This window comes from Sorex fumeus, unplaced genomic scaffold (assembly GCF_029834395.1).
Source record: "Sorex fumeus unplaced genomic scaffold, SorFum_2.1 ptg000041l, whole genome shotgun sequence".
NCBI classification, from domain to species: domain Eukaryota; kingdom Metazoa; phylum Chordata; class Mammalia; order Eulipotyphla; family Soricidae; genus Sorex; species Sorex fumeus.
In genome coordinates this window covers 10954661-11022263 of record NW_026606098.1, presented here as the reverse complement: position 1 = coordinate 11022263, position 67603 = coordinate 10954661, and the positions used below count along the sequence as shown (strand labels likewise).

The 67603-nt window shown below is 63.1% G+C and overlaps 3 protein-coding genes across 4 annotated transcripts; 2 read left to right on the top strand and 1 right to left on the bottom strand.

The window, feature by feature from the left end:
- Nucleotides 1-2572: 2572 nt before the first annotated feature.
- MAP2K2 (mitogen-activated protein kinase kinase 2) lies at nt 2573-13783 on the top strand. The gene is made up of 11 exons (XM_056119750.1): nt 2573-2854; nt 5147-5357; nt 7231-7377; nt 9595-9672; nt 9984-10035; nt 10127-10251; nt 10362-10575; nt 12016-12080; nt 12227-12288; nt 13107-13152; nt 13588-13783. Exons 1-11 carry the CDS (start codon nt 2763-2765, stop codon nt 13696-13698), a joined length of 1203 nt encoding a protein of 400 aa, XP_055975725.1. The 5' UTR covers nt 2573-2762; the 3' UTR covers nt 13699-13783.
- Nucleotides 13784-28772: 14989 nt separating this feature from the next.
- On the top strand, nt 28773-41497 carry ZBTB7A (zinc finger and BTB domain containing 7A). Of its 2 annotated transcripts, none has more exons than XM_056119740.1 (3): nt 28773-29060; nt 36292-37583; nt 40918-41497. In XM_056119740.1, the coding sequence occupies exons 2-3, from the start codon at nt 36307-36309 to the stop codon at nt 41477-41479; spliced, it is 1839 nt and encodes a 612-aa protein (XP_055975715.1). In that variant the 5' UTR covers nt 28773-29060; nt 36292-36306; the 3' UTR covers nt 41480-41497. The 2 variants fall into 2 exon arrangements, with proteins under 2 accessions (XP_055975715.1, XP_055975716.1); XM_056119741.1 differs by lacking the exon at nt 28773-29060 and adding an exon at nt 29874-30359.
- Nucleotides 41498-48266: 6769 nt separating this feature from the next.
- On the bottom strand, nt 48267-60200 carry PIAS4 (protein inhibitor of activated STAT 4). The gene is made up of 11 exons (XM_056119742.1): nt 60115-60200; nt 55753-56182; nt 51320-51404; nt 51196-51237; nt 51005-51095; nt 50788-50916; nt 50564-50669; nt 50009-50082; nt 49735-49895; nt 48740-48870; nt 48267-48659 (listed from the first exon to the last, which is right to left on the bottom strand). Exons 1-11 carry the CDS (start codon nt 60139-60141, stop codon nt 48376-48378), a joined length of 1560 nt encoding a protein of 519 aa, XP_055975717.1. The 5' UTR covers nt 60142-60200; the 3' UTR covers nt 48267-48375.
- Nucleotides 60201-67603: the final 7403 nt, after the last annotated feature.

Here is a 67603-nt window from a genome sequence, read left to right as displayed (position 1 = left end):
AACCCCTGCTGGTTGGAGCCGGGGATTAAACGACAAAGGACATGCAGACCGAAGACCACACGCCAGAGCTGCCTTTCGCCACTGCTCCCGTGGACAAGCTCAAGTTGCTGCACATTCCAGAACCCTGTTTAGCTGAGGTCCGTTACAAGTCAACATCGCAGTTTTATTACTGCCGCTGGGGACCATACCTGGAAGAGTCCAGGTGGGGGCGCCATTGAGTCCACTCCCAGCGGCGGTGCTGGAGCAGGGGCGGGGCATGCGGTATCAAGGATCTAATTCAGGGTCTTGCACCTGCCACTCCAGGGCCATACCCCTTGACACACCTGCTGGCCAGGAAGAGGTGTTTCCATCTTCCTGGCCAGAGTTGGTGGTTACAAGTTTGCAGTTTTGCACCTTATCTTTATGCAATTATATGTATATATGCTATATAACATTATTTTTGCAACATTATGTCCCCACGTGCAACAAGGTATCTAGCACCTTGCAAATTGTTACAAGAACGTGTGAGGGACCTCAGGACAGGAAGTGGGTTAGGACTGAACCCGGGAGGTCAGGGAGAAGCAGGAAGAGGGATTTGGACCCAAGTGCTAGTAAGTTTCTTTCTCTCTGCTAGTAAGTTTCTCTCTCTCCACTTTCTCTCTCCTTTCTCTCTATCTCTCTTCCCCCTCCTCTCTCCCCCCCCCTCTCGTTTTGGGACCACACCCAGAGTTGCTCAAAGATTGTTCCTTGCTCCGTGCCCAGAAATCACTACTGGCAGTGCTCAGGGGGCCATATGAGGTGCTCCCTACCCACTGTACTATCTCTCCGCCCCCCTAGCAAGTCTTATTTCTTCCCACATGGTTCCCGGAGGTGCAGCCCTGGGCCATGAATGTCTGACCCACCAACAGGAAAATGTCCAGTTTTTCAGGAAGTTGATTTTTCTCCCATGACAATACTTTGCCTTGGCTGGGGAGACAGTGCAAGAAGCTGTCACCCAACATAGCAGAGCCTCAGATTTTCCAGACACCCAGCACAGCATACAGGCCCCCACAACGGTGCCAGGTATGCCCCACCCACAATAAACAAATAATAAGGAAGGAAACGGGGCTGGGGAGGGTTCAAATGGGTGGAGAGCGTATCTTCGTGCTTGAGTCCTTTGGCTCAATCCCAGGCACCTTATGGTTTAAAGAAGAGCTTTTTTTTTTTTTTTTTTTGCTTTTTTGGGTCACACCCAGCGATGCACAGGGCCTTCTCCTGGCTCTGCACTCAGGAATTACTCCTGGCGGTGCTCAGGGACCATATGGGATGCTGGGAATCGAACCCAGGTTGGCCGTGTGCAAGGCAAAACGCCCTACCAGTTGTGCTATCTGAAGAGTTTTGGAGGCCCCAGAAGCTGGAAATCACAAGCAACCACGGTGACAAACATCAGGCGTGACAACCCTACACCCGCATCCCTTGGAAAACCCCTATTTAAAAGTGGGGTATTTTTGACGAGGGGTGGGCGACACCCGGCGGTGCTCAGGAGTTACTCTTGGCTCTGCACTCAGGAATTACTCGTGGTGCGCTCAGAGGATCCTATGCGATGCTGGGGATTGAACCCGGGTCAACTGCGTGCAAGGCAAGCACCCTCCCGGCTCGCTGGGTCCTTAAACGTTTTTCATTTTTTATTTAGTTTTTTCTTGAACGTCTTTTCAAGGAAGGAAACAATGACATTTACTAAAGGTGAATGCGTGAGGTCATGAGGTCTGATGCAGGAGCCTAATCCAGCGGGAGACATCCTGGGTGACGCTCCCCCCTCCTCCCCGCTGCTCCCCCCTCCTCCCCGCTCCAGTCCCCGCCGTAGAAATAGGAAGTAGTTGGGGCGGTGGGGGGGTGGGGGTTTGCGGGGGAGAGGAAAGGTTGTTTCTTGGGGTCGGTTCCTGTACCGGGAAGAGGAGAATGATGATGGGGAGGGTCGCAGGACCCTGTGAATGGGCTTCGTGGGGCTGATCATGCGTTTGCTGGGCTACACTTAAGGAGGATGTTAAGTGATCTAGGTTGTCTGCAGTGGGGAAGTCTTCGAAGGCCCCTTTCCGAAAGCGGGGGATCATTCTTAGAAAAGAGGAAAACCGCGGCGGCTCTGCGCCTGTAGCTAGAAGAAATAGCCGGCTCTGCGCGACCCCCTCCCCTCAACTTTAGGGGATTCTTTTTCCCCCTTGCCAGCTGGTCACGTCCGCGCGTGGCACTCACAGGGCTCTGTGGGCTCCGGCCACTTCGCTGCCCCAAGCGCACGCTCACCACCCCACCGAGCTTAGCGGGCGCCCCCAGCGCCCAGTGCACACGCGCCGGAGAGCGAGCCCGCGCGCACGCGCCCCGCCGCCGACCCCGCCCCTTTTTCCCAGCCCCGGGGGGGGGGGGGGGGGGGAGCGGCGTGGGGCTCTTCCGCAGGCGCCGCGGCCGGCGGGCGGGGCGGGCGCGGGTTCTCGCGAGAGCGGCGCGCGCGATCTCGCCGCTGCCCTCCCCTCCCCGCCCGGCCTCCCGGGCGCCCCGCTGCAGCGTCAGCCTCGCTCGGGCCTCGGCGGCGGCGGCGGCGGCGGCAGCAGCAGCAGCAGCAGCTCCCGAGCGCCCGAGCCCCGCGGCGCCCCTCGGCCCCCGCGTGCGGCGCCGCCCGCCCCCGCCCCGCCGGCGCCCGCCTAGGCCGCGGCTGCAGCCCCGGGCTCGCATCGGCGCCGCCCGCTCCCCGGCCCGCCCCCTATGGGCCCCGGCTAGAGGCGCCGCCGCCGCCGCAGGCCCGCGGAGCCTCGATGCTGGCCCGGAGGAAGCCGGTGCTGCCGGCGCTCACCATCAACACCGCCATCGCCGAGGGCCCGTCCCCCACCAGCGAGGGCGCCTCCGAGTGAGTGGGGTGGGCTGGGGCACGTCCCGGGGGCGAAGGACGGGCTGGGCGGGGGTCGCCCCGGACGGCGAGGGGAGGCGCGGAGGGTCCCAGCTGGCGAGGAGGAAGAGGGCAGAGAGGCTTCGGGGCAGAGATCGGTGCCGGGAGGGCCCTGGAGGAAGGAGGTGGGGCGTGGCCCCGCTCGGTGGGCACCAGGGATGGGTCGGGGGCGGCCGGGGGGGGGTGGTTGCGCCGGAGCAAGAACGGGGTTTCTTGCAGAGACGGGAGCGAGGGCCCCAGGAAGGGGTCGCGGGAGGAGCGGGGCGGGACACACTAGTTGCAGGGTCTGCGAGGAGGGGCTCTAGGAAGTGAGATGGACCTGGGGGGTCTCTGGAGCAAGGCTGGGGATCCGTGAGGTATGGGGGGTCCTCAGGACTTGAGAAGATGGCTTGGGGGCGGCCCAGCCGAGGAGAAGAGGCAGGGTGCCGGGCGGGACTGCAGATGACGGACCCCCGCCCGCAGCCCCGGAGAGCGGGTGAGGATCCGGGTGGGGACAGCGCAGCGCCGGTGTTCGTTGTGGCAGAACCGCACCCGGGAGCTCCCGCCGGGGTGAGCCCTGCGCCCCAGAATGGTTCCCCATGGCTTCCTGCTCCGGCTGCCCCAGCGGCCCGGGACGGAGCTCCATGTGTGTCCCCCCTCACCCCCGGATTTGGGAGCTGGCAGCTTGGGAAGTGGGGTTTTTCTCAGAACCCCTTCCCCACTTTTCGAGGGCACCCTGATTCTCTCTTTGTGCTTGGAGACGCCCATTCCTTGGGGAGCTGATTCCTCCTCCAGGAGGAAACCCCCGTCTCCGGGAGGGTGTGGGCATAGGGGCCCCACCTTCCAAGAGACTGCACCCCCTCCACTTATGCACGGTGGATTCCCTCCCTTTCTCCCACCTGTGCCCCCCTCCGTGCCCCCCCCTCCAACCCCAGCTTAGGGCACCTCTGAAATCAAGGGTGACAGCTCAGGCTTTGCCCCATGGGGGATCTCCCTCTGGCCTGGCATCCCTTTACACTCTCTTGTAGGGAATAGGGGTCGGGCAGGAGATAGGGCAGGTGGTGGGGATCCCCTCCCTCCCCTCTCTTCACCCCCTGCTTGCATGCAATCTGCGAGGTGCCCCGCAGCTGCCAGCCCAGCTTAGCCGCCTGGGAGCCAGTGGGGTGGGGGGCCTGTTCTCAGATTTTGCTCAGAGCCACACCCCCTCCCACTTCCCCTCTCTGCCCTCAGCCGGCCAAATTCAGGGCTACACCCCCTCTTTCACACCGGCCACAAGTCAGGGCCACAAGTCAGAGCCGGGGTGGGGGCAAGCCCGTGTTGGCTGGCTCGTTTATGCTGATGTGTTTGTGAGTTCCCCGGGCTTTGGCTCTGCTTGTCAGAACCCCTGGACCTCTGGGCATGGGCGGGGGGGGGGGGGGGGGGGGGGGGTGCTCTGTAGGCAGTCGAAAGCTGGCCTGGAGCTTAAGTTTGTAGGTGGGACTCTAAGTGCCAGGGTCTCTCTCAGGTGGCCCGCCCTGTTCCTGTGTTTGATTCCCTGAGCGGGCAGGGGTGGGTAAAAAATAGCCCCTCGAATCGCCCCCTTTCCGCCCCCTTATCAAAATGCAGTGCACCTGTCCGGGGCTTTACTGACGGTGGCAGATGCGGGTCACCTACTGTATTTACGGTAAAGCCCGAATTGCCTGGAGCTTAGGTAGGGCCCCGCCCTCGGGCCGGGCCTCTGCGGAACTTCCTGGCTGGCCACGGCTGGGGCTCCTGGGCTCCTACCACCCGGCCAGCCAGCCCCACCACTGCTCAGCAACGTGGGCCTGTGCCGCGGCCTGCACTGGAGAGAGGTGGCCTGGGCCTTGTCTGCCCGCACCGCAGTCTGACCCCCCCCACCTGGCACCCCTGTCTGACGTCTGCCCATACCCCTGCCTGAGCCTCCTCCCTGCACCTGTTTGGCCTCCCTCTGACACCCCCTCTGGCCTCGCCCCTGCACCCCCTACATCCCTCTCTAACCTCCCCTCTACATCCCTGTCTTCCTTCTTCCAGGCACCCTGTCTGATCTCCTCCCTGCACCCCCTCTGACCTCCTCCCTGTGCCCCTGACTTGCCTCTTCCTACGCATTCTAGGGTCCTGACAACAGGAAAGGGCGGGGGGGGGGGGGGGGGGGGAAGGAGGCTGTGGGCCCCAGCCCTGGTCCTGCCTGGCCCCTCTGCCAGGCGGCCGCCTCCGGAACCCTGACTGGGCAGCCCTTGCCTGCCTTCCCCCATCCTCGCCCTCGGCTTCCCGCAGAGCGAACCTGGTGGACCTGCAGAAGAAGCTCGAGGAGCTCGAACTCGATGAGCAGCAGAAGAAGCGCCTGGAAGCCTTCCTCACCCAGAAGGCCAAGGTCGGGGAGCTCAAAGATGACGACTTCGAGAAGATCTCTGAGCTCGGGGCCGGCAATGGCGGCGTGGTCACCAAGGTCCAGCACAGACCCTCGGGGCTCATCATGGCCCGAAAGGTGAGGGCCAGCGCGCTGGGTTTGCCCGGCCGGCCTCTGCACGCTTGATTGGCTGCTGGGGCTCAGCCCCGCCCCCTCGCCCCGCGAGACTTCCGCTGATTGGGCGAGGCGCATCTCAGGGAGGCTTCTGCGGACAGATTCTCATTGTTTTGGGGCTTGGGGACCACACCCGGCAAGTGCTCAGGGCTGACTCCCGGCTCTGCGCCCAGGGATCGCTCCTGCCGGGGCTCAGGGGACCCTACGGGGTGTCAGGGATTGAACCTCAGTCGGCGCGTGCAAGGCAGGTGCCCTCTCCGCTGTCCTATCGCTCAGCCCCCAAGAAAAACAGCTTCGTGGGGCACTTTACCTTGGTCTGTCCACTTGGAACCCCGGAGCAGTCGCCCGCCCCTCCCGCGTGCACGCTCTGACACCAGGCAGCCTTTCCCCTAATGCGGGGGCAGCGCATGCAAGGCTGCTGAGAAGCAGTGGGGGCGGGGTGAGCGCTTGGTGGTGTTGGGGAGGAAGGGGGGCGGCCAGGTGAAAGCGATGGAGCCTCTCTGGGCGTGCAGCTCCTCAGGTTCCTGAATGGGAAAACCGGGGCCCCTTCCCCCAGTCTCTGGATGGGCGGGACCACGCTCAGCTCCCCAGGGTAGGGCCTGACTCTGCAGTGCTCCCTCCTGCTCGCTTGGCCCCGCCCGCCTCCCCCCTGCCACCCAGCACCAGCTTTCTATTTCTGTCCCCGCGACGGCGACGCCGCTGCCCTGCAAACCTCCCTGGCTGCCTTGCCCTGAGCAGTGGGGGTGCAGAAAGAGGAGACCTGAGAGCTGGTGGGAGGGGAGCAGAAACGGCAGGGGCCCTAGCGGGTGGGGGCTGGGGAGGGGGCTTTCCAGCAGTCCTGGCTCCGGTTCCCCAAGTCCTGGGTCCCAACTACTGGGGGCTGAGGAGGGTACAGGGAGGGGCTGTAGCTGGGCCACTCTCCCTGGTCTGCTGTGGCTCACAGCCTCTGCCTGGGTCCAGTCGGGAGGGACTGACCACTAGGTCCTGCCCCTCCCTCTGGGCGTCCATTTCCCAAGAGTCCCACGGGGAGGCCACTTGCTTACACACAGCTGACCCGGGTTAGATCCCGGCACCCTGTAGGGTCCCCCCAAGCACCACCAGGAGCGATCCCTGAGCACAGCTGGTGCGGCTGGAAAAGACAAAAGCATATATATATAATAAAAAAGTGGGAGCAGAGATGGAGGAGAGGTCTCCAGCCTGGACCGCCCCACTGGGCCGGCCCTGGTTCTGGATTCCCCGGGCACCAGGTAGGAATTCCTGACGTGCTGCACGGACGAGGTCACCGGCCTTGGCAGGGTGGGGCCCTTGAGGCCCCGCCCGCCCCTGGGCTGACAGCCCCGGTGCTCTCTTGGGGCGGCTGACTGGAGACCTGCAGGACGTGCCAGGAACCAGTAGGACATGCCGGGGAAGCCACAGGACCAGTTCCAGGATGCCCGGGCAGCCGGGCCCCGGGCGTGTCCGTCTGTCTGTCCATCTGTCCATAGCACTGCAGGCCAGCACCTCCCGCTCCCTTCCCCAACCAGGACTCTGGGGAGAGGCCCGCGAGCAGGGGCCAGGGCTGGGGGGAGGGGGACATGAGTCTCGCATGGCAGGAGCCCAGGGGTGGGGTCCAGGGGGGCTTCTAGAATGGAAAGAGGGTGGCCGGCCCCCGCTGCCCTTCTTCCCCTGTCGGGTGGCTGCAGGTAGATGCGGGGTGGGGTTCTGGGTGGGCGCCGTGCCAGATGGGCATGGTAGGTGGGCGCGAGTCTCGGTGGACACGGGCTCTTGCTTCCCGGGGCTGGGGAGGCCCTCGCCACCGCCCTGACTCACCCCGACCACCCCCCCCCCCCCCGACCAGCTGATCCACCTGGAGATCAAGCCTGCCGTCCGGAACCAGATCATCCGGGAGCTGCAGGTGCTGCACGAGTGCAACTCGCCGTACATCGTGGGCTTCTACGGCGCCTTCTACAGCGATGGCGAGATCAGCATCTGCATGGAGCACATGGTGGGTGCGGGGCGGGCAGAGGGTGGGAGTGCAGTCCCCCCCCCCCACATACACACCCCGCTCAAAGGCTCTTCCGAAACCAGGCAGCAGGGGCTGGAGTGATAGTACAGCGGGTAGGGCATTTTCCTTGCACGCGGCCAACCCGGGTTCAATGGGGTCCCCTGAGCACCGCCAGGGGTAATTCCTGAGTGCAGAGCCAGGAGAAACCCCTGAGCATCGCCGGGTGTGACCCAAAAAGAAAGAAAAGAACAAGCCAGGTAGCAGGAAGACCATGCCTTGGGGTCTACTGGTGGCTGCCTTTAGTCTCCCCCAAGCCCCTCCCCCCACCCCCATGGTGTGGAAATAGGCAGGAAGGAGATTGGAGAGAGAGGACCCCAGGGTGCCCGGGCCTTAGGGCAGTGACTCTCTGGAGCTCCTTTTCTTGTGGGGAGCTGTCAGGGACCCTCTGGTCTGAGGGGGCCCCTCCCATGTGCCCCCCCACCGTGCACTCTGCCCCCACCTCTCCCTCCCGGGCACCCTGGGCGCAGGGAGGTGTCTTTCCTGCAGATGTAGGGGGCAAGCTCCCCCCAGCCCCCCCAGGGCCAGGCCTTCCCTATGCAGAACTGAACCTCCTGGTCTGCAGGGATCCAGGGGAGGTGGAGTCACCTTGTGGCCACACCAGTCAGGTGCAGTTGCTCCCACTGGGAAGGCAGAAGGCTTGGGGGACATCAAGTGAGGGGGGAGCTGTCAAAGGCATTCACTGTGTCACCATGAGGCAGTGGGGGGGGGGGGGGCTCTGCGCACCACAGTGTTGTATAAGCCCGGAGTAAGCCCTGAGCACAGTTCCCGGATGGGGCTGTGTGCTTGGGGGCAGGGTTTTGACATTTGGGTGGGGCCTTTGCTGTGGTGGGCAGGCGGGACTGGTTCAAGGACTGGCCACTGCTGGTGGGTGTCGGGATGCAGACTGGGGGGATTTGGGGGATTTGGCGCTACTCGTGGGTACCCCAGCGTGGACCCCTCAGGTTCTTGGGCCCTAACAGGAAGAACCATGTGCTCCCACCCAGAACAGCGGAGATGAGCCCATGAGCACAAAGGGGGCAGGACAGGGTCCCTGGGTACCTCTGTCACCCCAGAAGGGATCTGGGATAAGGTCGCTGCAGAGGGGAGAGGAGGGAGGGGGACAGCCTGTGGCTGCTTCAGGCAAAGTGAAAATCTCAGGTGGGGGGAAGGGGCGGGATCCACTGACACCCCCACCCCCACATCCTGGCTACAGCACCCCACTGAACTTCCCCTGGCCTCTCAGCCCCTGGGCCGCAGATCTCTGTGTCACCCCTGTGCCCCCCACGGGAACCCCAGCACAGCCAGGGGCCATCTGCAGTTTTCACAGCCCCCTGTGCTGACGGGCACCCAGGTCCCCACACAGCCCCCTGCAGTGACCCTTCAGTGTGGGGTACTGGGGCCCTCCGTGCTACTCCCGGAAGGCAGGGAGGGGGCAGGTCAGGGCGTCCTTGTTTCAGGGGGCCTGTGACAGCACTGGCCAGACCCCAACCTTCAGCACTGCAGGGAGGCCCCTACACCGTGTGGCCAGAGTGAAGTGGAAGAGTGAACCCCGGGCCTAAACAGTGCCCGGCTAGCTTGCGTGTCCACACAGCGGGAGCGGGGGACCCAGGGAGAGAGAGTGGGGGCCCCGGCACTGCTGGGTGTGATCCCCAAACGAGAGAACATCCATGTAAAACTCGGCATGGGTGCGGGAATCGGGTGGGCGGGTGGGTGCAGGGCCGGGGGCTCTCACCTCCTCTGTGCGCCCCACCTCACCCCACCTCCCTCTCGAGTCTGGAGACCGCCCCCTTGTGCCCAGAGCTTCTCTGAACCCCCTTAAAAGCCGAGCTGCAGCCGGACACCCGGGCTAGAGGGGCCTCAGGTGCCCCCGCTACTGGGCAGTCCAGGGCCACGGCGCCGTCTCCCTCCCTGCGGCCATGAGACACACTCGCCTCTTGTCCTTGGCTCGCGCGGGTGGGACAGGAGTGGGGGCCATGGAGCCTCCTGCACCCCTGCAGCTGCAGGGCGGGCCTGGCTGGTGCGGCTGCCATGGCAACCTGGGAAGGTGGGTCACCTGGGCTCCCTGTGCCCAGGGCTCCCTTGGCCGCTGTCCTTGAGCTTTCTCTGCCCATGGGATGGCTGATGGGGTGCGGGGAGCTCTGCTCCAGCCCCAGCTCAGCCTGTCCTGCTCCTTCCTAGGACGGGGGCTCCCTGGACCAGGTGCTGAAGGAGGCCAAGCGCATCCCCGAGGAGATCTTGGGGAAGGTCAGCATAGCGGTGAGTGGGGGCGCGGACATGGGGAGCTCCATAGAGGGCCTTGAGGGGGTGTGGGCTGCCCATTGGACCACCCCACCACGCTGCTGCAGCTCGGGCCGCCCGCGGATGGGGCGTCAGGCTTGGGGGTGCCCCAAGGCCTCTGAGGGGATGAGTCCCCCCCAACCTGTTCCTGGGGGCAGGCTTGCCCCTGGGTGGGGTGGGGTGCCCTGTGGAGACACCAGTGACAGCCTGTGACACCCAGGGGCCCTGCCCTGGGAGAGGCAGGCTCCTGCCCACACCCTGCTCATCCTGCCCCTTCCCTGCCCCCTCAGGTCCTTCGGGGCTTGGCCTACCTCCGGGAGAAGCACCAGATCATGCACCGAGGTGAGGGGCGGGAGCGCCCCGGGGGCGGGGAGAGGGTGGGGGTCCCCATCGAGGCAGCCTCTCACCCCGGGATCGTCATCCGCGCCCCCAGATGTGAAGCCGTCCAACATCCTGGTCAACTCCAGGGGGGAGATCAAGCTGTGCGACTTTGGGGTGAGCGGGCAGCTCATTGACTCCATGGCCAACTCGTTCGTGGGGACGCGGTCCTACATGTCGGTGAGTTCCCCCCACCCCCCAACCCCCCCATCCCCCGGGCCGGGACGCGGGGGTGGGGGGCAGGGTGCTCCCGCCAGCTGCGCCTCCACCCGCCCTGTCTCTTTCTGCAGCCCGAGCGTCTGCAGGGCACCCACTATTCAGTCCAGTCGGACATCTGGAGCATGGGCCTGTCCCTCGTGGAGCTGTCCATCGGCCGCTACCCCATCCCCCCGCCCGACGCCAAGGAGCTGGAGGCCATCTTCGGCCGGCCCGTGGGGGACGGCGCCGAGGGCGAGCCCCACAGCGTGTCGCCCCGGCCGCGGCCCCCCGGGCGCCCCATCAGCGGTACGGCCCCTGGGGGCGGCCACGCGTGTCTTCCCATCCCCCGAAAGCCCCGCCTGGGAATGCAGCTGCCGCCCCGCGTCCGGCTCCCCTCGGCCCACCTGTTTCTCCCAGCCCCCCCCCCCACCCACCGGCTGGGCTGAGCTGGCCGGGGTCGGCTGAGCTCAGACGGTCCCCAGGCTGCTGGGGGGACGGACCACCTGTTGCTGCCAGCTGGAGGGTTGTGAACACTCCCCCCTGCGCCCTGCTGCAGGCAGCCCGTGCCCCCTGCCCACTCCCCCGTGCCCGCCGTGCTGTCTGGGCCTTGGCATCCTGCAGGGGGCTGGGGGGCGGTGCAGCGCTGTGGCAAATGTGACTCAGAATGTCCTCATGTGGCTTCTTGGCTTCACACCCCTGCCACCCCCGCCCCTTCAGACAGTCCTGTCCCGGAGCGACTCTGGCTGACACTCGACCCCTTTGGGGGTCGCGAGCAGGTCAGTGGGGCCGGTGACGTGGCAGCCCCACGCAGGCACCAGGCAGCTCAGGTGGATTGGCAGGAAGAGGGTTACGTGAGATGGAAGCCCGGCGGCCGGGATGTGAGCGGCAGACCGTCTCCTTCCAGAACATTCTGTCACCCCAGAAAGCCCAGCCCCTTCAGCAGTGCCCACAAACCATCTTCCTGTCTGCAGACAGGTCCCGTTTGGATGTTCCGGCCCTGGGGGGCCCCCCTGGGGTCTGGTCTGTTCAGGGACGGGCGCCCAAGGGGTTTCAGAGCAGCCCAGCCCTTCCGGCTAAGGGCACGCTGGGTCCCTGTGCGTGTGGTTGTGTGTTTGTGCAGGGTATATATAGTTGAGTGCATATTTGTCTGTAGTTATGTGTGTCGTATCTGTGTGTTTGTGTGTTTATAGTTTCTGCTTGTGTAGTTATGTTTATGTCTGTGCCTGTGTGTGTATTTGTGTGTATAGTGTGTGTCTGTGTTTGTGTGTATAGCATGTGCCTGTGTGTGTGTGTCTTTGTGTTCCTATTTGTATAGTGTGCCTGTGTAGTTCTGTGTGTGTGTGTGTGTGTGTGTGTGTGTGTCCCTTTACGCCTGCTCTCTGACACTGCTTTGCCGTTCCCTCATGCCCAGACCCGTGTGTTCCCAGGGGCGCAGCCCGTCTGCTGGGTGCCTCCATTTGCCACCCTGGCCCCTCCCATTCCCCCGCTGTGCCCATGTCAGGCGGGGGGACAGGAGGCGAAAGTCCAGCTGCCAACCGGGGCCTGGCCAGCGGGTGTAGGGCAGGGGTCAGTGGCTCGCCCCGCTGGCCGCCCCACCAAGGTCACGGGCTGCCCTTGTCTGGGTTCCCCCCACCCCCAAGGAGGGGAGGGCCCTCTCGCGGCTTCTCTGCCAGGCGCTACCCGCTTGGAGCACCATGCTGGGAAGTGGGGGGGCGGACACACGCCTCTCACCCGCGTCTCCCGCAGGGCACGGCATGGACAGCCGGCCGGCCATGGCCATCTTCGAGCTGCTGGACTATATTGTGAATGAGGTGGGTCGGGAAACCCCGGCCCTGCCCCCCACTCTTCACACCTGCCTGTGGGGTGGGCGTCCCCAGGAACCCGGCCTCCGCCTGACCTCCCGCACCTGGGCTCCAGACCCTCCTCAGCCCTGACCACTTGCCCTCCCTCCCCACAGCCACCACCCAAGCTGCCCACTGGTGTTTTCACACAGGATTTCCAGGAGTTTGTAAATAAATGGTAAGAGGTGCAGGGGAGCCGCGTGGGGCACCCTCGGCTTGGCGGGTTGCTCCACCCCCACCCCGCGCTGGCCCATGTGCTGCTGTGTCCAGGACCTGTCCCGAGCCCGCGCTAGCCCTGTGACCCCCACAGCTTCCTGGGAATGCAGCCGTGCTCCGTGAGGGGTGCAGTGGGGTTGGGGGGGATGTGACCACAAGACCGTGCAGGACAGGACCCTGCTCAGAGGGCCCATTAGCACGCCCTGGCTTGTACGAGAAACCCGGGTGCTGGCCTTGCACGAGCTGGCCCGGTTCGACCCCCGGCACTGCCCGGAGTGGCCCAATTCCCCCTGGCAGTTCCTGGCACGTCCAGGCATGCTCTGATCATTTCTTGAGTTTTGCTGCTTTTGTTTGGGTTTCGGGGCCATACCCGACTGCTCGGGAATCACTCCGGGAGGGGCTCGGAGACCCCATGTGGTCCTGGGGATGGAGCCCCACCCTCTCCGCAGGTCCACATCCTTGGGGCTAAGACATGCTAAAGGCGCTGGGCCGCTGGCCCGGTGTGCACGAGACCCCGAGTCTGATTCCCAGAACCTTTGCCTTCCCTGCCATTCCAGCCGGTCCCCAGGTCCCAGCCAGCTGCTATTGGAGATTCCCCCCTGGGCCCTCCAAAACAGTTAATTTCCCAATATCAGCCTCATAGATTTCCAAAGGTCAGGAATGGGCTGGGCTCTGGACTCAGGACCCCATTGTGCCCACCCCACTGCTCACAGCCTGTCTTGTCTCCCCCCCCCCTCCCCGCGGTCCCTCCACATCCCTCCCCACCTGAACCCCCCACAGTCTAATCAAGAACCCAGCGGAACGAGCAGACCTGAAGATGCTCATGGTGAGTGAGCAAGGGGTGCTGGGCTGGAAGATATGGGTGCCCCAGCCCCCTTGCACCCACCCCCCCCACACAGACCCCCCAAGATGTCTGGGCATCAACCTGCAGGTTGCTGGGACCCCCACACGCGGAAAGCTACCCAGGCCCACTCACCCCGCCCCAGTGCCCAGACAGCAAGTGACCCCTCACCATCATTGGGGTCTTGCCGACTCGGTTCTCCCTGGACATGTCTGCACCCCTCTGTCAGCGGGGCCCCATGTCCACACACCCCTCCCCCCTTGGGCCAGGCCCAGTTGGGGCCACTGTCCATCCTTCCTGGAGATTTGCGCCCTTTTCCTGAGACCGCCTTACTGGGGACCAGGTTACCTGTACCCTGACAGGAGGCCTGTCCCCCCTCGGTAGCTCTGGGGGACCTTCACTCTGGCCTCTTGTCCCCAGAACCATGCTTTCATCAAACGCTCCGAGGTGGAAGAGGTGGACTTTGCCGGTTGGCTCTGCCGGACACTGCGGCTGAACCAACCCAGCACGCCCACCCGCACCGCCGTGTGACGATGCCCCACGGACCCCCCTCCACCGCTGGACCCCCGGACACGTGCCTCTCCTGCCTGGGCTCCTGGGGGGGTGCGCCTCTGTGGCCTCAGAAACCCAAAACCAAACAGGGAGAGAAAAAAGCAACGTGTGGCCTTTTGGCGATTCTTTCTCTCGTGTGTGTTGGGGGGCCTCCTCTAGGGGGTCACTCATGTGTGTGTGTGCTGGGGGACTCCTACAGGGGGCCACCCATGGAACTTCGCATTTCCCCCTTCCTGGACACTGTGGTCCTCTGGGTGCTGTAAGACAAGGCCAGAGGGCACCCCCCACTCCCGTGACCCTCTGACTGGACCCCAAGTAGCACCAGTGCCGAGAGACACCTTTCCCCATGTCCAGCCTTTCCACCATCCAGTAAGGCCACCTCAGAGCCCTCCCCCCCACAGCACTTCCTGAGGGCTCACTGACTGATACCCCCCCCACACACACACACCAGCAGCCCCCCAGGGAAGGTAGTCCCTGGTTTTCCTGTGTGCAGGAAACGTGTTGAGTGACAGCCCTTTAGGACAGTTTCGGGGTCTCTTGGGGTCCCACTTCCAGACACCCCTGCGCCCAGAAAAGAAATTTATAAAAAGCATGACAAGTAGAATTGAGGGGCTGGGTGGGGGAATCCTGCGGCCTCACTCGCGGAGGGCTCGCCAGACCCATGACTCAGCATCTTGCCACGCTGCGCCCTGCGCCCTTCACCAAGTCTCGCCCCGCTCCGCCCCGCCCTGCAGGCTCTATGCAGGAGGCCCTGGGGCGCCCCCCAGCAATCACAGAGAGCCCACGCCTCACCACTGTCTCCTGCTGTCTGCAATGCTTCAGGGACAGCCACATGGACCCTACCGAGAGTCCCAAAGTCCCTGTAGACACCCTCAGACCAGACCACCCTCTCCTGGTGCCCTGGGGTAAGGTGTCCCTGCCCCAAGGCCAGGCTTTCCCCCACCAGTCTCAAACCGGGGTCCCCTGATATTCGGGTAGGAAGGGGGCCTCTGACACCCTCCCGCAGTGGGGGTGTCTAGTCAGGGATTCAGGGTTTTAAGGGGGGGGTGGGTGACACCCAGCAACACTCAGGGGTTACTCCTGGCTCTGCACTCAGGGATCACTCCTGGTGATACCTGGGGGGTCTGATGGGGTGCTGGGGATCAGACCCAGTTCATCTGCATGCAAGGCAAGCACCCTCCCCACTGTACCTCGGCCCCAAGGTTTGGTTTGGTTTTGGGGACCACCCCCAGTTGCCTTACCTCTGGCTCCCTGCCAGGGATCCCTCCTGGCGGGGCCAGTTTTCTTTGGTTTGTTTCGGGGGCCGCGCCAGAAATGCTCGGTGCTACTCCCAGCTCTGTGCTCAGGGCCTCATTCCTATCAGTGCTCCTGGGACCATGCAGGCGGGGTGTGCCACGGCCAAGACAAACACCTCGACCTCGTGCTCTCTCCGGCTCCAGAAATGTTACTTCACCTCAATTCCCAGGCACTCACAAAAGAAATGAGATTTCTGGAAGGGCTGTTTCATTTTTTGGGGGGGAGTGCAGGCTGAGGTGGAAAAGCCCAAGAGAGTAGGGGGGAAGGCACTTGCCTTGCACACCACACAGCCAGCCTAGGCTGCACCCCAGCACCCCCAGCAGCGATGCCTGAGCAGAGCCAGAAGCCCTGAGCAGCATCAGCTGTGGCTTCTTTTTGGGGGGAGGGGTCACACCCGGTGTTGCACAGGGGTTGCTCCTGGCTCTGCACTCAGGAATTACTCCTGGCTGTGCTCGGGGGACCATACGGGATGCTGGGAATCGAACATGGGTCGGCCGCGTGCAAGGCAAACGCCCTGCCCGCTGTGCTGTCGCTCCAGTCCCAAGACAGGGAGATCTAAGGACCAAACAGGTCAGGGGCTGGAGCGATAGGACAGCAGGGAGGGCACCAGCCTTGCATGTCGCCAACCAGGGTCCGATCCAGGGCATCCCATGGCTTGCCCCGAGCATTGCCAGGAGTAGTTCCTGAGTGCAGAGCCAGGAGTAGTAAGCCAGGAACATTGCTGGCCCAAAAACCAAAATAAATTCATTAAGGACCAGACACATCTAAGGAGAAGCAGAGGCAAGTCCCCAAGTTTGATCCCTGGCTCCTCCCAGGCCCCCTGAGCACCACTGGGTCTGGCTCTGCTGACCCTGAGTATGGACAGGCCTAACCATTGAACCATCCAGCCAAGTTGGTCAAGCACGGGGAGTAACCCCTGTGCCCTCAGAGCGCTGCTTGGGAATTAAAAGAAAGAAAGAAAGAAAAAGAGACCAGAGTGATAGTACAGTGAGGAGGTGTTTGCCTTACACTTGACTGACCCAGGCTCAAACCCCAATGTCCCATAGGGTTCTCCGCCGCCCACCCCACCCCACCAGCTCCACCAAGAGTGATTGCTGAGTGCAAAGCTGGGAGTAACCTCTGAGCATCGCCGGGTGTGACCCAAAATAAAATGAATTGAACTAAATGAAAGAATAAATTGTTCAACCTCAAGGAAATTCAACACCTGGGTTTGCTATTTTCTCTGGGAGAAAACAAGACACTCCCCCCCAAGGCTGGTGGGACACCCAGGTAGGGTTCGGCTTTGGGTCCCCATCAAATCCCAGTGCCTTCCCACTGTCGCCCCTCTCAGACCCCCAGATGGGACCCTGGTGGGAGAGGTGCAGAGCCCTTCTGGGCTGCGGTGGGGGGGGGGGTGTTGAGGGGCATGAAGGCCCCCTTCACCCAGCAAGTGGCAGCAGGTGACTGGAATGGGACATTGGGTGTTCCCCCTCCCCTGGCCTGGGGACTACAGGCCCAGCAGCCCTGCACGGGTGTGGTTAGGTCACAGTCTGCCCACCTGTGACCAGAAGCCACCCCCATTTCCCCCCCGCCCCTTCTCCCCTTCTCTCCCTCCCTTCTCTGTTTTACTTTTTAAAATTTTTTGTTATTTTTTGTTTGTTTGGGGTCACACCCGGTGATGCTCAGGGGTTACTTCTGGCTCTGCCCTCGGGAATTACTCCTGGTGGAGTTGGGCCAGGGAGGGGGGGACCCTCTGGGGTGCTGGGGATCGAACCCAGGCTAACTTGATCTAAGGCAGCCCTCCCCACTGTTCCATCTATCTCTGGGCCCTGCCCCCGCCTTCCCCACCCATCCCTTCTCCCTCGTCCGCCCCTACCCTGCCCCCCCCTCCTCTGGCCCCTGGGCAGCCGCATTAAAGGGGAGGGATCACTTTCCACGGGCTGCGATCCCAACCTGGGCCCCTGTTCCCGGGCCTGGGAGAGGAAGTACAGCGCCCCCCCATTATCCGCCCCGTTCTTCCCGGTGGACTCTACCCTGCCTGAGGAGGGCGATCTCCTCGCCCCAAATCCATCAAGATCCCCGAGGAGCCCCGGGAGTGGGGGTGGCTCCTTCTCCGTGCATTTTCGGGGTGCTTATGCCCCAGAAAACGCGGGGGCCCGCGCCCACGGATTGGCGGCGGTCCACACCTGCTGGGGGTGGCTCTCACACCTGTCCGAGCGGGCTTCCCCGCTTCCGACTGCTCAGGTGCCCCTCACGGAGTACACAGCCCTCCTTGGGGCTGAAAAGGGTAACTGGTACTGGGGATACCAGCAGGGAGAGGACCAGGCTGTCCCCGCCGCGGCTGCCACCTCTCTGGTGGGATCCCTGGGGAGACGGAAAGGTCCAGAACAGGAAGTGAGTGGCGGTGCCAGGGGCTGGGGCAGCAGCGCCCGGGGCGGAGTGCTGATGGGGAGAGAGACCCAGCTTCCTGCAGGGCTGCTGGAATGTTCTAGAACTACAGCTTGCACAGGGTGGACTGGGCGGGCGGGTGGGGAGGGGAGGGAAGGTGCTCGCGCCCAGCCTGAATTACACCCTCAATAAAAAGCCTTATCAAACCCAGCAAACCGTCCTTCCTTCTTCCATCCTGAGCGCGCAGCGGCCGGGCCCGGCGGTGGGGGGAGTGACCCCAGGCCTCCACCAGGCCTAGAACACAGGGGGTACCTATTCCAGCCCGCGGTGGGGAGGGGGCGCGGAGCGACCCCAGCCTGCAGGAAGGGCCGGGGCGTGGCTAAGAGCGGCCCCGCCCACCTGCCCGCCTCGGCGGGAGAGGCCCCGCCCACAGCCCCGCCCCAGCCGCCCAGTGCAAGGCCGCGGCCCCGCCCCAGACCCCGCACCCGGGCCCCTGCGGCTCCGCCTTCCTGCTAGATTCTGGGTCAAGGGTCCCCTGGCCGGGGAAAGGCCACCGACATCCTGTTCTGCTAAGGCGCGGCCCCGCCCCCTCCCTTGGGGACCCAGTGGGAGGGGTGGGGGCGACGGGGGAGCCCGGGACCCGGCGGAGACTCAAGGGCATCATCGGGAGAACTTGACCTTCACCCCTTGACCTTGAGGCATGCGTTTTGCCCCCCTTCTCCCCCCACTTGCTGCTGCTGCTTAGGCTGCAGAGGAGGTCAGAACCCCGGGGCGGCGCGCCGGGGAACGGGGTGGAGGGTGCACCTGACCCACGTACCCCCCCACCCCCAGCTTCCCTCCTTGCTGGGTCTCTCCCTCCCCACCCCACCCCCCCCGAAAGTGAAACCAGAGATTCCAAAGTGAAACTGAAGCTGCCACCAGCCGGGCCCCGGAGGGCCCTGGAGGCAGCCCCGCAGACAGGGACGGGACGGAGGGGGGTGCCCGGGCCGGCCCACGTGGCAGGCGGCGCGCTGGGAGGAACCTTGGTGGAAATTGCGGTGATTTTAAAAAAGGAACGTGCGAGCCCAGAGGGGCGGACTGGCGGCTGCGCCCGGATGCCACGTTCGCCCACCCCCCTCCCGCGGCCGCCTGCGCCACGGGGCTTCTAACCGTGGGCCATCCGTCTCTCCAGGGGTGGCCGTGGGATCCTGTTCCACCTGGGATGGACCTGCCGTCCCCAACCCCCCACCCTCGGCGGGACCCCTCGTTTCAGGCTGGAAGGACCCCAATCCACAGATGCAACGGATACATCTACACCAGGACCAGTGGAAACAGATTGGGGGTGTCACAAGACGATATGGGGAATGTAAGGGGAGGGGGTCTCAGATCTTAGTTTGGGGTGAGGGGCTTTCTGCTGGGCAGAGCAGGGAGAGAGGTGACGCAGGCATCTTTGGGAGCAGGGAAGGTTGAAATTAGCTCAGGGGGACCCTAGTGATAGGACAGAGGGGGAGGGCACTGGCCTTGCACGTGGCTGACCCAGGTTCGATCCCTGGCATCCCAGAGAGTCTCTCCCCACATACAGACCCCAAGCCCACCAGGAGTGATCCTTGAGCACAGAGCCAGGAGGAAGCCCTGAACATCACTGGGTGTGGCCCCAAAAACAAATAAAATGAAAAAAATCAGACTTAGGAGGCAAGGAACAGAGGGTAGAGCATTTGCCTAGCATGGCAGAGGCCTCCCGGCTCCCAATCACTGCCAGAAGTAAACCCTGAGCACTGAACTGGGAGCAGCCCCTGAATCCTGGCAAGTGTGCCCCCAATAATAAAAATAATAAATAATAAATAATAGGGGCTGGAGCAATAGCACAGCGGGGAGGGCGTTTGCCTTGCACGCAGCCGATCCAGGTTCGATTCCCAGCATCCCATATGGTCCCCTGAGCATGGCCAGGAGTAATTCCTGAGTGCAGAGCCAGGAATAACCCCTGTGCATTGCTGGGTGTAACCAAAAAAGCAAAAATAAAAGAAAATATATATATTTTTTGCTTTTTGGGTCACACCCAGCGATGCACAGGGGTTACTCGTGGCTCTGCACTCAGGAATTACTCCTGGCCGTGCTCAGGGGACCATATGGGATGCTGGGAATCGAACCCGGGTCGGCCACGTGCAAGGCAAAGGCCCTCCCTGCTGTGCTATCGCTCCAGCCCCAAGAAAATAAATGTTTAAAATAATAAAACTAATAAATAAGTAAAAAATAATAAAATGACAGGTGGCTCAGGGTCTATTGCCAGCACTGCTGGAAGGACACCAGAGCACTGAGCACCTCTGCAGACTCTAGAGCGTTTTTATTTGGTTGGTTAGTTTGGGGGCCACACCCAGCAATGCTCACGGCTGACTCTAGGCTCTGTGCTCGGGAGTCAGCCCCAGGGTCCTGGTGGGGCTCAGAGGACCCTCTGGGGTGCCGGGATCCAGCCCTGACCTCTGCTGGAAGCAAGACAATGTCTCCCCTCTGTCCTACCTGGCCAGCCCCTATGTGGCGTCTTCAGTGGGGTACAGAGAGACCGAACCCCAGGCTCTGAGTGTCAGGCTTTTCTTCTGCCCAGAGCCGGGTTTCCTAGGACTCAGGAGCCAGAGCTGCTCCAGGAGAGAACTTAGGGGGCAAGAAGCAGGGGTGCTCCCAGGATGGGGCGAGGCAGGGGAGCTGGGAAGCCCCCCCACTGCAGGAGTGCGTCCGTTCTTGCACTTGCACGCCCGCCCGCCAGGGTTGGTTTGGCTGAACCACCAGGCAGGCGGGCAGGCAGTGCTGGTTAAAAGTTAGCCCTGCCTGGGCCTCTGGGGAGGGGCCAAGAGCCTGGGAGGAGCCCCAGAAAGCAGACTGGATACACCCCAGGGGTGCTCAGGGGCACTTCCTTGGCCTTCCAGGCAGAGTCTGCAAGAACCAGCTCACAGAACCAGCCCAGTGCTCCCAGAGGCTGTGCACGGGAAAGGGGGGTGGGGGCCGGGGGGTAGGGGGTGGGCACTCTGCTGGGACACTGGGGGAGACAGAAGGATGACTCCTCTTTTCTTTCTTTCTGTCTTTCTTTTTTGTCAGGAGGTGAGGTGGGGAGGGCACACCCAGCCGTGCTTAGGGCTTACTCCTGGCAGTGCTGGGGAACCCTCTGGGGTGCCAGGGATCAAGCCCAGGCCAGCTGCTTACAAGTCAAACACCTTCCCCGCTGTCCTATGCGCTGGCCCCTCAAATTTGCTATTTTTACCTCATTCAAGTGCCCAGCAGAGAGAGGCCTGAAGTACACCCACAGAGTCTTCTGACTCTCCCCACCTCGTCTCCAGAACATTCCACTTCTCCCCCTTGGGAACTGTCCTAGGAAACGCACCCCTCCTTCCTTCCCCCAGCCCCTGTTCCCTCATCTGCTTCCTGTTTCTCCAGAGTGGGGTCCCCTAGGGACCTCCTAGGAGGAGGGTCCTCCAGGATGTGTCCTGGGGTGTCTGGTTCATGTCACTGAGTCTCTGGCCCTCAGGTCATGTTGTGGCAGGGGTCAGAATGTCCTTCCTCCTTAGAACAGACGTTGTCCAAGGGTGGGGTGAATGCAGTGAGAGGCCCCTATCTCCCGTGACACTCATTTTGGGGAGACTTACCACTTGATTATGAGACTGTTCATGGGGGGCCCGAGTGACGGTACAGCCAATAGGGTGCTTGCCTTGCACACAGTCAACCTGAGTTCAATCCTGGCACCCAAAGGGTCCCTGAGGCACAGCCAGAAATGTTTGTTGTGTACAGCGGTGAGAGGAAGCCCTGAACACCGCCAGGTATGGCCTGAGACAAAAAACAACAAATAAAAACAAAAAGAAGTGGGACTGGAGCACAGCGGGCAGGGCGTTTGCCTTGCATGTAGCCAACCCGGGTTCAATTCCCAACATCCCATGTGGTCCCCTGAGCACCGCCAGGAGTAATTCCTGAGTGCAGAGCCACGAGTAACCCCTGTACATTGCTGGGTGGGACCCGGTCACGGTCACGGTCCTCCCGTTGCTCATCGATTTACTTGATGCGGGCCCAGTAACATCTCCATCATGAGACTTGTTGTTACTGTGTTTGGCATATTGAATACGTCACGGGGAGCTTGCCAGGCTCTGCCGTGAGAAAATAGAAAACCAAAAAAGTACAGGGATACAGGGAATTTTACAACTTCTGGTACTATCGAGGACTCTACTTTTCTCTCCCTTCTTTTTTTTTCGGGAAGGCACACCTAACAGTGCTCAAGGTTGACTTCTGGTTCTATGCTTAGGGGTCACCACTGTTAAGGGTTGGGGGAACATATGGGGTATAATCACCCTGCCTGCAGTACTATTTTTTTTGGGGGGGGGCACGCTTGGCAGTGCTCAGGAGTAACTCCTTGCTCTGTGCTCAAGAATCACTCCTGGGGGCTGGAGCAATAGCACAGTGGGTAGGGCATTTGCCTTGCACACAGTCGACCCGGGTTCAATTCCCAGCATCCCATAGGGTACCCCTGAGCACCACCAGGGGTGATTCCTGAGTACAGAGCCAGGAGTAACCCCTGTGCATTAAAAAAGAATCACTCCTAGTGGTGCTCAGGGGACTTTATGGTATGCCAGAGATGGAACCCGAACCCAGGTGGGCCCCACTGCAAGGCAAGCACCCTCCCCCTCTGTACTGTCGTTCCAACCTCTTTCCATCCTTCATTCTTTTTATTTTTTCTTTTTGCCTTTGGTTCAAACCCAGCATATTCAGGGGTTGCTCCTGGCTCTGCTCTTAGGAATTATTCCTGGCAGTGCTCAGGGGACCCTATGGGATGTCGGGGACGGAACCCGGGTCGGCTGCATGCAAGGTAAATTCCCTCCCCACTGTCCTGTCACTCCGGCCCTCATTCTTCATTTCTTTTCCCTTCTTTTCTCTTCTCTTTCCTTCCCTTTCTCTCTTTTTGTCACGTGGTTTAGGGTGTGGTGTGTGAGCAGAGAGCGGAATGAGGAAAAAGAGACAGACGGACCCCCAGAAGAGAGAGAGGCACCAGGCTGAGGCTCCAGGGTGAGTCAGGCCTTCAACTACAGATCCAGAGCAGCTACTGCAGAGGCCAGGTGCCCCAAAATTCATTCGACAGCAACTAAGAAAAACTTCAGGGGCAGCCAAAGAAAAAACAGAAAGAAAAAGTGGGCCCATTTTGGGGGAGGGTGTTTGCCTTGCAGGTGAGCTGACCCGGGTTCAATCCCCAGTCTGCCAGGAGTGATCCCTGAGTGCAGAGCCAGGAATCAGCCGAGTACTGCTGGTGTGGCCCAACACCCATCCCCAAACTATTAAGGGCCTTGAGAAAGATACTTTAGTGGGGAAGGCACTCGCCTTGCATGTGATTCATACCAGTTTGATCCCAGCACCCCATGGCCCAGAGCACAGAGCCAGGAGTCAGCCTGAGTACCATTAGGTGTGGCAGCCCTGCAAAATGAAAAGAAACCAAAACCCAAAAGTGACGAGGGACAAAAACAACAAGGGGTGGGAACTCAGTAGGATGGGGCACAGGCTTTGCATGCAGGAGGCCGGGGCTTGATTGCCAGTGCCACCCCCTGAGCACAGAGTCAGGAGTAGCCCCTGAGGAATAAACAAAAAGGAGAGAGAGAGAGAGAGAGAGAGGCAGGGTGAGGGAGATACGGCCAAAGGGCCAAGGCACAAAACCCAGATCTAGCATCTGAGAGGCCCAAGCATACTTAATTGTTTTTTTTTCCAATCTTCTTTGTTGTTACAGGGGGTCCCTTTCTTTTTTATTTTGAATTGAATCACCACGTCACATGGGATGCAGTTACAAAGCTTTCACGATTGCGTTTCAACCATACAGTGTCCCAATGCCCATCCCTCTGCCAGTGCACCTTTCCCACCACTAGTGTCCCCCATATCCCTCCTGCCACACCCACCGTTTTGTTTGCCTTACACGCTGCCGACCAGCCAACCCGGGTTTGATTCCTCCGCCCCTCTCAGAGATCCCCGCAAGCTACCGAGAGTATCTCGCCCGCACAGCAGAGCCTGGCAAGCTCCCTGTGACGTATTCCATATGCCAAACACGGTAACAAGTGTCACAATGGAGACGTTACTGGGCCCGCTCAAGCAAATCGATGAACAACGGGAGGACAGTGCTATAGTGCTTCCAACCTTATTTTTTATTTTTGTTTTTTTTGGGTCACACTCGGCACTGCTCAGGGATCACTCCTGGACCTTATGAGCTGTCAGGGATCTAATCCGGGTCGGTTGCATGCAAGGTGAGTGCCCTCCCTGCTGAATCATTCATTGCTCCACCTGGAGGCCCTGATTCGATGGTTGCTCCCCCATATCCCCCCCAACCCCCGCCACGTGTGGTCTTGAGTTGAAACACAGCTCGTTGCTGGGCTCTGAGCCCTCGGCTCACACTGCCGGGCTGACAAGTCACATGCGTGGCCCTGAGCTCCATGCCTATAAAATTTGAAAAAAGGTAATGATCTCTTCTATAAATGCATATAAATGTATAACCTTTTATGGAGGCCACACCCAGCCGTGGGGTGTATGGGGGCCTTGGGAGGCCTCCCACGCCTTGGCCCGTGTCCTATCTCCTGGACCTCCTCTCTAGTCCAAACGTGGAGTTTCTCTCTTTCGGAGGAGAGACTACACCCAGCTGTGCTCGGGGCTGGCTCCTGACTCACGCTCGGGGGCCACTCCTGGTGAGGTTCAGGAGGCCCTGTAGGATGCTGAGGACTCGAACCTGGGTCATCCACATGCAAAGCAAACTCCACCCTGCCGTAGGACTGTTACTGGTTTCCTCCACTTACAACCACTGACCCTTCCAGGAAAGTGTCAATTTCTGGGCTTTCTGGTGTGGTTGAGGCATAGTGCAACCATCACTGCCCTCTAGTTCTGGAACCTTCCACACCCTTTCCCATGAACTCTTACCTCATACCTCCTCCCAACCCCTAGCCCCATGCACCCACTTCCTGTTTGAGGAGGGGCCTGTTCTGGATATTTCAACCTCTAGATTTCCAGTCCCTGGGAGGTGGAGGGGACCTTGAGGACCTGGTTCTCTCCCTTGCTTTTTTGTCTTTTTGAGGGCGATACCTGGTGGTGCTCAGGGGTTACTCTGGCTCTGTGCTCAGGGATCACTGTTGGCAGGACTCAGGGGACATGATGAGTGCCAGGGACCCAACCTGGGTTGGCCCCAGGCAAAGGATGCATCCTCCTTGCAGTCCACAATAGTTTTTTGGGGGTCTCACCCAGCAATCCTCAAGGGTTACTCTTGGCTCTGCACTCAGAAATTACTCCTGGCGGTGCTCAGGGGACCCTACGGTATGCTGGGGGTCAAGCCCGGGTTGGCCGCGTACAAGGCCAACACCCTCCCCGCTGTACTATCACTCAGGCTCTTACAATATGTATTTCAGAACTTTGCAGCCTACTGAAAGGAATTTGAGGGGCTGGAGCGATGGTGGTTCTCTCCACCAGGAGTGATTCCTGAGTGCAGAGTCAGGAGTAAGCCCTGAGGATTGCCGGATGTGGCCCAACAACCAACAAGGGAAAAAAAAAAAAGAAGAAGAAGAAGAAGAAGAAGGACAGGAACTTGAGTGCAATCCCCTCACCCAATTTTCTTTGATTGCTGTGTGTTTGGGGCATAACCTCCCTCTGGCTTCCATATAACCTGGGTACAGTTGAGAACCGAACAACTCAACAGCAAGGCGGAATGCAGCAGCTGAGAGCAGAATTTCCAAAGCTCCTCAGGGAGGAATTGGCCTGGAGACAGGAGCATCCATCCTTGTTTATAGGGTTTAATTGCCAAGAGGGAGCAGATCTTGAAAGGGTCCAGGAGCAGGGGCGGGGTGGAGTGACAGCACAACAGTAAGGGCATTTGCCTTGCACTAGGTCAACCTGGGTTCGACCCCCAGCGTCCCGTATAGTTCCCTGAGCAGCACCAGGAGTCACCCCTGAGCACCCCTGGGTGTGGGCCCCAAACGAAAGCGTCCCAGAACCCTTCACTTATTTTTTGGTCTTTGGGTCACACCTGGCGATGCTCAGGACGGACTCCTGGTGGTGTTCAGGGGGCCCTATGGGATGCTGGAGATCAAACCCGGGTCAGCTGCATGCCAGGCAAATGTTCAAGCTGCTGCACTATCGCTCTGGCCCCGGGTGCAAGGACACTGGAGCGAACCATCTTTTCAGGGGTCTTGGAGCACTTTTGAATCATGTGTGTGAATTTTTCACCTGGAGCACAAGTGTGAGTTTCTCACCACCCAAGCCGGCAACAGGAGGGCCCCGTAACATCATGCCACAAAGGATACATCTTTGTACCCGGCTAACTGGGTGTAGGCCCTGTGTCCTGAAGCATTTCCCAGACCTTCCTGTTTTTCTCTACTGGGAACAAGTTTCTGTCCTTATGTCTGTCAAAAGCTTCTGTGGATCAGAGAGGTTTAGTGATAGACCCAGAGTAACACAGCAGCCTGGATCTTTATTTATTATGATTATTAGTTTTGGGGCCACCCCAAATGATGGTCAAGGGTTACTCCTGGCAGTGCTCAGGGGACCACAGGAGGTGCCAGACTTGGAACCTGGTTGGCCACATGTATAGCAAGTGCCCTTCCTGCTATACTATCTCTTCAGTGGCCTGGCCTTGATCTTTCACACTCAATTCAGTTTTGTTTGTTGGCTTGGTTTGGGGGCCACACCCTGGTTGCTGTGGAGGGTTGGTGGGGGTCACTTCTGACAGTGTTGGGGTTTCATGTGGTCCCTGGGAGCAAACCCTGGCTCCCCTCTGCATGTAGAGTCAGCACTTGTCCTGTCTTGTCACCGTGGCCCTCTAAAATTTAATTTTTATTATTATTGTTTTTTATTTATTTATTTATTTATTTTGGGAGGGCGGCACCTGGCACCACTCAGGGCTCCCTTCTGGTGATGCTCAGGGGACCATGCGGGGTGCTGGGAATTACATCAGGATTTGTGCAAGTCAAGATAGTACCCCAGGTACTGTCTCTCCAGCCTGTATTTTCGGTTTTAAAATATGATCTCAGGGAGTGAGGGGCCTGGAGTGATCGTTCAGTCGGGAGGGCACTTACCTGGCCTGGGAATGACCTGAGTTTGATCCCCAGCACCCCACAGGGTCGACTTGAGCTCCACCAAGGAGGAACCCTGAGTGCAGAGCCCGGAGTAAGCCCTGGACACCCACCGCCCCTCCCCCACCAAATTGGCTATCTCTGGGTCCAAGTGGGCATAGGGAGTAGTGGGGTACCACCCTGGCATATCAGGAAGTACCACCTCTCTCCTCCCTCCCTCAGGGTCCAGGAAAGGCCACCTGTATGCTGATGATCCTTTTCTGTTTCCTCAGATGTAAGTGACCTGCAGTGCAGGGCTAGTGGCAAGGGGCTGACGCTGGGTTCAAGGCCAAAAGGGCCCCCCAACCAAACCAAAACCAAAACCAAACAAACAAGAACAAAACTCCGGTCACTTAAGCCACACTCTCTGTCCTGGGTGGGAGGAGGCGTCTGTTCTTGCGGGGCCAAATAAATGATTAAGGCGGGAAAATGGGTGCAAGAGATTCCAGGCTGGGTGGTCCTGGCTCCCACAACTTAGCTCAGTGGGTGGGGTGAGCCGCCAACAGCCCCCCACACCCGTACCCTCCCGTGCACGCTTAGCCCTTTTGCAAAAGGCCCCCAGAGCTCTGGGTTATCTGCAGGAAGGCAAAAGTGCCCTGGGTTCAAAGCCCGGTTGTTATTTGACCAAGGCTGTTCCAGGCTGGTGCCAGGCAGGTTTAAGGAAGAAGCTTGAGTTCCATCCCCAGGCAGGGTCGTTAGAACAAAGTCCCCACAGGGCCCCTCCCTCAGTCCCTTCCCAGCGCCCCAGGGAGCTGGTTTCGGGTCTCTAGTCACTTCCCTTCTGGGGGCAGCCCTGGGTTTCCCCTTGCAGGGTCAATTCTCAGGACTACAGGGCGACAAAAAGGTGCTTTTAATCTGGCGTGGCAAGCGGCGATCTAGAGGGGTGTGTGTGTGTGTGTGTGTGTGTGTGTGTGTGTGTGTGCGCGTGTGTGTGTGACAGGGACGTGGGGGGGGGCGCCCCGAAGAACCAGGGGTGTCCCCTTCACCTGACTGCAGCGAGCTTCCAGCCTGGATGTTAGCAAGCTGGGGCAGAGTGACATTCAGCATCTATGAGCTGGAGAATGGTCCGCGGGCAGGTAAACAGGACCGGGGACAGAGCCAGCCTCCTCGGCAAAGCGCTCAGAGAGCAGGTACCAGCCTGCTTTGGGAAAGGAGAAGGGGGAAACTGAGGACCGGAGCGCGCGCGCGCGAGGGTGGTTGGGGGAGCGCCCTTAAGCAGGCGGCGGATCCGGGGCCGGGCCATGCCGTTTTCCCCGCGGTCCCCTCCCCCTGGCCCCCGCCGGACCTCTCCCACGACCGGGAGGAAGTGGGAGAAATGGACAGGGGAGAGAAAAAAAAAGAAACCCTCATAGACACAAGAAAACTTAGGGCTGAGTCAACGCGTCCCCCCTCCCCACCGCCGCCCCGCGCGCATCCCGCAGACCCCCGCGTCCGGGGCAGAGACGCGGCATGGGGGCCCTCCGGGTGGGTCCCCACGCCTCCCCCCACCTCCCGGCCCGCCCCGCGGGGGCCCCGCAGTTGGGTGGGGGAACCCGGCGAGCCGGGAAAACAACCGCCCCGCCCGCCCCTCGCCAACCCCTTCCCCCCCACGCCCCTGCCGCGCCGGGCGGGCGGAGGCGACTCCTTTATATAATCGCGGGCGGGCAGGTTGGCGGTTGCATGGGGGGACCCGCGAGCCCAGCAGCGCGCCCCTCGAAAGCCAGCCCCCCACTCCGAGTCCCCGGGCCCTCCCGGGTAAACCGAGGCCGGGGTGGGGCTGGAACCGCGTCCCCGCCCCCGCCCCGCGTGCGCCCCCCACCCCCGCCCCGCGCGCCCGCAGCCGGGGCAGCCGCGACCCACGCCCGCGTGGCTCGGTCCTGGCACTGCGCACCAGCCCTCCCCGCCCCCGCTGCCATCCTGCCACGCCCCAGGGCGTCGGGGGCAAAGCCCGCAGCCCCCAGCCCTCCCCCACGCCGGGCCCTGCGCAGGGGCTGGCTGGGGGGCAGTTTATCTGGAGGCCCCCACCGCCCTCCCCACCCCGGGGGGCCCGCTCTCTCCACCCCCACCCCCGCCCCGCGCCCCGGGGAGCTCTGGGGCCAGATAAGCTGGCAAACTGGCACGGCGCCGCGCCGCGGGGCGGAGAGGTCAGAGGGGGGGGCGCGCCGGGGGGGCGGGCTGGGCCCCCCCGCCCCGCCAAGTTGACAAAACCTAATAACAGCCCGGTCTCCCCGGGCGCAGCGGGCGAAGCCCCACGGGAGGGCAGAGACGTGGCGAGAGTGTGGACCTGCCGAGCCTGTTCTGGCCGCCGAGGCCCGGGTGGGGGGGGCGGGCTGGGCGTGGGGTGGGGGGGGCCGGCGGCTGCGGCACCTTTAAGACAAGGGAGGACCCCTCTTGCCCTCGGAGAAACCAGGAAGGGAGTCGCGAGCATCATACGGGGCTTTGGCTGTACTGTACAGTTACTGTAGGGGCAGTGACGCCGCCGCCGCCGGAGCGAGCGAGCGACGCGGGGAAAGCGAGCGCGGGGAGGGGGCAGAGGGACGCGGACGGACCCCGCAGGCGAGCGGCCGACGAGCCCCGTCCCCAACTCCGGGCCCGGCCCGGCCCCGGCCCCGGCCCCGCGAGGTAAGTCAGCGCCCGGCGCCGGGTGCAGGGCGGGGACCGGGCCGGGGGGGCGCTGCGCCCACCCCGGCTCTCTCGCGCCCGCGGGGGAGAGTCGGGGTGCCGGGGACGTTCCGCAAGTTTCAGAGGAGCGGGGGTGGCTCTGGCAGCTGCCGGGAGGCTCGAAGCCCCCCGGGTCCCGGACGTGTCGAGGGGGCGCCGCCCGGGAGCAGGGGGAAGAGATCGGGGGCGAAGTGCACGGGCTGCGGGGCCGGCGCCCCCCCAGCCCGGTCACCCGCCTCGCCCCCGGGTGCATGGCTCTTCGGGGCGCCTAGGGCGCGCGGGGAGCGGGGGAGGGGAAGCGGGGCTGCATTGAGTGAGGGGGGAGCCGGCGTGGGGCGAGAGGGGGGCGCGTCGCGTGTTAAGTTTGCAGCGGAGTACGGGGGGCGCTCCTGTTCTCCCCCCACCCCCCGGGGGCCTGTTCGATGCTGCGTGCATACGTTGGAGTTGGCCAAGATTGAGCTCCGTGGGGGATGGGGGGGAGGGGGCTGAAAAAACAGGGAGGGGGGCTTTGCCGGGGAGGGGGTAGGGGTGGGGTGTCCGGGTCCGGGTGGGCGGGCGGGGCCGCGGGGCCGTCTGGGCGTCGTAGTCCCCGTGACGCTCCGGGCGGGCAGGTGGCCGGCGCGCCGGACTACAAGTCCCAGGGTGCCGCGCGCCGGCGGCTCGCGGGTAGGGGCGGTGCGGAGGAGGGGCGGTGAGCGGCGGGCCGCCCAGCCAATGGGGCGCGGGCTGGTCGCGCGGCGCGGCGCGGGGGCGGGCCCGGCCGGCCCGGGGGCGGGGCCTGGAGCCGGGCTTCCCTCGCCGGGGGCCGGTGGCGGTCCCCGGCTTCCGGCTGCGCGGCCCGCGGGCCGGCCCCCTCCCCGCCCCGGGGCCCCTCCCCGCCTGGTTGTGTAACCGTCCCCAGCCCCCCTCCCCTCGGCCCCCCGTCCCCGGGGGGAAGGCGGGGGGCGCGCTGTCACCCACCCGGTGCTCCCCCGGGAGGATGGCGGCCGGGGCGGCCGCACGGCGCAGGCGAGCCCGGGGATGCGCGGCCTAGTGCAGGCCGGGCCCGGGCGTGGGGGAGGCGGGCGGGCGGACCCAGATCCGGGGTAATTTGCATCGCCCTCCCCCCAGTCCGGGTGGGGATTGGCCGCCGGCGGCGGGGGGTGGCGCGGGGCCAGCTCACTGCCGCCTCCCGGCCCCTCGGAGGGAGCCAGCCCAGCCGCAGCCGCCGCCACCGCCGCCGCCGGGGCCGGGCTCCCTCGCCGCTGCCCCGGGAAGGAGGTAGGAGCCCCCCGGGCGCGAGCGGGCGGGCGCTGCGGGGGCCGCGCGCGCTGGTGCCGGGGCGCGGGGGAGGGGGCCGCTTCCTGCCCCCGCCCGGGCCTGACTCAGCCCTGGGTGGGGGGACCGGCCTGGCCCCTCGTCCTGCCCGCGCGCGGCCGCCGGCTCCGGCCCGCGGGGACTGTTGGAGGGTGGGGGGAGCTAGACCGCGGAGCTGCCTGCCCCCCCCGCGCCCCCCGAGCGCGTGACCCCGTCTCCTCTGGCCCGGACGCCCCCCCCCCCCCTTCCCTTGACGCCACCACCACGTGCGAACCCGGAGCCCGGGCAGTGGAGGGGGTGAGCGGTCGCTGGTGGGATCCGGTCCCCCCACCGCTTCCCCGTCCCGGGAACCGGTCCCCCTCCCCCAGCCGCGGGCCGGGGAGGCAAGCGGGGTGCTAGCGGTGGTGTTTTTTTGGGGGGGCGTTGCTGAGCGGGTGCGTCGCGGCGGCGGCCCGGTGCACCCCGCCACCCCGCCGGGCACCCGCACCCCGTGCCCGGGCCTTTGCGGCTTTCTGGGCGACTGAGCCCGCGCGGGCTGGACCGCAGCACGGGACTGGCCGGTCCCGTCCAGGCCCGGACACCCACGTCAGTGTTTTGGGGAATGCAGCCGGCACTTGGAGGAGCGCGGCCGGGGTGGGGGGAGGCCGGCCACTCGGCGGAAGTGAGAGCCCGTGCCCCTGCCCCGGGCGTGCCCACCTGGCTCACCCATGGGTGCCGGGGTTTTGCTTGGCTCCCTCCCCCCCACAGCCCTCTTACACGCCCCGCCAGCTGCCTCGGGGAGCGAGCGGGGCTGGCCCTGCAGAGCGGGCGTCCCGGCCCCGTGTCAGGCCCCCCCTCCCCAGCGGGGCCAGGGCGTAACCCTGAGCTCCGCCGCGCCCACTCTGGGGGGCCCTGCCCTCCCCGGCTCGGCCCGATCACTTCCTATTGGCAGAGTCGGGCGGGAGCGGGCGCGGGGCGCCAGGGCAGGCGCAGGCCCTCCCTGGGGCACCAGGCAGGGGGCACTGTCCCCAGAGGGCCACCCCAGTGGGGCTGGGCTCGGGGCTCTGTTTACAGCCAGCCATCGCTGTGGTGACGAGCCTGGGGGAGGGGGGGCGGGCGCCCGGTGGTGGAACCCTGGGATCCTCATCCCTCGCGAGGGAAAGGAGAGCTACCTTGGGCACTGAAATTTTAATTCATGGGTCACTTTGGGGGGGGGGGTTGTACGTGTTATTCCGTTCTGATTGGCTGCCGGGGTGATCAGTCAGCGCCCTGGCCCTGGCTGGGGTGCCATGAAGCAGAGGGGGCCCCCCTGCCCAGAAAGCAAGGGCGGGCAGGCAGCCCAGAGCTTGGTTGCATGCATCCCTTTCTCTCGGTTGGGGAGACTGAGGCTGGCCGGTGGGGGAGGCGGCCCGACCGTGGTGTGGGCTTGGATCCGTCAGTTCTGGTCCGCTCCTTGGGCCCCCCTTAGCTGGTTCAGGCTGCTGGCAGGCCACCCCCCCTCCCTGGACCTCACCACCTGGCAGATGAAGAACTGAAGCCTCCCCGCTCCAAGTGCTCTGGGGGGCTGAGGACCCGTCTCTGGGGGTTCGTAGGCAGAAACCTGGGGGCAAGCACTGAGCGGCGCAAGGTCACGTGCAGCGGGGGGGCTGTCCCCCTGTGCTCCTGCCGCTTCTCAGTCGTCACCCCTGTCACTGCGCAGGGCCACTTGCCCATCCCTTGTCCCCTCTGAGGCTGAGCGCGGGCACCTGTCGGCCCCAGGGAGCCTCCATGGGGCTCAGGAAGTGCCGGGCCGGGCAGCCAGGCCTGTGTGGCTCAGAGAGGGCCAGCGAGGTGCCAAGGTCACACAGCAGGAACTGCTGGTGCGTCCCCCTGTGCACTTCCCCCTCACCTGCCACTTTGGTCTCCGGAGACCAGGGCTTAGGGACCCGGGTTTGCAGGAGCCCTGCGACCTTCCCCCAGTCCCCTGGCCCCGAAGGAGGGGCTCCTGCCGGCCACAGATGGCCTCCGTGTCCCTGCCAGCCTCCCCCCACCCCCCCACTCAGTGAAAGCGGCAGAACCTGGGTCAGCTCAGGCCACGCCGGCCCTGCCGGAGCGTGTCGCAGTCTGTCCAGTCCGCTGGCACCCCCACCTGTCACCCGGTGCAGCCCTGAGTGGCCGAGACCCGAGGGGCAGCTCCGAGGGCCCTCGCCTGTCCCCGAGGTTCGCCTCAGGGAGTCCCCCCTCTGCCCTCTGCTTCCCTGTGACCCCAGGGCAAGGAGGGGGGCCTGTCTGCCCTGGGGCGAAGGCCTCAGGAGGGCCCCTGCTGGTGCCTGGGGCACCGGGGGACAGGGAAGGAAAGGGCCCCCGGGCAGGGCCGGGCAGGAGAGGAGGGTTCCCTGGCCTGGCCAGGATGGAGCCCGCACACCTGTGCTCCCAGCCAGCTCTGCGCTGGGCAGCCCAGACACCCTCTCTGATCCTGCCTGTACCTAGGAGTGGGGGAACCTGGGACCCCAGTCGCCTTCCCCGAGCGAGGGGGTCGGTTCTTATGTGACGGTGGCTGTGCCCACCCCCCCCCCCCCATACCCCCAGCAGACTGTGGACGGCCACTGGCTCCCCACCCAGGTGGTTCTGGTTTGACTGGAAAACAAGACCTCATCCCCCGCCCCCATCAGGCAGGGTGTCTGAGGGGAGGGGATGGGCCAGGATTTGTGGGCTCAGCAACCTTGGGGCCCCCACCGGCCAGGGAGTGCCCCTTTGTCTGGGCCAAGCCCTCCACCTGCTCTTGCTGGGGGGCGGGGGCGGTGCAGGTGAGAGCCGGGCCTGGGGGCAGGGAGGAAGTCGGCCTCTGCAGGGCCCCCCCCCCCCCCCCGCAGGTGCAGCCTCCGTGCGGCTCTGCTCGCCCGCCTGCCCGCCCCGACGGGACCCTCCGCCCTGATGTGGCATCGCCGGCAGCCCCGGGGACTGTGTGTGTGCTTTCGCTCTGGTCTTCGGAGCTCTTGGGGGGTGTGAGCAGAGTTGGGAGGAGGGGCGACCCAGATGGGATTCCCGTGACCACCCCCCACTTCCCACCGGCCCCCCCAGCCTTCCTGCCTCGGGCCCTTTAAGGCCCCGGGCAGGAAGCCCCTCCCCACTGAGGGCAGTAAGTGGCCACTGGGAAATGGCCGGAGCCGGGGCCTTGGGCTCTCTGGGCCAGGCAGCTGGCAGCCACCCTGCGCCCGTGGGTGCCCCCTGCTCCCCCGGCCGGGACGCTGCATTCCTGTCCCATTAAACCCCAGCTCGGGGACCGGGGCCAGGCGGAGATTGGCACCAGGTCAGGGCGGGGTAGCCCGGCGGAACCAACCTTGCCCAACGCGGGCCGCCAGGCTGGGAGGGGGCGGGGGCCTGGCAGCTGCACCTGGGCACCAACCTGCTGTGTCACCTTGGCCCGGCCGCCCACCCTCTCTGGGCCCGCCCCCCCCCACGAATGGGCTGGGTCTGTCTGAAGGGGAGTAGCTCCGGCCCCCCACCACATCCCCCAAGGTCACGCGGTTTGGGAAGTGGCTTTGAGCCCTCCCCGGGCAGCCCCTCCATGCAAGCATGGCGTTTCCTCTGTGTGATGTTGGGGGCAGGCAGTGCTCAGCCCCAGGCTCCAGTGGGGGAGGGTCCTCGGCAAGTTGCAGCCCCCCCAGGTGCCCGCCTGAGTTCCTCTGTGCCCACACCACTTCCCCTCGCACGCCCCTCAGGGCCACGCCACGGTCCCCCTCCACTCACTGCGTCGTGGGTGCTGCGGGTGGGCCCCAGAACGAGGCACCCGGGGTGCTGTGTGACCTCGAGCGCTCAGCACACCTCCCTCGTCTCCGCATGTGCTCGCGGGGGATGCAGACACGGTTCAGCAGCCAGGGTGGGGCTCGCGAGGGAGGCGGCTAGAGTGACCCCTGATTCTCGCTGCGGTGGGACCGGCTGCCTTACCCAGGCCGGGTGTGCCCGGTGGCCCGGTGGGCAGGGCTGGGCGTGGGCGCCTTGGTCTTTGGTCCCTGCTGTGTGTCAGTGGGTCGTCTGCTGGGGAGCAGAGGGGGGCCTGGGAGCGGCCGAGGGAGGGAGAAGGGCACCCCACCTCTAGCCCAGGAGGGGCCTGCCGAGGCCTGCCCCTCGGCCGCCAAGTCAGCACCAGCAGCGCCCCGGAAATCCCAGGGCGGGTGGTGGGGGCTGGGCTGTGGTAAAAGGTGAGGGGTGGGTGGGGGGCCGGAGGTGCTGCTTACTGCCCACTGCACCCCGGGGTCCCCCGCCCTGGGGGGGGTTCCATGACCCTGGCGAGGTTGGCAGGTGTCTGGGGGCTGGGGGCACTGGATGCCCGGACCGGAGCTCCACGTCCCTGGACCCGGGCCTTGGGCTTCTCCGAACCCCACCTACGGCTTTCCTTGCCTGGCGCCTTCCAGGACTGTCATCTGCGGGGAAACAGAGACTGGAGCTTGGGTCCCGCCCAGCCCTGCCAGGAGGGCGCTTTGCACCTGGAGTCGCCGCCCAGCCTTGGGGAGACCCAGGCCCCGGGGTTGCGGGGCGGGGACGAGTCACCTGGCCCTTCTCGGGATTCCAGGGGAGCCCCCGAAGTGGCCCTCTCCGGCGCGGGTGCTGGGGCTCAGCGGCAGGGCGCAGGGCCGGGCCTGAGGCCGCGGCAGGACTGAGGCGGGTCTCTCCCGCAGCCCCAGCTGCCCACTCGTTCCCCGGGGCTCGGGGCCAGACGGCAGATGGTGGCGGGGAGGGGCGGGTGGGCACCACCCTCGGGGGCTCCTCGGAGGCTGCCGCCCCCTCCTGCTCCCGGCAGCCGCATCCAAGCAAACCCCGTAGCGTCCCCCCCACCCCCCACCCCACCTCACTGCAGAGGCTGGCGGCAGGCAGGGCCCCCCGCTCCCCCCCTGCAGCTGGTGCATCTCCAGGGAAGGGGAGGGCGGGCCAAGGAGCGAGGCATCCTGGGAAGTGTAGTCCTGCCCCGGTGTGGCACAAAGGCCCTGCCCCAGTGTGGCGCGAAGCCCCGCCCCAGTGTGGCGCAGAGCCCACGCCTGGACCCGAGTCCTCCCCACCCGCAACCCTCGGGCACCTGGGCCCCGGTGGGCCCCGCTTGGACCCCCGCTCAGCAGCCACCTGCCTCCAGGCTGGGAGGGGGCGGACGGGACTGGGTGGGAGGGTGTGGTGGCGGGAGGCTGGGGCGCCCTAGCCCCTCACCCCCGGGGCCTTAAGCCCAGCTCCTGACCCCGGTGTGTGGCCCCAAGGAATGTGGGCTGTGCTGGGTGGTTTGGGGCAGCGGGGCTCCCCCGAGAGGGCGGGACTGGAGCCAGCGGGTTGCACAAGCTCTGGAGTGGGCGGATGAGTCATGGCCCGGGGAAGGCGGAAAGAGGGAGGGGGGCCGTGGTGCGGGCTGGTGTCCCCCCCAGGGCCCGGCCCATTTGACAGACGGGGAGACTGAGGCTCAGGCAGCTGCCAGCCAAGCAGCAGCTCCCTGGGCACCACAGGCACAAGCTGGTCAGGGGCAGTGATGGGGAGGTCCCCCAACTCTCTGGACCCACTTGGGGTGCACGGGGCAGAGAAGAAGACAAATCTTGCGCTTACTGTCCCTGCACCCCCACTCCGACACCCTGTGACCCCCAGGTGGGTCCTTGACCCCTTTCCTTGCTGCTGACCCAGTGCCCCTGTACCCTGCCCCCTTCCTAAGCTCCCCATTGGGGGTGAGGGTTCTGGGAGCCACAGGAGCCGCCCTTGAGCGCGGGCTGTGAACTCTCACTGGGTGGGGGTATGGTGTGTGTGTGCGTGTGTGAGACATTTCTCTTCCCGGTTGCTGACGCAGAGCAGGACGGAGCGTGTGGGGGAAGCTGAGGCTGGGACACACCTGAGCCTCCTGGGGAGACCAAGGCCTCCCCGCCCTGGGTCCCCCAGCCCACCTCACCCCGCCCCTCTGGCCCCACAGGTGTCGGCGCGGAAAATGGCCGGCGGCGTGGACGGCCCCATCGGGATCCCCTTCCCGGACCACAGCAGCGACATCCTGAGCGGGCTGAACGAGCAGCGGACGCAGGGGCTGCTGTGTGACGTGGTGATCCTGGTAGAGGGCCGTGAGTTCCCCACGCACCGCTCCGTGCTGGCGGCCTGCAGCCAGTACTTCAAGAAGCTCTTCACGTCGGGCGCCGTGGTGGACCAGCAGAACGTGTACGAGATCGACTTCGTCAGCGCCGAGGCCCTCACCGCGCTCATGGACTTCGCCTACACGGCCACGCTCACGGTCAGCACGGCCAACGTGGGCGACATCCTGAGCGCCGCCCGCCTGCTGGAGATCCCCGCCGTCAGCCACGTGTGCGCCGACCTGCTGGACCGGCAGATCCTGGCGGCCGACGCGGGCACCGACGCTGGGCAGCTGGACCTCGTAGACCAAATGGACCAGCGCAACCTTCTGCGGGCCAAGGAGTACCTCGAGTTCTTCCAGAGCAACCCCATGAACAGCCTGCCCCCCGCCGCCGCCGCTGCCGCTGCCGCCGCGGGCTTCCCCTGGTCGGCCTTTGGCGCCTCCGACGACGACCTGGATGCCACCAAGGAGGCCGTGGCGGCCGCCGTGGCCGCCGTGGCCGCGGGGGACTGCAATGGGCTGGATTTCTACGGGCCAGGCCCCCCCGGTGAGCGACCCCCGGCCGGGGACGCGGATGAGGGGGACAGCACCCCGGGCCTGTGGCCGGAGCAGGACGAGGAAGCACCCGGTGCCAACGCCGCCGTGGCCGCTGCCGCGGGCCTCTTCCCATCGGGTGCCACGCAGAACGGCCACTACAGCCGGGCGGGCGGGGAGGAGGAGGCGGCCTCGCTGTCCGAGGCGGCCCCGGAGCCCGGCGACTCCCCGGGCCTGCTGGGGGGCGGCGCTGACGGCGAGGACGGCGACGGGCCGGACGACGGGCTGGCGGCCAGCACGCTGCTGCAGCAGATGATGTCGTCAGTGGGCCGGGCGGCCGCGGCCGCCGGGGACAGCGACGACGAGGGGCGGTCCGACGACAAGGGTGTGGTGGACTACTACCTGAAGTACTTCAGCGGCGCCCACGACGGCGACGTCTACCCGGCCTGGTCGCAGAAGGTGGAGAAGAAGATCCGCGCCAAGGCCTTCCAGAAGTGCCCCATCTGCGAGAAGGTCATCCAGGGCGCCGGCAAGCTGCCTCGGCACATCCGCACGCACACGGGCGAGAAGCCCTACGAGTGTAACATCTGCAAGGTTCGCTTCACCAGGTGAGCCTACGGGAATGTCGGGGCCGGGGAGCCTGGGCGGGGGGGGGGGGGCGCGTGCAGGCGCTCTCTAGGCAGCCCCCCCGGGAGTGATGTTCCCTGAGCAGAGCCAGGAGTCGGCCCCAAGCCCTGCCAGGCTGGAGTGCCCAGAAACCACTCTGCAGAAGCCCAGGCGAGAGCACAGCAGGGAGGGCCCTGGCCTGGCATGCGGCCGGCCAGGGTTCGATCCCTGGCCCCCCTTGGGGATGCCCTGAGCCTCGCCAGCTGTGGCCCCCAAACGAAAGCCAACCTCCAAAAAACTACCAAACCACAGAGTAGTAGCCAAGGCCACACGGGTGCCTGCTTGCTGCGTGGGGGCCCCGCTGTTGGCTCCCTAGAACGGCCTGTGGGGAAGAGCAGGGTCCGAAAGGGGGATCCCAGAGGGTGGAACCCCAGGGAGCTGCGCCAGTCTCAGGGCCCTCAGGAGAGGGAGACTTCCCCCTGGGGGTGGGGCAGCCTCACCGGGGTGCAGGAGAGCAGGGCCGGGCTGGACCTGATGGAGCTGGTGTCCATTGATAACGTTTGGTGGGACGGGAGCAGGGGTGGGGGAGAGAGAGCAGGGAGTGGGCGGGGCCCCCGACCCCCCCCAGTGATGGGGTGAGGGAGGAAGAGGGGGAGGTGAGGCTCGGCCGGGCGGAGGCCCTGGGCTCGCGGGTCCGGCACAGGGGGACCCAGTGGCTGTGCTGGGGCGTCCACCTCCGTGTGCAGGGTCCAAAGGTGGTGGGCTGGGCTTGGTGGGGTGCAGATGGGCGGGCCGGGGGTGGCAGGGCTTGCCTGGTGACTCAGCATCACCCCCCGTCCCCCGCCCGCCCGCCTTGGGGTTCCCCGAGCCACGCCCACCTCGGGTGAAGAAAGAGGCCATTGTCCCCGCTTTCCCAGGCCCGGCCGGTGGGAGACAAGCTCCGGACTGACCCCTAACCTCCGGCCTCCCCCTGCCCCTTCCCAACAGGCCAGGCGGCTCCCCGAGCACCCGAGAGGTGGGCTGAGCCTGCCTGCGTCAGATGGGCAGTGGCTGCTTTGTGGGGGTGTGGGACCTTCGCACCTGGGGTAGGCCCTGGGTGAGGCCTCGGGGGTCTGCAGAGGAGACCCCACCACCCCCAGGACCCCTCCTCAGAGGCTCGGGTTCATTCTGACCCAGGGTTCTCTCCCCTGCCCACTGGGTGCTCCCTGGACCATGCAGGGAAACTGAGGCCGAGAGCGGGGTGCCGGGCCGCCGCCTCCCACGCACCCCTACCCCCCAGCCTGCTCTCCTGGCCGGGGCGGGTGCCCAGGGGGCCCCGTGACTCACCCGAGAGTTGAGTAAGCGGGGGCCTGTGGCGTCTGGGGCTATAATTACCCGGGCCGGGGCTCGAGGTGACGAAACCGGGCTGCTCCATGCAGCCCCCGACCCGCCGGCCGTGCCCCCTCTCCCAGCTTCTGGCTCCCGAGAGCCCGAGTCCCCACTGGGGTGGGATTGGGGGGGACGGGACGTACCTGGTGCAACCGAGAGGCTGCAGGAGCTGGGGGTGGGGGTGGTGTCCTCCAGCTGCCCCACGCACCTCTGCCTGCCCAAAGAGCCCGCTGGTCCAGGGAAGGACCCCAGAGATGGTGCGGTCATCAGAGGGGTGTGGGTCTGTGTGCCCGGAAGGCACCCGGGAGGGTCAGCAGTCGTGGGGGCAGTGCCGATGGGTGGGGGCTTGGAAGAAACCAGGGAGAGCAGAAGGGAGTACTGTCACTATTTCGGAGGTGGGAGCCGTGTCCTGGAAGCAGGGGCATTGCAGACGGTGCTTTGAAGGATGAGTAGGAGTTGGTTGGCCCCCTTCCCGAAGAAAGTCTTTTTCTAGGGGAAGGGTGGTTCGGAAAGGACATGGAGGTCAGGAGGCTGTTGGTGTTGGTGCTGGGCAGAAGCAGGCTGGGTGGCAGTAGTTGGGGAGTCCAGGGTTCCAGGAAGAAGTCCACCCCCGTGACTAGTGGCCTGAGCCCACTGCACCAGGAATACCCGGAGAATCCCAACCCTGTTTCTTCACTTGTTTGTTTGTTTGTTTTGCTCTTGCCTGGGAGCCACACCTAGCAGGGCTGTGGGCCTGTCTAGCTCATTGCCAGGCCGGTGCCCCCCGCCCCCCCCCCACGCAGACCTGGGTTTCTCTGCAAAGCCTCCACGGCCACCACCCGCCCAGCAGCAGGTGCGGCTGTGTTTTTTTTTTGTTTGTTTGTTTGTTTGTTTTTTTTTGGCTTTTCTTTTAGGGAAAGGCCCAGGTGAAAGTCATTTTACATTTTGGCGTTTTCTGATGTCCAGTCCCAGCCTTAGGGCCTCCGGAGAAGCCCCGGGGGGCGTGGAACACGGGTTGTGTCCCTGCTCTGCTGGGCGCACAGAAATGACAGGGAACTTTTACTCCATCTCTGGCCTGTGGATGTTCTAGAATCCAGGCTGCAGGCACACGTCAAGGGCTCAGAGCTCCTGTGGCCAGTGATGGCCATCAGGGCCAGCCAGTGTGGAGAGGGTGCCTGGCGGGGGACGCTGAAGGTGTCCGGGCCGGGTGGACGGGGGGGAGCCCCCAGTTCTCTGCCCTCTGGGTGGGCCTGCGGAACCCCTGGTTCTTTCCGGACCTTGGTGTCTTGGGACTCAGTTATAGTCGGAGAGACTGGTTCCCACGAAGGTGGGAAATCAGATGGTGGTGGGGAGTGGACAGTGACAGGTGGCGTTGTCCCCGGGGTTACCTCAGCCTGGAGCTGCCCCCAGCACTGCTGGGTGTGGCCCTAAAAACAACAGGAGAGAGTCAGATGGGGATGGAGGTGGGGCTGTGGACACAGGTCCTGGAGGGCCCCTGGTGGGAGGTGACATTTGAGCCAAAAACTGTTTGTTGGGGAGGATCTAGGCAGAAGCTGTCTCCCGCGCAAAGGCCCTGGGGTGGGCTGGTGGTTGGGAACCCAGGTGGCTCCCGGGAGGGGCTGTGGGGAGATTTCCAGCTCTTCCCTGAACTCTGTTTTCAGAGACTGGGGGCTCTCTGGGCGGGCCGACCCCTTCTGGGCCTGCAGGGCCCCCTCCACTCCTCTTTGACTTCCAGAGTGCTCCCTGTGGGCGCTGCTGGGGGAGGAGCTGGGGCTGGTGCCTGTCGTTCACCTGGTCAGACCAGGGGCCACCTTTCCTAGTGTAGCCGGGGTCACCATCCTCTGAAACCCCCCTCCCCCTGCCCTGGCTGGTTCCGGGAGGAACCAGCCCTGGGCGTGGAGGGCGGGGCTCCAGGGTCGGTCGCTGGGTCGCTCGCGTGGGAGCCTGCCTCCCTCCCGCCCACCCACCTCTGCCCCCTCGCCCCCGCAGGCAGGACAAGCTGAAGGTGCACATGCGGAAGCACACCGGGGAGAAGCCCTACCTGTGCCAGCAGTGCGGCGCGGCCTTCGCGCACAACTACGACCTGAAGAACCACATGCGGGTGCACACGGGCCTGCGGCCCTACCAGTGCGACAGCTGCTGCAAGACCTTCGTGCGCTCCGACCACCTGCACAGACACCTCAAGAAGGACGGCTGCAACGGGGTGCCCTCGCGCCGCGGCCGCAAGCCCCGCGTGCGCGCCGCGGGGGCGCTGGGGGGCCCCGAGCCGGCGCCGGGGGGCCCCGCGCCGCCGCCGCCGCCGGCCCCCGACGGCATGGCCGATGCCGACGACGACCCCCACCCCCCGGCTGCGGCCACGGCCACGGCGGCGGCGGCGGCGGCGGCGGCCACGGGGGCAGCGGCGCGTCGCAACGGGCAGGAGAAGCACTTTAAGGACGACGAGGACGAGGACGAGGACGCGGCGGGCAGCCCCGACGACAGGTCGAGTGCGGGGGGCGGCGGAGCGGGGGGCGCCGCCGGGGGCACGGGGGCCGCGGTCGGACTCGCCTGAAAACCAAAAACAAACAAAGCGAAAAACAACAAAATGCTCCCGCCCCTCCCCCCAAAATACCCCGAGAGAGATGGAGAAAAAACCAACACAAACCCACCACCACGCGGACACGCCCCCAGCAGAGCGAAGTGAGCGCGTCACCCCGCCCGCCCCCCGAATCTATCTATATAGACATCTATATCTCTATATATATATACACAGATATATATATATATATATATATGACTCTACAGGATCTAGGGTAGCGCTTCCCAGCCCCTCGCCCGGCCTCTGCCTCCGCACCCGCAGACCCCGCCCGCACTTCCTCGCACCCGCCCGTGGGTCTGGGGGCTGGGCCAGGTTGGGGCCCTCAGGGGCTGAAGGGTTCGAGCCTCCGTCCCCTCGCCCGCCTCCTTCCCACCGCCCGGCCACCCCAGCAGCCCGGGCCTGGAAGCGGGGGCGGGGCGGGGGCGGGGCGGGAGGGGCTGTGCATGGGGTGGGGTCCCCTCCCTGGCTCTTCCCGCGACCTGCCATCCGCGCTGGTTTGTATGTGTCTTTCGGATGAGACTTTAAACGATTTCTGTCTGTCTGCTGTGAGCAGACGTTAAAAAGGCCTCCCCCGCCCCCGCCCCTGGAACCTGCCCCCCTGGGCCCCACCCTCCTTCCTCAGGGCACTTAACTAAAGGGGGGTCTCACCCCTCACTCACAGCCTCCCCGCACCCTCCCCCGGCCACCCCCATCCCTGCCTGTGGCCTCTTGTCTGTCCTGGCCACTGCCACACAAAGCTATTTATTTCCGGGTGTGGGGTGAGGGTGGGGGCGGGCAAGGGGTGCTGGGTGGCTCCCAGGGGCCCAGCTGCACTTAGAAACGGGGATGCCCTAGAGCAGGGCCCAAGACGCCCCCTCCCCCACCCCACAGCCACCCCCCTGCCCCCTCACCCCAAGCCCCAGGCCACCTAGGGACCCCCAACCTCCCCACAATACGTTTGGCAATGAATTCAAAACTGGCCGTTCTTTCCCGCCCCGGCCCCCTTCCAGTTTTTTAAAGCACTTTTTTAGATTTGTTTCCCTTTTTTTTTCCTCCTTTAAAAACAAAAATTTATATATAGATATAAATATATATATATATATATATATTAAAAACCTCTAGTTTTCCTCAGAGGCCCAGTACCTGAGGTGGGACCCGGGGGGCGGGGGGGGGGCTCCCCGCCCGTCCCCGCGTTCCAGCGGCAGGGAGGAAGGCGCAAGGCAGATGCGATGTCATAGAAACAGACAAAAAGCAATAAACCAGCCACCACCAGATGATTGAGAGGAGGGAAAAAAAAAACCAAACAAGCAAACACACAAAAAAACCAACAACAACAAAAAGATCCGAACCAAAACCGAGGCAGGCCACCGCCAGTAAAAGTCTTGGCACTTTGTAACTGAACGGGTACTTCTATGTTCATTCTTAATTTAAAAAAAAAAAAAACACACATGTTTACAAGTTGCAACCAACTTCTATGAAAAGTCTGTAAAGACAAAAAAAAAGAGATGAGAGAGAGCGAGAGAGTGAGAGCGCAGATTCCTAAAAAAAAAGAAAACATACAAAAAACCGCAAAAAAAAAGTCAATTTATTTTTGTACAAAATAATAAAAAAACAAACCCACCGCACAGTAGAATCCACTTCTGTTCCCCCCTGAGGTGAGCTGGGGGGGGCAGGAAGGCTTGGGGCCACCCCGTCCCCCATAAGCTGGCGTGCAGGCAGGACTGGGTGTCGTGGGGGGCTCTTCCAGGACCTCCCCAGGCCCCCACCCTGCCGACTCATGACCCACTAGCCATAACAGTGTCCGCCCTTGTCCGAGGGACCCCCGTTTCAGGGCTCCCGAACTCAGGGATGGACCCGAGCAACCCAGCCACCGCCCACCTCCCCTCCCCTCCCCTGCCGCCCCGTGTCCCCTCCGTCCGCAATTGCCCGCGTCTGGGCTTCCAGCCCTTTCCAGGGGACTCTCCCTCCAACATGGCCCAGGAGCTGCCATGTTGGATGCGCCATCCCCGTGGAGGTGGGACGGGGGACCCCCACCTCCAGGGCTCCCCGCCCTCCCCGGCCCCCTTTCTACTCAAAGGCACTGACTGTAACCCAGGGGCTGGCACTGGCCTCCCCCTGGCCTCTGGCTCCCCAAAGGCACGGCGTCGACCGAGCCACAGGCCACGGATGGGCCAAGGTCCGGGGGTGTCCTCAGCCAGCGCGACCCCCCGCACCCCGCCCCAGCCCCCCAGGCCCCCTGCTCTGCATACGCAACGCCTAGCGTGGGACCCTGTAAATAGTCGCTGTGCTGAGCTGAGACCCTTCCTCCTGAAAGCCCGGGGCGCACCCCTCTCCGGAACCCCCCTTTCGCTCCTCGAGGACCCTCCTGTGTTCTGATTTTGGCTCTTTTTCAAAGGGAAGCGTTTCCAAGAAGGCAGCGGACACGGCTCCTGCCCGACAGGCCTCCCCACACACACGCTCACCCCCGGGCCTTCAGCCCCCTGAAATGTCTCAGGACCCCCCCTTGCGAGGGGGGGGTGGCAGGGGGAGCCCAGGGCTGGGTGCTGGTCGTACCCCAGTGTCCGGGGCACGCTCTGGGGGACCATCTGCGGAGGCCTAAGCAGACAGCCCAGGCCAGGGGTCCCCTCCCCCCTTCCCCGCCTTTCCACACCCACCCCGTTGCCAGTGAGGTTCTCTGTGGGGCAACCCCTCCCCACACCCCCCTCGCAATAAAACCAACTGAAAAATCACAGCTGTCGTCCTGGCCAGTGGGGGCGACCGGACATGGGACTCGGGGGGGGCGGGGCGGGGGTCCAAGGGCCGGTTCCCCCCTGCCGAGAACACTTGAACACGGACCTCCTTGGGAACTGCACTAGCCCTCGCCCCTAGCTCCGCACCCAGCTTCCGCCCGGCCCGCTCGGCCTTAACGTGCCCTGACCATGTCCTGCTGCCCAGTCCGGCTGCATGGGTTCAAGCCGGGACCCCCTCCCCGCCCGCCCGGCCCCTCCTCCCGCGCAAATCACATACTGTACATAGACGTGGATCGCTTTTATTTTTATTCTTTAAATTAAGGTCGTGATCAAGTGTTGCCAAAGATAACTGCTGAATTCTCGTATATATATATATATTGGACGGGAATGTGTTGGACAGTCAAAGGAGACAAAAAAAAAAGCTTTTTTAATTTAATTTAAATTTTTTTTTTTTTTTTGGTTTGGTTGTTTGGTTGTTTTTTGGGTTTGGTTTGTTTCTGGTGAGGGAGGGGTTGTTTTTCTTTTTTTTTTTCCTTTTTTTTTAACTGCCTGGTACAAAAAAAAAGAAAAAGAAAAAAAAGCGAAGCGAAATTGTTCTTTGCATCTTGGTGAAGCTGCGTGGCTGCGTCTGGCAAGTGTGTGCACGCGCCACCGATGCCAAGGGGCGAGGGGCGGCGTGGGGGGCGCCGGACAGAGAAATTCCCTTTGCTGCTGCTGCTCCCTGCCTTGACGCCCCCTCCCCTCCCTCCCCCGCCTTTTGAGATTAAGAGGGGAAAAAAGCAAAAAAGTCAAAAACGAAACAGTGAATGTAAAGTGCCTGAAGGCACCTCTGGAACACGGGTGTGGATTGTCCTCTGCCCCAAGTCTAGGTCCCGTGGACAGGCTCCCCCCCTCGGGCAGCGCGCCCGAGAGACACCCTCTCAGGCCCCCCTTCCCTGTGTCGCCCACCCATCTGAAGGATCACCTGAAGCAAAGGCCCTGGCGGGGCTATACCCTCTGCAGAGGTGGGAGGTTGGCCGGCCCCTTCTAGAGGCTCTGGGGGAGGGGCTTTGCACTGCAGAGACCCCTGGGCCTCGGTCAGGTGGAGGGAGCGTGCAGGGGCCAAGGCGGGAAGGGTGTGTCGCCCCCACCCTAGGGTGGGGGGTCTACCCGGCAGTGACCCAGGCAGCCGAGATTGTAAGAGGCGAGACAGGGAGTGGGGGCGGGGTGGGCAGGGAAAAAGCAAGCAGAAGAAAAAAATACATTTTTTTTAAATCCAGAAAATAGAAAAAAGAAAAAAAAAAAGAAAAAAATCCTATTTTTTGAGAAAGAAAGATATTTATATTTGCAGTTTTATTTTAAAAAGTTATTTAAACTGAGGAAACGGCCTTTCTGGATGGGGCGGGGGAGGGGGGGTGTTGGCTGGACATGGGTCAGGGTTGGGGCTCAGGCCCCCCCCAGACGTAACCTCAGAGTCAAGATTTGTTCGCACTATATAGATTTATGGGGGTGCAGGGCCATGAGACAGAGGTGGGCTAGAGAGCCCCCCAAATCCCCTCGGTCGGGCTGCCTGGAAACCAGAGTGGATGGGGGGGGCAGGTGCCGGGTCTTTTCCCCACGCCCGGGGGGAGGGCCCAGGCCCGGACACGAGGTGCCTTGGACTTTGGGGCGCCCGGCCTGGGGACGGGCGGGGGGGCCCACAGCACAGAGGAGACATTCCACAGACTGTATTTGAGTCTTTATAAAAGTGTGGGAGACTGCAAACAAAAATCCATTGATTAAAAAAAAATGCACTTTTGGGGGTGGGGGGAGAAGCTTTAAAAAGTAATTAAGAAAAAAAAGACAAAAAGATGATGAAAAAAAAACCCGGAAAAAAATCATTTTTTTCTTGTACATAAAAAAGAAAAGCCACTAAATGCAGCCTGTTCCGAAGCCCGCCTCGTCTGCCTGATTCTCACGCGCTCCGCTGTCTTGTTGGGGGAGGGGACGCCAAGGGTGGGTTTGGGGGCCCCTTCCCGGTGGGTCTGCAGGGTCCGCCTCTGGCAGAGGCATGGACAAGCCCCCCTCTTGGGGCTCTGTGGGTGGGTGGGTGGGTGTAGCTGGCAGTGCCAGGCCTGGGGGGGTACCCGTGGGGAGAAGCAGGCTCCACAGCCCCGGGGCTGGGTGCCACCACATTGGCCAGGGGACCCCCAAGCTGACTCCTGCAAGCGCATCTTGGGGAAAGGTTGGGCCCCTTTCTCCAAGAGGGGAGAGGGTCGGGTGTGTCCCCAGAGGGGACGGGGTGGGTGCCCGCCTGGCCCCGGGTGCCCATGAGCTGGGCCACAACCGTGAGGGGGCCCCAGGGTCCCCCCAGACACCACCTGTCGGTTTGGACCAGAACCACCTCCAGGGCGGGAAGGCAGCCCTGGCCCAGGACCACCACGAACCCGCTTCCTGTCTGTGGGGCTTTCCGTCCTGAGTCTACCTGGGGCCTTCTGGGTTCAGGCTGGTCTCACCCTCTGGTCTCCCCGCTTGGTGGAGAGGTCCCTCCCAGCCTCCTTCCGCAGGCCCAGTTCCGTGGATTTGGGGCTCCCTCAGCAGGGACACCTCCGGCCCATGTTTGGAGCCCTGGCTTGCTGAGTCCGGTGAGAACTCCGAGTGCCCTTTGGGGCACCTCCACTCTCAGACCTGTCACTGGCGCAGAGGCCCTTGACGGCTCTTCCCGGGACCCCCCTCCCACCAACACGCACACACACATCACAGACCCCTGGGTCTCCGGCGGCTTCACCTTGACTTTTTTTATTCGCGTTTTTAAAAAACAATTAAATTAGAATACAAATATTAGAAAACCGCGGCCGGCCGGACTGCGGAACCGAGTTTATACAGTAAAACTGAATATTCGCCCGACCACGGCCCGCCCCTCACTCGACACCTGAAATGATAAAATGATATTGCTTCCTGACCGGAGACATCTGCGCGTACAAAGGGGTGGGGGACAACAGAAATCATCGGGCTGGGGCAGGAATGGGGGGGCCGAGGGAAAAATACAAAAGAAAACAGAAACAAAACCCACACACACAGAAAGAGTAAGCTCCGTGCCGGGCGGAGGGCGCCTCCCGGAGCATCCGGAGCCGGTGGGCCTGGACCGGCTCGGTTCGGTGCCTGCGCGACCCCCAAGCCCCATGCCCGGCCTGGTCCTATCGGAAGACGAGATCGTGGTGGTGGTGGGGGGCCCCGCTGGGCAGGCCTGGGGCCCGTCGGGACGAAAACCCAAGAGCACGAAGAGGGGGAGAGGGGCCACCCCGAGTTGAGAGCGCGGGGCGGGGGCCCCGGGAGTGGGGGTGGGACAGCGGGCGCTGCCCAGAGGGAAGTTAACCTGAATTGGAATTTCCGAGGTAGCTGGCTAGAAAACTGACACCCACCCCCCTTCGCCACGTGGTGCCACATCCTGGGGGGCGCCCCCCCGCCCCGACCCCCCACCGCCCGCAGAGGGGGTGGGGGGGCCCTGACCACAAGCCGGGTCTTCAAAATACCAAGTTATTGCACTTTCAAAAAAATAGCTGTGGCTGCGCCCCCCTCCCGCCCTGCGCCCGCCCCGACCCCCCGCGACCCCGCTCCCCACCCCCGGACCCCTTCCCTCCCCCTCCGTCCCCCCACCCCCAAACCCACTCCATGGCTTCTTGGCTAAAACGCTTGGTTGCTCGGCGCTGGACTCGGGCTCTCTGCGAGGTGGGGGCGGGCGAAGGACGGGTGCGGGGAGCCCCCCGGCACCAGCTGGAATGCTCGACTGCGCGAAGGCGGGGCGGGGGCGTCCAGGGGCCGGAGGGGGAGGCAGCTGCGGGCGGGCGGCTGGGCGGCCGGGCCTGGGGCCGGAGTCCCGCGCGTTTCCTTTCTTGTTGCTTTTCCTGTAGGTTCCTTGGTGGTTTTTTTTTTCCTTTTTCTTTCCTTTTTTTTTTTTTTGTGGGTTTGTTTTTTTGCTTTTTTTTTCCTTTTTAAATCCTCCCCTAGGACAGTCCGGTCCGCGGGCGCGGGCGCTGGGCGCCGGGGCCGGAGAGAGGGGGTGTCGGACAGGGGACCGGTGGGAAGCCAGCTAGGATCGCGCGCGCCGCCCTCGCGCCCCCCGCGCCCCGCGTCTGTCCGCTGGCGCGCACGCGCGCGGAGAGCACCAGGAGAGTGAGTCCGGCCGGCGGCCGCGCGGCGCGGTCAGCAGGCCGACACCAGGCCCTTGGGGAACGGGCAGCGGCGCTTGGGCCGCGGGCCCTCCTCGTCCTCGTCCTCGTCCTCCTCTTCCTCCTCGTCCTCGTCCTCCGAAGACGACGAGCTGTCCAAAGTGAGGTCCACCACGTCGGCGCCGGCCTTGCCGTTCTCCACGCTGGCCCCCGCGCCGCCGCCCCCGAGGGCCCCGCTGCCCCCGCCGCTGCCGGCGCCGCCGCCGCTGCCGCCGTTGATGCTGGGGGTGGCCAGGAGCCCGTTGGGGTCCGAGGTGCCTGCGGAGACAGGGCGAGGCTCAGGCCGCCGATTTGGGGGTCCAGGTCGGGTGCCCCCCGGGAGGCCCCGCCCCACTCACCCAGCACCAGGATCGGGCACTGCGGGCTGCAGCTGCGCTCCTTCTCGGCGCGGATGGGGCACCACGAGCCGTCCGCCAGGAACTCGATCTCGTCCGCGTCCTCACACTCGCTCAGGATCTTGGAGAGGAGCCTGGAGGCCAAGGAGGGCCACGGAGGTGAGGGGGGCCCCTCCCGCCCTGCAGGGACCTGCTCTGCCCTGCGCGGGCACCCTCCAGACACCCACGTCCTCGCAGCAGCTCCGCAGGGCCGCCTGCACCACCCACCCCCCAGAACCCCACTGCACAGCCCCGCCTCGGCCTCTGGACAAAGCCTGAGCACCAGGAATGAGTGTCCATGCGGCTCTGCTCCTCCCACCGCAGGGCCCAGTCGGGAACTAGGGTGGGGGTGGGGATGAGGGCGTGGGCCGGGCCCTGGACCGCAAAAGCCCAGAGCCAGACCAGGACGCAGCTGCATCGACTATAAACCGAGGCCCCTTCCTCCAGGAAGCTTCCCTGGCTACTACCCTCAGCCGATGGGCTACGTGAAGTGGGCAGCGGGCATCCTAGGTCTCAGGGCTCTTGGCTCCAGTGGAACCAGCATCACGTTCCCCAGCCCGCGGGCTGACACCCGAACTGAGTGACCTGACCCAGGCCAGGCCTGGGGGGAGGGGAGGGGGTCCTGCGCCAGCCGCACAGCTGCCAGCAGGGAACAGAGCTGCTATTCAGACCTGGCCTCCTCCCTCTGCCCAGGCTGCAAGAGGACGGCAGTCAGGCCCCATCGGGGAGGGCCCGGGGCTCAGAGTGGCAGAGACCCGGGTTCAAGTCCCGGGTCAGTCCTCTACTGGCTTGCCCCCTGCTCAGACTCTGAGGACAGGTGTGGGCAGGGTACCTTGACCAGAGGGCTGCCTGGGGGGATGGGGCGTGGTCCGTGGGGGCGTGGCGAGGGTGGGCGTGGCCCTGCCCTGCCCCCCCCCCCCCACTCTGGGCCCAGCAGCTGGGGAGCGGGGCGCACCCACCCGTCGATGATGAGCTGGTCGTAGGGGGCCGGCTTGTCACACACGGGGCACATCCAGGTGGGCTTCTTCTCGTTCATCTGCAGGTAGAAGACAGCGTCGAAGCACTGCAGGTGGGCACACGTCTCGGCCCGGCAGGGCACCGACAGCCGCATCTTCACCAGCTGCGGGGCAGGAAGGGCGGGGTGGGGCGGGCGTGAGCAAGCAGGGCACGCCTGAGAGTTACGTCGCACCCCGAGTTGCGCCCCCACACCCCTGGCCCGGCCGGTTCCCTCACCGGGCAGATGAGGGACACCCGCACGCCCGTTGTGGCAATCTCGCTGTCGGGGTCCAGGCGCAGCTTCTCTTTGACTGTGGAGAGGAAGGCCAGCGTGAGCGGGAGGAGACCCTGCCCCCCTGAACCCCAGCTTTTCTGAAAATCGCAGGGAACAATCGCCTTCCCATGACCGGCAGCACCTGAGCATGGGTGGTGAGGAACAGGGGGCAGGGGAGCAGGGGGTGGGTGGGGGAGATAGGGGTCGTGCCTGCAAAATCCCAGGACACCCCCTCCCCAGGAAAGAACCCGGCAGATCCCCTCCGTGTGTGAAGGCCTGGGCTGGATGAGGTGGAAGCAGTCCCACCCCAGGATCTGCGGGCCTCACCCCTGTGGGGCACCCTGGAGGGAAGTTGGGGGCAGGGCAGGGCATGTTCCCGGTGGCAGCCACAGGGGGCACTTGCTGTGTCCAGGTGCTGGGCGGGGGCAGGGAAGGGGGACAGTGCTGGGTGGGTCCCCCTTAAAGCTCCCACCCCACGAAACCACGGGCGTCTGGTGCCCAGGACCCCTTGTACTCACCCAGCGACTTGCACAACTCCGGGTGCTTCACCCCGATCGTCTTCAACCGCTGCAGCAGCTCGGAGGAAGTCAGCTGCCGCACCAGGTACAAGGCCACCGAGTAGCTCTGCGGGCCGGAGGCAGGCATGAGTGCCCCCCCCCCCACAGAGGCGCCCCTCCCCCCACAGCTAGCCGGGCAGGAGGGGACACGAGGTGGGGAGCATGCTGGGGCGGCCCCCACTCACTTTGCCGTAGTTGCCCCAAGTGACGGTGATGCGGTTGGTGGCCGATGACAGGTACATGAGGTGGGTGAGGTTGATGGGGCGGCACGGCCGCTTGGGCTCCACGCCCGGCTTGTTAGAGGGATAGTAGCCCTGGGAGCAGACGGCAGGGGCAGCTCGCATGGGCTCCAGCTGCAGCCGGGCCACCCTGCCCCCGGCCCCCCCCCCACCCCGCACTCACCGGGACAGAGCAGTAGCTGTGGTTGACCTTCACGGCGATGTTGGGGGGATACTGGTCCTCCTGCGGGCCGCTGGCGTCCGAGTAGCAGATCCTGCGGGCACAGGCTGGACGTGGGCTGGGGCGGCCGAGGGCGGGAGGAGGCGGAGGGGGGGAGCCGTGGATGGGACAGGGGGTGTCGGGGCAGGGCTCACCTCAGGACCACCTGCACGGCCTTGATTCCCGGCTGCAGCTCCCTGGGTGAGGAGGGTAAGTGAGCGACCTGGCCAGCCCCCACTGGTCCTCGGGGTATGCCAGCCCCCCCCACCACTCCCGCACCTGGAATTTCGGATGAGCTCCACCTGCCGCGGCGTCAGGGCGAAGATGCACGGGCTCTCCTGCAGTTTCTCGCTGTTCTGCGGGACTGACACACACCGGCGCGTTGGCACCAGGAGGGCCTGCTCGGACACCCCCACCCACTTGCCTTTGGGGGGTGGGGGGACTCTAAAGTAGGGGGTCAGACTACTCCCCACACAGTGCTCTGAGGCTGCAGGGGCAGTGGGGATGGCGCAGCCTTGCCCGCGGCTGACCAGGTTCCATCCCTGGCACCCCGTCCGGTCCCCTGAGCCCCACCATGAGGGACCACCACAGCGCAGGGCCAGGAATCAGCCCTGAGTACTGCCAGGTGTGGCCCCCGAACAGAAGCCAACCCAAACCCCCAAAGTCACAGACCTGAATCCGGGGGGGGGGGGGGGCACCTGCCTTGATACAGCTGACCCAGGCTTGGTCCCCAGCCCCACCAGGAGGGACTCCTCTGAGTGCAGAGCCATGGGGAAGCCCTGCGCACAGCCGGGCGTGGCCCTACCCCACCCCCAAATAAGAGGGGGGGCAGTGCAGCCCGCAGAGGTGCCTCTACTACCCCCTCCCCCCAAGCTGGGGCAGACCCCGGCCCTAGAGCCCCAGGGGCTGGCTGTCTGGAGGCTACTGTCACACTTGTTTGTCTGGGCGGGTCCCCAGAGAGCTGAGGCCACCAGAGGCCCTGAGGAGGGTGGAGACCAGATCACTGGGCAGTGTGTGTGTGTGTGGGGGGGGGGGGGGGGCAGGGCGCCCCAGCGGGCTCAGCCCCTCATGGGTCTGGGGAGAGGATCTGGATGTTTCCTGCAGGGGTGGGCACGACCAGCCAGTTCCCAGCACAGTGGAAGGGTCAGGCCCTTGTCCCCCACCCAGGGCCGGCAGCTCCACAAAGCCCTCTGACCCTCCCCGCAGGGGGGCAGTGCCCGCCCCCTCCCTCATATCCATCCCTCCTCCCACTTTCAGCCCTGGAGGCTGTGGCCCTCCCTGCCCAGAGGCCTCTGGGCACCTCCCTTATCTGGAAGGTTCCGGTCCCAGTCACCCACCTAGTCCCTGCTGCCTTTCAAGTCCCCAAAACCAGCAGCCCGGAAGTAAAAGCAGACACAGCCGGCGACCGCCGGCCTGGCTGTGGGACCCGCGGGCACCGTGTCCCCATGCACAGTTGAAGTGATCCCAAGCAGCGACGGCGGTACCCTGCCCCCCCACACACACACACACCGCAGGGCCGCCAGGGGCCCCAGGGAGGATGACCAAGGCCACGGAGGCCAGGACAGAACCCAGGTCCTGAGGCGCGTCCTGCTCGTGACCACACAGTACCCCCCAAGAGCCCAAGTGAGGAAGGGGTGAAGCAGGCAGTGATCAGGCCCTGGATTTGGGGAGGGTCCTAGTGCCCCCACACCCCACCACCCAATGATATTCAGACACTGACGGCTGGAGCAAGAGCACAGCCAGGAGGGCACTGGCCTCGCCCGCAGTCAACCTGGGTTCAACCCCCGGCACCCCCCAGGGTCCCCGAGCCCCGCTAGGAGTGTGCCACAGAGCCGGGAGTGTGCGGTGGCCCCCAACCCAAAAGGAAAAGCATGTTGAGCTGGCAGGGAGCGAGGGGCACGGCAGTGTGTGGGACCCCCACCTGCCGCCACGCTGTGTGTGTGACACTGAAGGGCGGGTCCGGACCAGCAGGAGCCAGGGCTGAGCCTGCAGCCCCTATGGGGCCCCCCAACAACCTGAGCGGGTGGAAGCAGCTCTGCACTGCGGCCCCCCAAGCACCAGCTGGTCCCCAAACACACACCGGGTGCAAAGGCAAAGCTGAGGGGGAGTCCCGGTGGAGACCCCCCCCCACATCCATTCTGGGTCCAGCTCTGGAGGGAGACCGAGTGCCCAGCAGAGCCCCACACAGCAAGGAAGAAGACGGTCAAGGTCCACGGGGTGGCCAGGCTGTGGGGGACACTGGGGGCCCCTGAGTTTTGACCTGTGGGTGCCAGTGGATGGGGCACAGCCTGAAGGGGCACGAGGGTCACCAGCCCCAGGTCCTGCTGCCAAAGCAGTGGCCATGCACGGATGCATATGGGGGGGGGGGGATGGACACAGGCAGGGCCCCAGGGCAAAGGCGGGGCCGAAACCACTGAGAGGTAAAGGGCTGGACACCGGGACCCAGGCTGCATCAGAGGTGGCCCTGGGAACCATCCCGTCAGGCCCTTCCCCAAGACATTCTGGGACCAAGGCCACACCTCGCCCCAATCACAATGGCCTGCATTTATGGGCCCACACCCGACCATGGCCAGGCTCACAGTCACTCCATCCCAGCAGCTATATGAGAGCACAGCCTCCTCCTCCAGGAAGCCTTCCTAACTACCACCGCCCTACCAAGACTCAAGTTGGGGTACCGGGGACCTCCAAGAGTCGCCCCTGGGGCCCTGCACTTCTGGACAGAGCACGCAAACACCCCCCTCAGTCCCTTATCCATGCCTGGGGATCCCCTGCTCAGAACAGAGCTGGGGAGAGGAGCACTGGGCCCCACGTGGTGTGTGTGTGGTGGGGAGGCAGCGCGGTGACCACTGCACCCCCAGTCCACCACCTCGGGGCCCAGCACAGGATGCAGGGGGCGGGGAGCGACCCACGTCAGTTCAGCGACCAGCTTCCTTCCTTCCGCCGAGTCTCATGACGGCCTCCGCACCCCAGCAGGCCCCACTGGGGCACCCGCGGGCCCTGGGACGCCCCAAGCAGTGGCACCCTGCCCTGAACCGTGCCCCCAGCACCCCCGAGTCCCTCTGGGGTCAGGAAGCAGGTGCTGAGCCGTCCCTGGAACTCGGAGGCCAGCGCAGCCGGCGCAGGGGCTCAGAAGGGCTGGCGCGGGGGGGACGGGGGGGGGGGGGGGCATGGGGCTCCAGCCGCCCTCTGGGCCCTGTGCCGCCCCTCCCCCACCCGCATTCCGGTGGGTGATTTATGTCCAGGCTGCCCCCGACGCCTCCCTCCACACCGCCAGCCACGCTGACCTGTGCCGGGTGAGGGGCGGGAGCGAGGGCAGGGCCTCCTGGGGGCCCCCAGGCAAGGAAGGGGGGCCGAGGTCCAGCACATCCTGGGTCCTGGAACAATGACCGACCGGGGTCCTGCACCCAGGAGGTGGGGGGAGAGGCCCGACATAGTGCTGGGGGGCCCGAAGGGCTGGGGGGAGGCGCCTCTTTGTTCTGCGCCGCCAGCGCTAGGCGGGCGGGCGGGCGACTCACTCCCGGTGCAGACAGGGGCGCAGGCTCTCCCGGAGATCAGGTGACGGGGTCCCCGGGGGCTAGGGCAGAGATGCATTATGGGCTGCGGGGGCCCGGGCTCGCTCCAGCAGGAAGGAAGCCCCAGACGGGGCCGGGAAGGGGGCAAGGTCGCGGGCCCCTCCACTGCCCCCCTAGGCCCGGCGGTGGGGGCCCAAACAGGCTCCTCACTCAGAAGGGCCCCCAGAGTCCCCAATGACGACGGGCTGTCCAGCAAGCGAGGGCCCGGGGAGAAAGTGGGGTCACCTGGGGACGTGGCCTCGGGCAGAGGAAACCCTGGCCCTCCCCCCAAGTACAGCTGCTCAGAGCAGACCCCCGCCCCCCCCAGCCCCCTCCCCAGTCTCTCTCCAGGCCTGTGCTGGGGGGCACTCAGGATGCAGGTCTGGGAGGGATGCGGGGAGGGGAGTGCAGGGCCCCAAGCTGGCCAGATGATGGGACGGGGACCCAGCGACGGAATGTGGGGAGCCCCCGGCACTGCACAGGGTCCCCTGGGCCCTGCCAGGCGTGACCCCTGAGCTCCTCGGGGCATGGCCCGCCAGCACCACCCACCACCCACTCACCCGCCCAACGAAAGCAGGTACGGGGGACAGCAAGAGTGAGGGTGCTGGGGCGAGAGCAAAAGCACAGCGGGGAGGGCGTTGGCCTTGCATGCAGTCCACCGGGTTCGATCCCCGGCATCCCATATGGTCCCCCGAGCACCGCCAGGAATAATTCCTGAGTGCATGAGCCAGGAGTAACCCCTGAGCATTGCTGGGTGTGACCCAAAAAGCAAAACAAACAAAAAAATAAAAACGAGAAGAACGAGGGGGCTGCCTCCTGCTGCCCACAGGGCTGTCCTGCCCACCCGCGAGCATGCGAGGGATGGGGGTCAGTGTGGGGCGCTGGCGGGCGGGAGGGCCATGGTGAAGCACAGGAGAAGGGGAGAGACACCTCCGGGGAGGGGTGCGGGGATGCCTGGCGCGAGGGGACAGCAAGGAAGCCCCTAGGGAGTCAGGAGGCCACACAAGGCCGCGTCCTGCCCCTCTCCCCGGCACCCCTACTGAGCCATCCTGGGGTGCCCCCGGCCCTCCCACACCGGCCAGCAGGAAGCCAGCCTCCCACTGCCCCTGCTCTCTGCTGCCGTCCCAGACCTAGTCCTGGGGGCCAGGGCCGTCCACTCACCCAGCTCCGTGGGCTTCAGGAGCTCGTCCAGCATGTTGAAGAAGGGCAGCTTGACCAGGCGCACCTCGGGCTTCAGCGCCTTGGGCAGGCGGCCCAGTCCATTGAGGTACTTGCCGTAGAGCACGGGGAAGTCGAGGTTGGGGCCGGGCAGCGGCGCGCGGGCCCCCGCGGCCGGCCGCTCGCGCTCGAAGGCGGCCGAGTGCACGGCCAGCGGGTCGAGGCCGCGGGCGGGCGGCCCGGGCTCGGCGTGCTTCTTGGCGTAGCGCGTCTCGTACAGCTCCTTGATCTTCTTGAAGAGCTCGGGGCTGCAGTCGAACTGCACGAGCTGCAGCGCGCGGGTCACCAGCTCGTGCTTCAGGCCGCTCTTGCTGCGGCCCACGAAGCCCAGGAGCATCTGGAGGTCGGACACTCGGAAGCTCATCACCATGTTCTGGGGAGGGGCGGCGGCAGACAGGGGGCGCTCAGAGGCCAGCCCAGGACCCCCGCCAGGCCCCCTCAGTCCCTCTCTTCTGCCTCTCGGACCCTCAGTCTTTTCATCAGGGGCGGGGGGCTGGAGCGGGCAGGCGAGACGCGCCTCTGCACACGCTCTCCTGGGGCCGTGGCCACAGTGGACGACCAACCCCCCGGCCCGCATCTGGCCCCCTGAATGCCCACCGCCCCCCCAGCGCTGTTCTTTCCGGCTGGTTCCAGCACTTTCTTCTGTATGCCCTTCCCCTGCACACTCACATCGGTGATTTGGGGCAACATCATGGGGGGGAGCAAAGGGGGCGGTTTGGGCAGTTTGGGTGGGGGGCTGGGCAATATCCTGGCCCTCAACTCTGGTTCAGATCATCATAAGGAGAGCCCTGAGTGACAGGACAGCAGGAAGGGCGTTTTGCCTTGCAGGTGGCTGGCCGGAGTATGATTCCCAGCACCCTACAGGGTCCCGTGAGCCCCACCAGGAGCGATTCCAAAGCGCAGAGCCAGGAGTAAGTCCTGAGCACCCCTGGGAGTAACCAGGAAAAAAAAATGACTATCACAAAGGGCTAGAAAAATCGTACAGTGGGGAGGTCGCTTGCTTTGCACACAGCAGCCAACCCAGGTTTGATTCCTAGCACCCCAAAGGGTCCCCCAAGTGCGATCAGGAGTGATCTGACGACCGCTGGGTGTGGCCCCCAAAACAAAAAGACCATCATGAAAGTCCCAGGAGATCACCCGGACCCGGCCGACCAGTCAACCCCTGGGTCTGGGGGTGGCAGAAGTCCGTGACGGGGTCATGGCAACCAAGGTCAGAGTCCAAGGACTGGGAACATGTGCAGCCCCTCAGCATCGTCAGGTGGGACCCCTAAACAATCCCGAAACCAAAGTTAGCAGCAGGCAGCCCCCACCCCGCTGCTGTGGGGGCCAGGGGAGGAGAAAGCCTGCCCCACACAGGGCTGAAGGGACTTACGGGCCAGGCTCCCCGCAAAACTGGCCTGCACTACGTGAAGTGTGATGGAAAGAGAAACTTCCAGGGGCCGGAGCGATAGTACAGCAGGTAGGTCGTTTGCCTTGCATGCAGCCGGCCTGGGTTCAATCCCCGGCATTCCATATGGTCCCCCGGGCACTGCCAGGAGTAACTCCTGAGCATCGCGGGGTGTGACCCAAAAAAAGCAGAGAGAGAGAGAGAGAGAGAGAGAGAGAGAGAGAGAGAGAGAAGGTTCCAGCAAAGAGGGAACAGAGCCCATGACCAGCGAAGCAGGCAGAGAGCCGGGCCCCAAGAAGCGGCTTCTCCAGAGGGCAGGACCAGGGGGCGGGGGTGCTGAAGAGCAGAGGGGCTCCTGGTTGCCGAGTGGGACCCACAGATTCTGGGGGGGCAGAGGGGCGACAGCCCTGGCAGGGTGCTGGCGGGGCTGTGGTCCCGCAAAGGGTGAGTTGTCTGAGACACTCAGCACCAGGGCCCACTGTCCCCCACCCTGCAACACTTGGGGGTCGGTCCCTGCAGGAACACGGCGCCCCAAACCCACTATGACGGAACCTCACAGCAGGCCAGATGGGGCGGGGGTGGCACAGGGAACCCTCGGCAGCACAAACCTACCCATGAGCATGGGGGTCACTTGACAGCTAGGGGCAGCCTGACGGACGCCCCCCGCCACACCCCAACCTGCACAGAGTAAAGGCCTAAGGCCCGCAGGTGCGGAGAGGGCGGGCAGGGGTGCTGACCCAACACACAGAGACTGATCCCAGGCTGGACTCAGGGTGCTAGACCCCGCCCACCCCCCACCTGCGGCCAGATGTTCACCACTCAGGTTTCCCAGCACCTGCCACCAGAAAGGAGCCTGGCTCGGGCACTGCCGGGGTGTCAGGTGAGGGCCACCCCCCGCATCCAACCCCGGCTGCACCTATGTTTATAAACACCCACGCCCCACCCCCAGCCTCAGAGAAGGCGGAACCCGGACTGTGCAACCAGACAACTGCTGCGGTAACAGGTTTGGGGGTTCACACTGACACCCCCCAGCACGAAAGAATTCTCAGAGTGTGAATTGGATTTCCAAGTTTGTACCCGCAAAAAAGAATGAAAAAATACAAACTCAGCTCTTAAGAAGAGACTGAGAAAGTACCTAAAGGCAGTGCTGTGTGTTTGTGAGAGAGAGAGACGGGCCGGGCCGGGGGGAGTGTATTTAGGATCCCCAGTTACTGAAAAGATACTTCAAAGTGACAGTTTGAGGCTAGGGATGAAGGGGCGGCTCCTCTGGATAGGGGGTGCTATGGAGCCAAATCCCCCTTGGCACAGAGGCTCCCCAGAAAACGTGTCACCCCACAGCAATAGCACAGTGGGCCAGTGCTCTGAGTGCACAGGTGAACCGAGGTTCCATCCCTGGCACCTCGAAGACTCCCCCAGCCCTGCGAGGAGTGATCCCTGAGTGCAGCACCAGGGGTCAGCTCTGGACACTGCTAGTGTGGCCCCCAAACCAGAAAACAAATGAAATAAAAAGGGACCACCATCCATTTAGGAGTTAGGGGGCCCGTCTCTGGATGGTGCCTCCTCTCCAGATTCCCACACCGCCCACTTTGGGCCCCCCTCCCAAACCGGGGTGACCGCGGGGAAATGCCTGTTAAATAAATATCTCTGCAACTTTGTAACTGGGGCGGGGGTTGGAACCCGAGGTCCGGAAGGAGAGCAATGCGGAGCGGGCAGAAGGGAGCAGAGTCGGAGCAACGCGGGTGGGGACCCGCCTCCAGCCTTGAGCCCGCCTTGAGCCAACTTCTGGGAAGACAGACAGCACTGAAGATGCCTGGGTGGGTTTCTGGGACCTCACCCCGACAAGTTCACAAGTTCTTTGCAGGGAAAGTCCCCAGAGCTAGAGATCACCCCTGGAACCAGGCGGGCGGATCGATACCGGCAACTGGCAGGAACGCAAGGTGGAAGGGGGCGGGAGGGAGGGGCAGAGTGAGTGAGCTCCAAGCCCAACTAGGGGCGCAGGGAAGAGCAAAAGCAGAGACGTGGGGGTCTCCCACCCCTCGATGAGGTGCGCATGGGTGTCTGAGGGGCTGCAGAGGCCCCGGCACGGCGCGCGGGACCCTCACAGCTGTGGCTGCAGCCGCGGGGTGGTGCCGCCGGGCCGAGCCCAGACAGCTGCGGCAAGTCGGTAATCGGGGGTCGGAGCCCACTCTGACCACACCGCGCGGTGTCAGCAGGGGGGCGGGGCTCGGACGCCGACCCGGGCTGCAAGGCCGAGCCCGGGGTGGGCTGGGACCGGGAGGGACGGCATGCACCCCGAGGGCAGGCGCCGCGGAGCCCCAGGAGGCCCGCGGCGGTGGCAACAGCGGAGCGCGGGGGTGGGGGGCGAGGGGGGCCCCGAAAGTCGCTAGCTGCGAGCTGGCCGGCGAGGCCGGGGAGCTCCGAGGGACGCAAGAAGAGACGGGGCGGGGGCGCCTCGGACACTCCCCCCAGGCCCGCGGGCACGCACCCCGGCTGCGGCGCGACGCGGGGCCGGGTCGCTCGAGCATCGCGGCGCTCCGGGGGTGGGGGGTGGGGGAGGACCCCTGCCTCTGCCTGGGAGGCGGGGCCGGTCCCCGCGTTTCGGGAGACGCGGACCTGGATGCTCGTGCTGCGCTCGGCTGGTGCGCGGAGAGCCTTGCCCGCAGCCTCGCCGGGAGGCCGGGCCGGACCCTCGTCCCGAGGCGCCGGAGGAGGTGGGAGGACCCCGCCCCCGGCCTCCCCGCCCCCCGCCCCGCACCCGGAGCCCGGGGGGCCGGGGGGAGGACGAGGGGGGCCGGGCGGCGAGCCGTGGGCGGGCCGCGCCGAGGGTCCCCGGGGCGGCGGGCGCAGAGCTCGGCCCGCCGCCAGGCCCCCGCCCCTTCACCCGGCCGCCCGGCCCGGCGCCGCCGCCGCTCACTCACTTTGGCCTCCACCAGCTCCGCCGCCATCTTGGCCACCAGCGTCCCCCGCGCCGGGAGCCCCCAGCCGTCGCGTCACGTGACCGCCCGCCACTCGTGGGCGGGGCCGCGGCGGCGGCCAATGAGCGGCCGCGCGCCCTCCTCCCCCGCCGGGGCGCGCGCTCTTCGGCACTGCGCAGGCGCGCGCGGCCGCCGCCCTGGCGTCGAGCCAATCAGGGCGGCCCCACTCCGCGCCCCCGCCTTCCTCCCCTCCGCCCTTCCAGGCGCCGCGGCCGGCGACGGCCACGCCCCACGCTGGGCGCGTCTTGCTTCTTAAAGAGACACGAGCCTCTCGCGCAGGTGTAGGGTGGGGGCGGGTGCTAAGTCCCGCTGTGGGTGGGAACGAGGGCGTGGGGGTGGCGATGGTGGCAAGAGGCGGCGGTGACAACAATGCCGCCGAGTGGCTTAGATCCCAGCGCCGGGCGTCGCCAGGTGCGCACCTGGATTGCTGGATTGCTCCAGCCCCGCGACCGCCGATGCGTGCAAGTTGCCAGGGCGCCCTTCGCGCGCACATCCGGGGCCTGACGCTGCATCCCGCTGGCCTGACAAATGCGGAGTGACCCTTCCCCAGTTTTCCGCAGCTCGAGTGCTCTGTCCTCCCTGTTGCCGACTGTCCACACTAACCCCGCCTCCTTAGTGCATATCCTTTGGAATCCGCACGGACCCTGCTCTCGGGCGTTCCGTGACTTCCAGTACCCAACGGGCTGGGGAACCCCAACTTTTCTTGAATAACAAGCAGGAAGCGAGCAGCCCAGGGACATTCCCTGAGGTCATAATTCTCAGCCTGAAATGTGAGTGTCCCTCCCACCTCTTATCTCGCCCCCCAAACTCAGCGGTGGAGGTGAGATGGAAACTCCAAGGTGCTGAAGCTCCGGCTTGAAGGCTCAAGGCCCAGGTCCAATCCCCGGGGACCGCGTGCTATGTGTTTTTGTGTGTGGTGTGTGTGTGTGTGTGTGTCCCACAGCACCAGAGAGCTTCTTCTGATCACTACAGAGCTAGGAGTGACCTAGCATGACAGAGTGCCCCCTCACCAAAAATAAAACCCAAAAACAGCATGAAGAAAACGTGAACTCTTTAAGACAGACTTCAGTTCTGGAGTTTTGTTTTGTTTGTTTGGGGGCATATCTGGCAATCAATCCTCCTGGCTTTGCACTTAGGAACTACTCCTGGCAGTACCTGGAAAATGTATGGGATGGAATGCTGGGGATGGGACCCAGGATGACCGAGTGCAAGCAAACACCCTGTCCACTCCAGTCCCAGACTTCAACTCTATAACGGTACAATTCACCTGCCCCCACCCCCAATCTTCTGCCTGTGATATTCAGGGGATTGTTTGTTTTAAACATTTAAATAAAAAAATGTTTATGGACTGGAAAAATCCCACAACATGAGACCTGTTCCTTTTCTGTGCTCAGGAGTGACCCCTGTTGGAGCCTGTGCAGTCATAGGTGGACCTGGGATTCGAACCAGCATCTCCTACAGAGAAACAGCTGCCCCGTGCTAAGCAAACACTTTAGCTCCTATGCTGTAGGTCCAGCCCACCATGGTGGCATGGCCACAGTGGGTAGTCAAGTTTCAGCAAGTTTGGGGTGGCTATGATCCCAGCAGTTCAGACACTCTCCCTCTCTGCTCTCCTTAGTTGAATTTCGTTTTTGTTTTTTTTTATAAGCGTTTTGTAATAGTCATTTTGCTGATAGTTTCATGAAATTTGATCATTTCATCTTACAGCCCTGCCATTTTGAATGATTCCAGGTATGGTGATGGTCTGAGGGCTATGTTTTGATTTGTTTTGATTTGGGGGTTTGCTTTTGTTTGGGGGGCACACCCAGCAGTATTCAGGGCTTGCTCCTGGCTCTTTCCCTCTAAAACCCCGCCAGGAGTGATATCTGAGGGTAGAGCCAATAGTAAGCCCTGAGCATTGCCTAAAAACACAAAAACAAACAAAACCTGTGAACTAGAGGCTATTTTGAGTTCCAATGGACAGATGGGGTCTTAGGGCTTGAGCCATAGTCCAGCCGGGAGGGCAGCCTCCTTGCACGTGACTGACACAGGCCTCCCCTCTCCCCCAGCACTGCCAGAAGTAATTCCTGAATGCAGAACCAGGAGTAATCCCTGAACAACACTGGATGTGGCCTGAAAAACAAAAACAAACAAACTGGGGTCTTGAGTGGTGAAATCATTTACCCGGGTTACATAACAGAACGAGGGCATAAAGCACTGCAGCACTGCTTGGTGGGGGCAGGGGAGAGGGAACTCGAGGAAGGCACTTGTGCCAGGAGCTGACCGGGCTTGATCCCCAGCACTGCGTCTGTTCCCCTAAGCACCACCAGGGGTCACACCTGAGCACAGAACCGGAAATAGCCCCTGAGCACCACTGGGTGTGGCTCCCTCCAAGCAAGACAGACAACAAGGACCCAATAGGGTGGTCCTGGGTGAGGGGGACAGGGGACAAGTCTGGACTATATGTCACTTCTAGGGAATCTCACCAGACTTCCCCCTTTCCGATTCATTCTCGGTTTGTCGCATATGACGGATTGAGAATTTTTTATGTGTGGAAGGTTTTCAGCCACCCAATCTGGGTCATTTTTTCCAACAGCTCTGTTGTTACTTAGCATTTTTTAGCAACAGTATTTTTAATGAAGGTGTGAGCATAGTTTTTCTCTCTTTTGATTGGAAAGGGCCAAATAACCCCAACCAGAGCAATAGCACAGTGGGGAGGGCGTTTACCTTGCATGTGGCTGAACTGGGGTTCAACCCCCGGCATCCCATAGCATCCCCCAAGCACCACCAGCATCCCGGCATCCCCCAAGTACCACCAGGAGTCAGAACTAGGACATACACCAGGTGTGAGCCAAAAACAAAAAGCAAATAAACAACAAAAAGCAACAAACCCCAAGTAATCCCCTGCAAATAAGAAAATGTATTCTTGGGCGGAGGGGCAGCATGACAGTTATTTAGGGTGCTCAGGGATTACTCCTGGTGGGACTCAGGCGACCATATGTGCTGCCAGAGAGTAAACCCAAGCAAGTGCCCTCCCTGCTGTCCCATCACTCTGACCCCACATACCTGGTTGTGCTCAGGACTTACTTCTCTTTGAGCTCCAGGTTCACTCCTGGTGGGACATGCGAATTGTGGGCTCCGTCTCACTGACCGTGTATCTTGAATCATTAAAATGAAAATAAAAACCCAGGCCCGGATCCCTGAGCACAGAGCCTGGAGTAAACCCTAAATACTGCCCCAGAGGGCCCCGAACAAAAACCAGGGGCCAGAGCCACAGTACAGCAGGGAGCGCGCTGGCCTTGCATGTTGCCCACCCGGCTACGATTCCCATCATCCCATAGGGGTCCCTGAGCACCTCTAGGAGTAATTCCATATGGAATTCTATCTTTTTTGAAGGGGGAAAGACAGCATGACAGTTAAGTAGGATGCAGCAAGCCGCCTTTGGTGGAAATAGAAAAGCTACCTCAATGCCACTTCTGAAAAAATATTGATTGGAGCAAAGGTGGTGGCAGGGCCAAACAGTGGAAGGGGAGGAGAGAGACCCTGGAGGAGCGACAAACAGTGGAAGGGGAGGAGAGAGACCCTGGAGGAGCGAGCTGCACCCCCGACCTGGGACAGCCCCTCCCCTACCCCAGATCCGCCTGCCTCTGGATATTCTTCATGGGAAGCACATTTAATCCACCTGCACGTTTGGAACTGGCTTTCACTGTCTGCAACTCAGACATGTGCCTGCCTGTGTGTGCCTGTGTGTGTCTATGTGTATGTATGCGCCTGTGTATGTACCTGTATGTGCTTGTCTGTGCCTGTGTATGTGTGTGCTGTGTATATGCCTGTGTGTATATGTCTGTGTGTGCCTGTGTGTGCCTCTGTATTGTATGCCTGTGTTTGGGCACCTGTGTGTGTACCTGTGTGTGCCTGTGTGTATATGTTGTGCTGTGTGTGTGCCTGTGTATATGTGTATGCCTGTGTGTGCCTATGTGCGTCTGTGTGTGCCTGTGTGTGTCTGCATGTGTGTGCCTGTGTGTGTGCCTATGTGTATATGTGTGTGCACCTGTGCGTGTATATGTATGCCTGTGTGTGTCTGTGTGTGCCTCTGTGTGCCTCTGTGTTGTGTGCCTGTTGTGCTGTGGTGTGCCTGTGTGTGCCTGTGTGTATGTGTGTGCCTATGTGTGTGCCTGTATGTACCTGTGTGTGCCTGTGTGTATCTGTGTGTGTATGTGTGTGCCTGTGTGTGTTTGTTGTGCTGTGGTGTGCCTATGTGTGCCTGTGTGTATGTGTGTGCCTGTATGTACCTGTATGTACCTATGTATGTGTGTGCTGTGTGTGCCTGTGTGTATGTGTGTGCCTGTGTGTACCTATGTGTATATGTGTGTGCACCTATGCGTGTATATGTATGCCTGTGTGTCTGTGTGTGCCTGTGTGTGCCTCTGTGTTGTGTGCCTGTGTTTGTTGTGCTGTGGTGTGCCTGTGTGTGTATCTGTGTGTGTATATGTGTGCCTGTGTGTGCCTGTGTGTATGTGTGTGCCTGTGTGTGTGCCTGTATGTACCTGTGTGTGCCTGTGTGTATCTGTGTGTGTATGTGTGTGCCTGTGTGTGTTTGTTGTGCTGTGGTGTGCCTATGTGTGCCTGTGTGTATGTGTGTGCCTGTATGTACCTGTGTGTACCTATGTATGTGTGTGCTGTGTGTGCCTGTGTGTATGTGTGTGCCTGTGTGTACCTATATGTATATGTGTGTGCACCTGAGCGTGTATATGTATGCCTGTGTGTCTGTGTGTGCCTGTGTGTGCCTCTGTGTTGTGTGCCTGTGTTTGTTGTGCTGTGGTGTGCCTGTGTGTGTATCTGTGTGTGTATATGTGTGCCTGTGTGTGCCTGTGTGTGTGCCTGTGTGTGCCTATGTATGTGTGTGTTGTGTGTGTGCCTGTGTTTATGTGTGTGCCTGTGTGTGTACCTATGTGTATATGTGTGTGCACCTGTGCATGTATATGTATGCCTGTGTGTGTCTGTGTGTGCCTGTGTGTGCATCTCTGTGTGTGTGTGTGTGTGTGTGCGCCTGTGTGTGTGTGTTTCAGTAGCGAGACCAGATGAGTCAAGATGCCCCAAGCAGCTGCACAGATAAATCCAACACTGCTCAGTGGGCTGGTTTTCTTTTTCCTTTCTTCTTTGGGGACTGTAGAGAGGTGGGTGGTTCGTGCCACATGGTGGTGTTCTCAGGGGCTGTTCCTGGCATTTTGCTCAGGATGCTCCTGCTGGTGCTCCTAAAGGTTCTTGGGGGACCACTGAGTGTCGGCATCGCCAGGGAAGATGTGCTCCTCACGGGTGATTTTCCCGTAGGCCAGGGAGAGGCTCCAGGACTGACAGGCTTTGCGTGCAGAGCCCCTGGTTCAATCCCCAGCACCTCAGGGTCCCCCAGGACGGCTGGGTGTGGTCAGTGGCTTACAGTTTGCATTTTGCTAAGAGGATGGACTGTTCTGCTGAGGTTGGGCACAATCACATCAATCACTCAGCATTTCCACCCTAGTGCTTTGGGAAGCCTTCTAGAATGTTCCCTGAGTGGGGGCCAGAGTGATAACAGTGGGGAGGGTGCTTGCCTTGCTGAGGCCTCTCCAAGGTCAATCCCCAGGATCCCTCAGAGTCCCTGAGCACTCTCAGGAGTGACGCCTCAGTGTAGAGTCAGGAGTAAGTCCTGGGTATAGCCCCCAAATAAAAACAACAGTAAAGTATGTGGTGTTCTTTGTGAGTGCTTTTTTGGGGGAGGCATTAGCCACAGGCTCTGATACTCAGGTGGTACTGGGTGCTCCTAAAGGTTCTTGGGGGACCATTGAGCGCCGTCATAGACTCCCAAGACAGACTTCTTTTTATGTTGGTTTATTTTGGCTACACCTGGCGTTGCTCAGGGGTTCCTCCTGGCTCTGCACTCAGGAATCACTCCTGGTGGTGCTCAGGGGACTCTGTGGGATGCTGGGTATTGAACCTGGGTCAGCTGTGTGCAAAGCAAATGTCCTCCTGATATAATATCTTCTGGCCCCAAAGTAAGACAGACTTGGGTGGGGGTCAGGTAGAGGAGCAGGAAGTGAGGTTTTAGCCTGCAAAAGAGCCCACAAAGTGGCCGAAACAGTGCAGGAAGCTCAAGGTTCAGGTTCAAGGCCGTTTTCTCTGAGGCCATGTGGCTGACCTTCTCCAGCCCATGGGTTTCTCCATTCTGGGTTCATCTTGCTGATGTAACTTAATGACACCATTCCAACTTAACTGCCTCTCGAAAGCCCCTGTCTAGTGAGTCATATTTTTTCATTTATTTTTTTATTTTAAAATTTTATTTAGTTATGGCTTTTTGGGGTTACACCTGGCAATGCTCAGGGGTTACATGACCAGGTTGGCAAGGCAAATGCCCTCTCCACTATGCTTTCGCTCTGGCCAGCCCCAAATCATATTCTTTTTAAAGAATTTTGTAGTTTGTTTTGAAGCCACACCTGGTGGTGCTCAGGGTTTACTCCTGGCTCTGCGCTCATGAATTACTCCTGGCAGGGCTCAGGGCACCGTATAGGGTGCTAGGGATTGAACCTGGGTCCTCTGTGTGCAAGGTAAGCACCTTACCCACTGTATTACTGCCCCAACCTCATCTTTTCTTTCTTTTACCAGAGATAATTGTATTATGTTTGTGATTATTTAGCTTTTGGGGGAACACACCCAGCGGTGCTCGGGGTTTCCTCCTGGTTCTGAGTTCAGGGGTCACTCCCGACGGGCTCTGGGAATCAACCCTGGTCTACTGCTTGTAAACCAAATGCCCCACCCTCTGTACTCAGGAGCCAGCGTGTCAACTGTGGGATGGGAGTGGGGGTCACAAGGAGAGAGGGACCCCACTTGGAAAGGTGGAATGAGTGGATCTGGAATGAGTTGTCATTCCAATTCAGCCATCAAAAAGCCAAAGGCTAAGTGAGAGACCCTCAAAACCTATCTTCTTGATGTTTCTTGATTTGCCCTTTTCCACAGTGAGCCCTTGAGCAAATGGCTTAACCTCTCTGAGTTTAGTCACTTCCCTCAGAAAGAGCCCAACCAAAACCCAGGGTGTGCCGAGCGGATTAAGAGAACTAAGGAGTATAGGGGCTGGAGCGATAGTGCAGCGGGTAGGGCGACCTTGCTCGCGGCTTGCTCGCGGCCAACCCTGGTTGAATTCCTCCCATCCCATGCAGTTTCCTGGGCACCGCCAGGAGTGGTTCCTGAATGCAGAGCCAGGAGTAGCCTCTGTGCATCAATGGGTGTGACCCAAAAAGCAAACAAAGAAACAGCAGCATCAACAACAACAACAAAAGAACTAAGGAGTTTAATGGGCATTGTCAGGCATCTAACTGGAGTCTTAAAGGACTGTGGAGGAGTCTAACAAGATAGAAGGGACAGCGGGTGCAGAGGCGGCCGCGGACCAGCAGGGGCCGCTGTCCTCAACCCGGCCTCTAGGCGC

Excerpts from the sequence above, each read along its gene's own strand:
- MAP2K2 (XM_056119750.1), top strand. The coding sequence starts at position 2,763 with ATGCTGGCCCGGAGGAAGCCGGTGCTGCCGGCGCTCACCATCAACACC. Across the intron at positions 9,673-9,983 it reads TGGGGAAGGTCAGCATAGCG|GTCCTTCGGGGCTTGGCCTA; the intron begins GTGAGTGGGGGC and ends CTGCCCCCTCAG. Across the intron at positions 10,252-10,361 it reads GGACGCGGTCCTACATGTCG|CCCGAGCGTCTGCAGGGCAC; the intron begins GTGAGTTCCCCC and ends CTCTTTCTGCAG.
- ZBTB7A (XM_056119740.1), top strand. The coding sequence starts at position 36,307 with ATGGCCGGCGGCGTGGACGGCCCCATCGGGATCCCCTTCCCGGACCAC. Across the intron at positions 37,584-40,917 it reads TGCAAGGTTCGCTTCACCAG|GCAGGACAAGCTGAAGGTGC; the intron begins GTGAGCCTACGG and ends TCGCCCCCGCAG.
- PIAS4 (XM_056119742.1), bottom strand. The coding sequence starts at position 60,141 with ATGGCGGCGGAGCTGGTGGAGGCCAAA. Across the intron at positions 51,405-55,752 it reads CCTGAAGCCCACGGAGCTGG|TCCCGCAGAACAGCGAGAAA; the intron begins GTGAGTGGACGG and ends GGTGTGTGTCAG. Across the intron at positions 50,083-50,563 it reads GGAGTTGTGCAAGTCGCTGG|TCAAAGAGAAGCTGCGCCTG; the intron begins GTGAGTACAAGG and ends TCCTCTCCACAG.